The sequence below is a fragment of the Oncorhynchus clarkii genome, chromosome 4 (genome assembly GCF_045791955.1).
Source record: "Oncorhynchus clarkii lewisi isolate Uvic-CL-2024 chromosome 4, UVic_Ocla_1.0, whole genome shotgun sequence".
Taxonomy (NCBI): domain Eukaryota; kingdom Metazoa; phylum Chordata; class Actinopteri; order Salmoniformes; family Salmonidae; genus Oncorhynchus; species Oncorhynchus clarkii.
This window is the reverse complement of record NC_092150.1, coordinates 81,803,361-81,874,222: the sequence shown is the minus strand read 5'-3', so window position 1 is coordinate 81,874,222 and position 70,862 is coordinate 81,803,361. Positions and strand designations below refer to the sequence as shown.

Here is a 70,862-nt window from a genome sequence, read left to right as displayed (position 1 = left end):
GACCAAGGTGCAGCATGGTAAGCAGTGTATCTGTCACGGCTGACTGAAGGACTGGACCAAGGTGCAGCATGGTAAGCAGTGTATCTGTCACGGCTGACTGAAGGACTGGACCAAGGTGCAGCATGGTAAGCAGTGTATCTGTCACGGCTGGCTGAAGGACTGGACCAAGGTGCAGCATGGTAAGCAGTGTATCTGTCACGGCTGACTGAAGGACTGGACCAAGGTGCAGCATGGTAAGCAGTGTATCTGTCACGGCCGGCTGAAGGACCAAGGTGCAGCATGGTAAGCAGTGTATCTGTCACGGCCGGCTGAAGGACCAAGATGCAGCATGGTAAGCAGTGTATCTGTCACGGCTGGCTGAAGGACTGGACCAAGGTGCAGCATGGTAAGCAGTGTATCTGTCACGGCTGACTGAAGGACTGGACCAAGGTGCAGCATGGTAAGCAGTGTATCTGTCACGGCCGGCTGAAGGACCAAGGTGCAGCATGGTAAGCAGTGTATCTGTCACGGCCGGCTGAAGGACCAAGGTGCAGCATGGTAAGCGTACATTTTCTCTTTATTAAAAAAGACGCAGACAAAACAAAGAACAAAACCAAACCGTGAAGCTTTGGGCTATGTGCCCTGAACAAAGTTAACTTCCCACAAAACAGGTGGGGGATAAGGGTACCTAAGTATGGTTCTCAATCAGAGACAACGATAGACAGCTGTCCCTGATTGAGAACCACACCAGGCCAAGACATAGAAATACAAAACATTAAAAAAAGGACATAGAACGCCCACCCTAGTCACACTCTGGCCTAACCAAAATAGAGAATAAAAATTCTCTCTATGGCCAGGGCGTGACAGTTACAAGTGATGACCGCTTTGAGTTTTGTGTCTAGTTTTGAAAATGACCACAAGGTTCTGAATTTACTGCCAAAGTGAATGTAAAAAAACATAGTTATCGCTTGCTTTTCTAAAGTCCACCAACCCTGCCAGTTAAGTGGCTAGTAGTATTACGTGTGTGTGTGTGCGTGTGTGTGTGTGCGTGTGTGTGTGTCATGCATGTGTCGTACCCATTTACACCTCTCTTTCAAGGCCGAGAGAGAGAGAGAGACTCCTTCCCCTCTCTCTCTCCCTCCCTCCTCTCCCACTGTGGTTCTTTAATTTCTTGGAATTATGTGTCTTCTGTTTCTGGGCGAGTGAGAAAGCACTTAGAGAGAGATCTGAATGAAAGGTAGTTATTAAATGCTACCATGTTTATTGTATGTCTCATAGTCTCAGTCAGGTAGTCAACATGTCCCATTGGTTCATCACACCAACTGAGGGAAGAGGTATGAATATACTGTAACGTTTTACATCATCTTCCAACAGAGGCCTTGGTCTCAATGGAACTCCCTGCCTAAATAAATAAAGAATAAATACAAATAAAGAAATCCAATGACCATGACTAAGGTCAAAGAGGGTTCAATCCCTGATCCATAGTGAAAACCTCACACACAAAACATATTTAATATAACCCTGTAGCACTGCAAGACCATTTTGGAGGCTATATCAATATCCAATGAAGTATAACCTTTCTTATCTCAGTTATCCAAGGTATTTTTATGTTTTTACTGTTTGTTGTCTTGTGTAAACTCAAGATGAACAGCCATTAGCGTTTCTCGAAGTAGACAGTAGACCCTACTAAGACCGCCATCTAGTGGAGAGAGTGTAGAACAACAGTCAACTGCTGAGCTGAATTCTGCCCTTAGGATAAATGATTCATGCATCATAGATTTAGTCCCTAAAAACAGGCCTCAGATATATTTTAACTATCTGGACCTGTATTCATAATGTGTCTTAGAACTGATCTTAGATTAGCACTTGATACAAACGGCCCCAGATCAATTCACTTGTATGGATTGGTTGACCGTTGACAGCATAGATATAGAACTGCTATGGTCTGTGGTTGACAGTCTTACCTGGGGTACACAGTGAGATGGGATAACTGCGATTCATTCCATACAGGTGAGACATTTATCTAGGCAGGTACTCCTCTGTCTGATATTTCATTATTATTTTAATAATCATAATAATATTTGTTATTTACTATACACTTTTGTCCAAAGAGACTTACAGTAACATGTGCATACCTTATCTCCTACAATATATTCTACCTTATATTCTACCTTTTCTCCTACAATATACTCTACCTTATCTTCTACAATATCTTCTACCTTAGCTCCTATAATATCTTCTACCTTATCTTCTACAATATATTCTACCTTATCTCCTACAATAACTTCTACCTTATCTCCTACAATATATTCTACCTTATATTCTACATTTTCTCCTACAATATACTCTACCTTATCTTCTACAATATCTTCTACCTTAGCTCCTATAATATATTCTACCTTATCTTCTACAATATATTCTACCTTATCTCCTACAATAACTTCTACCTTATCTCCTACAATATATTCTACCTTATCTCCTACAATATCTTCTACCTTATCTTCTACAATATCTTCTACCTTATCTTTTACTTTATCTTCAACAAGAAATATCACTCACAAAACAGAATAAATATCTGATAAAACTACAGTTCCTCACAATAAAATGACAGCTCTTAATAAAGACAGCTCTGTTTAAAAAGAAAGAACAGCTTTATACGATATGAAAACAAATAATTTTGAGCTGATAGGAACTCCAGGTTCAATTCATTAAGGTAAGCCTTTGAAGGCCTGAGAAGTCACTAGTTGTGGATCTCAAGGAGTTAGTCCAAAGTGTCCCAGTGTGGCTTTGTATAAATAAAAATAAATAAAATACATGATTTTCTTCCTTATTGTACAAAGATATTGTGGAAAATATCTTTATTCATCAGAAGTCACGACAAGCACATCCCTGAAAGAAGAGGAGACTGGTGAGGGGATGTCGGCTCATAGTAATGGCTAGAATGGGATACGTGCAATGGTATGAAACACATGGAAATGATTTGTTTGATGTTGGATACAGTTCCATAAATTATTTCCATGTGTTTCTATTAGCCCCTGCCATCAGCCACCACTCTCGACCTGTAGACCTATACAAAAGAAGGCTACATATTAAAGTGGCATTTATCAGGCAGACATATAACAGTAGGCCTAAACAGAAACTGAAAACAAATTAAATCCAAGGGTAAGTAATACAACCTTCAAAAATAAATGAATATTGGGTAGTGCGCACTTCTCCACCTTCTCCACCTGAGCACCTGAGTAGTCATATGCCGTGGTCAAAACAACTGGGAACACCGAAGTCGGAAGTCGAAGAATTGCGAATTCTGAATTCCGAGCTCCCAGTTGTTTTGAACACGGCATTAGTTTATACCTATCCATGCGTTGTAAGATCTGAAATGCGTCAGCAACGCCTGGGCAGAGGAACCCGCACAGTGTGGGCTCACGCTACATTCTCAGCACAGTGAACCACATGGTTGCGTGTGTGGGTGGTGGGTGGGACTGAAAAGAAATCCGCGTTTTTGTTGACACGAGATGAGCCGCTTTTCTTATGTCACGTTGTTCTTTTGTGTGAACTGATCTGTGTAACAGTATAACATAAAATTCACATTGATCAGGCCATGCGCTTACCGCTTAGTGGAGTAGGTTACTACTTTTTTTATGGATTACAAAGCTAAATTAACCTGCGGTGACAGAGACAATGTCTCGTCCGGAAATCTCTATATGTCCGCGGCAATGTTCTCGGCGGGAGTTCTCGGAAATTTAATCGCCTTGGTCCTTTTGGAGATGCGGCGCCGGAGGCAAAGTCCATCCCTTTTCCAGGTGCTGGTGACCGCGCTGGTGATTACGGACCTACTGGGTACGTTCTCCGTCAGTCCTCTCGTACTAGCCTCCTATACACAAAACAGGACCTTGATGGGTATGGGTGAAAACGGAGCAGTATGCAACTATTTTGGTTTCAGCATGACTTTTTTCAGCCTCGCCACTTTGGCCATTCTGTGTGCCATGGCTTTGGAGCGCTACCTCTCCTTTGGACACCCGTATTTTTACGAACGGCACTTGAGAAAACGCTGCGGATACATCACCATTACACTCATCTACCTGATCTGCATCCTTTTCTGCCTAGCACCTTTCGTGGGCTTTGGAAAATACGTTCAATATTGCCCGGGGACTTGGTGCTTCTTTGACATGGTCCCATTAGAAACCAAACCAAAAGTACACGTCGGTGTGTATGCGTCATTGACTCTCCTCATGATTTCTACCACAGTGGTCTGTAACTTATCTGTCGTCTACCACTTAATTCTGATGTATAGGAGGTGCAAAGCGCGTGTTTTAACGCGACGGATACGGTTCTACCAAAGATCCCTCTCTATGACAGAGGAAGTGGAGCATCTTCTGCTTTTGGTGTTCATAACGGTGACCTTTGTCATCTGTTCGTTTCCTTTAGTGGTAAGAGCATTCGTTTCGATGTTGCAGGTCAAAGTGTTGAAAATATTGAGACACTGTCTAATGTGCAGTGTGTGTGTGTGTGTGTGTGTGTGTGTGTGTGTCCTCCCTTCTCTCAACCCAAGCATCTCTTCTTCACATATGTTACAGTTCAAAATGGTGCTCTTTAACATAACCATGTCCCAAGCCATGTCCTGTTACATCATCATAAACAACAATAACCCAATTTAAACATTTAACATGTCAATAATGAAAGGCTTACAAGGAGCAAGACCATTGACATATTGTGATTGTTTATGTATTGTATTTCCATGTACTTATTGCAGTGTTCTTGCACCTGTTATTGCTCAAGCCTACTAGCTGCAACCAATACTTCCTAGCCTTTAATAGATCATAAGGATACTGTCTTACTTGATAACCATATTTTGTTGATATTGAAATTCTGAATAACTGACTGTGATGCATTTTCTCTTTGTGTGTGTGTCTGTCTGTGTGTGTGTGTCCCATAGCTCCGTGTGTTCATCAACTTCATGGGCAGGTCAAATGAGAGCTATGGCACTGATCTCGCTGCTCTCCGCCTGCTGTCCTTCAACTCCATCATCGACCCCTGGCTCTTCATCATCCTCAGCCCCTCGGTGCTGCGCTTCCTCTGGAGGAAGCTGACACTGTGTAAGCCCCAGAGGCCCCCTGAGGCCCCCACATTCCCACGGGAAAAGCCTTTCCCCGTTGGGCCAAAACTCTCACTGCCAAACCCACCCATGGAGCTCCAGAATGAGGAAGTGCAGAGAGTGGACAAGACATAATTTCATGCATATGGAATCAGGGGCCAATGACCCACTCTAGAAGGATTACAGTAACAGGACCATTTGATATCAGCAGGAGCCTAAGTGGAAGTGGAATTTGACAGACTAGACATCCACTGGTTGAAGGGACCCCCTTACACAGTGTGTACTTGCAACTAAACATTTAGTGAGGTGCAACATTTTCACTTACTGACCTCATGACAGGAGGTTGGAATAGATTGAGGAAGATATCAGAGATGTGGAAGGCTGTGGTGCTGACATGTTATACCCACACAATATGGATTTGGGATTTGGAACGGGACTTAGCCATTTGATGTGTCTACTTATTTCATTGCTTTATTATATTTATATACAAACTTTATGATCAGAAATGTATAGGACTGAAATGTTAATTTGACCGAACTCCTCCTGGACGAATGGGTCCAGTATTTACTATATTAATAAAAGTCAATAAACATGATCTAATCTTTAACCATTTTATGATTGGAAAACCAAATATAATGTCCTTGTAATATATTGAATGTTTACATGAAATGTTTCAGTATCAGAACCCAAACCCAGCTGTCGTTGGAGCCCATATTCATATGATCTCTCACAGCAAAGGAGGAATTAGATCATAATGAATAAGATTACATAGACAAGACAGCCAGGTCACCTACATGGGACTCGAAATAAGCCGACAGACCAACTGTTAAGGCTGAAAGCTACACAGTCCCAATCCTGAGAAGGTAAACATAGCTGCCTGTTCAGCACGGTACAACATGTTTAGACATTTGGTGACCAATGTGCCGTTTTTAACATTTATTGGAATTTTTAATCTGTCCCTTTGCATTAAGCCACTCCTCAACAGATACTCAATCCTTGATTTAGCTGTGATGTGTGACGATAAGATGGGTTTCAGCTTGAGGTTCTTACTCATACCAGTAACTTTCCATTCCAAACAAAGGCGTTGGCTTGTCTTATTCATAATGCACACAGAACAGACTGGTTTTGACTTGTGTGTCCTCATCTTTGTGCTGTGTACAGTATGTCATCCTAAATACTGCTGCGACTATACGGCCACTCAAGTGTTCCTGTATTTATCTTTTCATTTCCTGACATGGCTTTTTTTAGAAAACGATTCATGTTATTTTCTTCAAAAGTGGTGCCTACCTTTCCGTGGTTCTATTCATTTTCAGTCAGTCTGAAGCCCTGCATCTATGTTGATCGTTAATTAAGTAAAAGGCCAGCAGGGCTTCCATTGGCAGTGGTCTGGTTGAGTGACTGTTTAAGACTGAAATAGCTGTGTTGTTTATTAAACGAAAGTGTCATTGCCCTTAAGGCAGGAAGTCAGAGGGAGACAGTGTGTGCATCCTAAAATGCATCCTAATCCCTTTATAGTGCACTACTTTTGACCAGGGCCCATAGGGAAATGTGTAGTAAATTGGGTGCCATTTGGAACACGCTCACTGTATTCAGATTAGTTGATCAGATGCACTCTTTGTGTTTCCCATAAAGCACTGCTTCTGTATTGACTTTAAGCTCCGTTCCCATCATTGATGGTATGTCCCATGTCCTTCAGATAAGATCTCCACTCGCAGAAAAGTGTGTTTACTGCTGGACTTTCAGTCCCTTACGAATCTAGGAAGGAAACACTTTCCTTGGATAGTTTGACTATTGAGCTGACACTTTGGCACATCTTTGCTAGGTCAGTAATTGGTAAAGCTGCTCTTTGTAAAAGTGGACATTTTTAAACTGTTTTTATTTATGTGCCACTGTGTGTGAGTTTACCGTTTCAATTTGTTAGTGTGAATTTCAGTCAACAATTGAAGTGAGGGAGAAATTGAGCTAATATACTGTGGCCTAGCTCCAATGCTCCATAAGTATTGTACTGAATCTCTCCAAATGAAGAAAAAAGTCAATAATGTCTCCAAGTGCAGCAGTATATTGTACTATATACTAACAGTACACTTACAGGGAAGGATGCACGGTCATCTCACAACCAGATGGTTTCTGGTTGGATTGATACAACATAGATAAACATAGAATTGGACACAGATCGCACTTACACTACCAAACACAGACCGCATGTACACAAAAACTTAATTTCAAAGTGACAACAAGGACATAGGATTTCGAAACACAAACAGGAACTCAGATGTTTATTTTCGAAGGGATCTGAGATTTCATTTTATGTTCAAATCAGTTAGATTGGACAGCTCACAGAATGTCACACATCTTATGAAGAAAACAAGGAACAGACAACCAATAGTATGAACAAACAACAACAGCCCAAAACATTACTGTACATGCAAAATACAACCCACTACATGATATTGTACGTCGGATCACAGTTAAGGGCCCTTATTCACAAAGAGTAACAATGGTAAAATGAAGATAATATGGATAATACAGCTCTTTGACTGGGAGACTATAAATACGGTCCCTGAGATTTAGCCTAAAGATTTGACCTAGGGCTAATATACTGTAGGAGTGTGTTTTTAAGTTGACATGTGTATTTTTAAGTTGATCAAGTGCCATGTCCATGGCCCCATGAGATATTTCCCACAGGAAAGTTTTTTTATGCTTCCTAGTTGAGAATGTTAACAGCATCCAGAGACCAAATATCTGTAGAGAATTAACAACACATGTTTGATTTGCAGGGGGGTTGCTGAAGCTGAAGCTGTTGTGGAGCTTGCTTCACTGTCTGTCTCATTCACATTGCATTCTTTTTCAAATTGAACCCTTATTTTACCAGGTAAGTAGACTGAGAACATATTCTCATTTACAGCAACAACCTGGGGAATATTTACAGAAAGAGGAGGGGGGATGAATGAGCCAATTGGAAGCTGATGGGGATGATGAGGTGGCCATGATGATGTGATTGGGAATTTAGCCAGGACTCCGGGGTTAACACCCCTACTCTTACAATAAGTGCCATGGGATCTTCAATGACCACAGGGCACCCATTTAACATCCCATCTGAAAGACAACACTTTACACTGGGCAATATCCCCAATCACTGCCCTGGGGCACTGGGATAGTTATTTTGACCAGAGGAAAAAGTGCCTCCAACACCACATCCAGCAGCATCTGGTCTCCCATTCAGGGACCGACCAGGACCAACCTTGTTTAGCTTCAGAGGGAAGCCAGCAGTGGAATACAGGGTGGTATGCTGCTAGCTAAAATGTAATGAAAGGGTGCTGCCAGATGGATGCCGCTCATTCTCTACATTTGGAGACCAGATGACTATGGGGTACCATTAGCGTCATGCATCCCCAAAATCTGAGGGGGCACAAAGTAAGTGAGGATGCCGGAGGATGGGGGTGGGGGTGTGGGGCGGAGGGGGTTAAGTTTGAGAATTTTGCCTTTTTCAAACACCTGAAACAGCTTTTTCCTGCAATCTGAAACCATAATCATTGTGCTTAATCCTATGTATAAAAAAATATGCTCTTTATTTATCTGTATCCTCTTGACAGGTGTTTTTTTTAAGAAACTAAATATTCTTCTCTGCATCTCTGCTAAAATCTGTGTAAAAGATTGAAAGGAATGTGTCTTATTCAGTACATTTAGTTATTGCTTGCTTTTCTAAAAGTATACCAAACTTTCCAGCAGACATGTGGGTTAAAATAGTTAGACTAGCAAGCTGATCTAACTTGATTGATAGCCTGAAAGGGCTTATTGGTAGCTAGATATGAGGTTAGGAGATTGGGAACCTATCTGGGACAGCTAAAGACAACTTCATAAAATTGCTAAGTGGCTAGTAGTATTACAGAGAATTTTGTTTATTTTTTTCAAAATGATTTTAACAGGACAAATCTGAGGGGGCATGTGTCCCTGTGCCCCCTATGGGCATGACGCCTCTGATTACTCAGTATAATCTGTAAGCTTTTAAAACAAAGAAATTCCCATAAACTGCTGCTTGCTGCATTTTCCATTGAAACCTCCCCTGCAGAGCACTAATGCAGTGTGACAGCCCAGAGGTTGTTTGCTCGGCCAAAACAACAGGTTCTCATCATAGTAAAAGGTCCCGTTTATCAGTAGGCCTATACCACATCCTAGAGTTCTGATCTATTCGACAACAGAAAGTATCACCTATATCAGATCACACTGAGCACTCTGTACCCTATAAATCTTTTTATAGTTAAGAACAAATTCTTATTTACAATGATGGCCTACCAGGGAACAGTGCCTTGTTCAGGGGGAGAACAACAGATTTTTACCATGTCAGCTCGGGGATTCAATCCAGCAACCTTCCAGTTACTGACCCAACGCTCTAACCACTAGGCTACCTGCCACCCCAAGAACATCCTACACAACTCTGCTGTCCCACTGACGTCACACTGTGACTTTTCTTATACCCTTCAACAAACATCCAGTCATTTCTGTGAATACAGGAAATGCAGATGGACTTCCAGCTGTGTCCTGTCTTGTCAAGATGATGACACTGGGTGTCTTCTATTCTCAGGCTAGTTAGTGACAGGAATAAGACATAGTGCATGATGATAGCAAGGCCTGAGTGGTCTTGCGTAAGGCGTCCTTCTGAAATAATCCATTAAGTTAAGTGTTTACATGTTAGAATGATTCAAACAGGCCTGCTTTTGGCTCCCTACCCTATTACACACATGGACAAAAAAAAAAGATGCTATGGAAGTGAAACAAAGTGATGGTGAAAAAAATATTAAAAGGCTGAATGAATAGACAAAAGATATATTTTATGACCGTCTTTTGTCATTGTTTGAACTTTTCCTGTGTTTGTGGGCGTAAGCGTTGGTGGTAGGGTTATATAAGATACACACAGCTGTTCTATAGCTTTGCTTACTCACTTTAGCCGCCTCCGCTGACTACTATGCTCACAAAGAACACATGAGAAGTGCTTCAATCAAACTGATAGTCTAAACCACCAACTCACAATCAGCCTGCACCCACACCTATTCTCTTTTCAGGAAGTTCAAGGATTCATCATGCTATGAAAAACCTCTGCTTGCTCACAACAAAATTATGTGCTCTGTCAAATATGGTAAGATTATATCCAGACTAGAAGAGTGTTGTAAAATATTTGTATTATTCATCTGTGACTCTTCATGGGAAAGTCACACAAGCCAAACATTACCAGATTCATACTGAGTTAGTATAATGTGTTTTTGTGATTTGAAAGAAGGGCAAAATATTATATTTCCAAATGAAACTTATTTTGGGTTCGAGCGGCATCCTTTGGAGCAGTGGTTCGCAACCTTTTGGGTTACTGTACCACCAACTGAATTTTGCTCTGCCCGGGGTCCCCCTGATGTACCCCTCATGTGCACTTCACCAGTAAGCCTATTGTCTCATGAGTCTTCTCATGTACACCCTGTGGATAGGCCAAGTACCCCTGGTTGGTAAACACTGCTTTCGAGCATCCTTTGGTCCTCATAATAATGAGAAGAATGAGGAGACACAGCACCATGTGGCAAAGTTGACAAATTGCACAATGGCACAGAAACTAAACACATCCTCTCTGAAGTTTACAATTCCCGAGAAAGGGCTTGTGAGTCTTAATGACGGCAGGGGAACCAGGATTGACCCAGTAACTGGAAATGAATCTGCTCTGGATCTCAAATTCAATGGAAGGCAGATGTAGTTGGGAGGTTTTGGAGGAATCTACAGGAAGAACAAAAACCCACAAATTCTGACAAACTCCAAGCATTGATTATGCAAGAATGGGATGCCATCATGTGGCCCAGAAGTTAATTGACAGCATGCCAGGGCGGATTGCAAAGGTCTTGAAAAAGAAGGGTCAACATTGCAAATATTGACTCTTTGCATCAACTTCATGTAATTGTCAATGAAATCCTTTGACACTTATGAAATGCTTGTAATTATACTTCAGTATTCCATAGTAACATCTGACAAAAATATCTAAAGACACTGAAGCAGCAAACTTTGTGAAAATTAATATTTGTGTCATTCTCAAAACTTTTGGCCACGACTGTACTGTACAGTAGGTAGTGATCACTATCATCCTATCATGAGGGAGGAAGAATCAGTAAGAAATTGATATTTGGAAAAGTGGAGTGGTGTCAGTTTCAAGAGTTGGGTGAACAGGAGCTGTCTCAGGTAGATCTTAATTCAGATACTGCACCAGTCAATGACGGAATAAGAGGAGCAATAGTAGGGGCCTCAAAACAGGTGATTACTATGGGTAGATGGGGGTGTCACGGATCGCTAGGCGTGGTGGGTGTGGAATCAGGCACAGAGAGCAGGGCTTCCAATGAATACGTTTGATTCAGCTGAGTCCAGCCAACTGCCAGGCAAAATGACCAATAAACCGATAAGTCCCCCAACCAGGGAAAATAACGGACAGCAAACACGTAAGAGCAAAACAATAATACACCACTGACATAAAGGATAAACCCGCACAAAAGCAGGAGGGACCTGGGAGTTTAAATAGCCCCTAATTACTTAACAATGGGGCAGCAGGGTAGCCTAGTGGTTAGAGCGTTGGACTAGTAGTTGGAAGGTTGCAAGTTCAAACCCTCAGCTGACAAGGTACAAATCTGTCGTTCTGCCCCTGAACAGGCAGTTAACCCACTGTTCCTAGGCCATCATTGAAAATAAGAATTTGTTCTTAACTGACTTGCCTGGTTAAATAAAGGTTTTTAAAAAATAAAATAAATAAAGAATAAGATACAGGTGAAAACAATCAAGACAAAACCAACAGAAAAGAAAAAGGAATCGGTGGCAGCTAGTAGACCGGTGACGACGACCGCCGAGCGCTACCCGAACAGGGAGTGGAGCCCCCTTCAGTGGAAGTCGTGATAGGGGGAGAAAGAGTAATGCAGTGGAGTGAAGGGTGTAGAGAAGCAGTGAAGACTAGAAACAGAGCTTTCAGAATGTTGAAAAGGTCCCATAATTACCAGCACCTTATTCAGTATAAACAAGCACAAGCAGTAGTAAGGAGGATCATTAGGACAGCTAAGAGGGAGTATTGGCACTGGTTCTGTGGAAACATAGGCAGGACCACTCCTGTGGGAGAGGTATGGGGGATGATTAAAAGGATGAGTGGGGTAAGAAGAGATTGGAATCTCCCTGTGCTGAAAAGTAGGGGGATTGTTGCAGTGAGAGATGTGGAGAAGGCAGAGATGTCAGCCCAGGTATTTGTGAAGGTGCACAGCTCTAATAATCTGACAGAAGAGGGCCAGCATGGGGGAGAGAGAGGGTCAGAGGAGAACATCCAGGGTTGCTGGATCAGAAAGAGATGGTGGGGGAGAGAGAGGGTCAGAGGAGAACATCTGGGGTTCCTGGATCAGAAAGAGATGGTGGGGGATACATTGAATTGGCCCTTTTACATTGGCTGAGATGAAGAGTGCATTAGCTAAAGCTGGGGTAACATCTCTTGGGAAGGATGAGATGTGTTACATTATGATTGTTCATCTCAGTGACACAGCAATGGGGATGAAGCAGTACGGCTGGTTATGTGTATCGGAGGACGTTCAGCCTTCGTCTCTCCCGAGCCCGTACGGGAGTTGTAGCAATGAGACAAGATAGTAGCTACTACAACAATTGGATACCACGAAATTGGGGAGAAAAAGGGGTAAAATAAAAAAAAATAAAAAAGAAAGCTAGTTAGTCCTTTGCTGTTCTCCATTATGATTGACGATGTATTCTCTCAGGTGAGACCTGATATTGGGAGGTCATTGTTTGCGGATTATGGAGTGCTGTGGAAGAGAGGGAGAAATATTATCTTCTGGCCTATACAGCCAGAAGCCAGAAGAGTTCAAGAAGCGATTAGGGAAGTAGAGCAGTGGTCCCTCAGGTGGGGCTTCCAGTTTGCGGTTGAGAAAACACAGACTGTATTTTTTTCTAGAAGGAAGGTTTGGGAGGAAATATACCTGAAGCGGTATGGAAGGAATCTGGAGAGGGTGGGAGGGGTTTAGGTTCCTGGGGGTCTGGTTTGACACTCGAATGAGTAAGGAAGGAAAATATTGGATGTAATGCTTTGCTTGTCAGGAATGGAGAGGTGTTAAAAATGTCATATATAGCGCTGTTAATGTCATCAATGGATTATGGAAGTATAGCATATGGATCATAACGCTAGATGTTATCCAGTCCCAAGCCCTAAGAATATGTTGTGTAGCACTCAGGACCTCCCGGTGGCAGCGATGCAGGTAGTGTTGGGAGAGATGCCGGTTAAGTTAAGAAGACAACAGCTAGCCATGACATATTGGGTACATCTTAAAAGACATAAGGTCACACATCTGAAAAAAAAGGTGCTCCTAGAGTGTTGGGAACATGGACAAAATCTGAATACAAGCTTTGGGTGGATAGGCAATTGCATGGCGAGAGAGATGGGGATGTTTGGGAGGGAGTTTAGTCCCTCTGTGCTTCTTCCTGCTGTAACCTTGGTTTTTCCCTCAACCACTGATAGATCTATGGTTGCTTGAGAGGGTAAGGGATGTTGAGGAAGGAGTAGATTCAGTTGTAAGTGAACATTTAAGAACACAATACTATGCTTTTTTTAAAATATACTCACAGACGGGTCTAAGGATCTATATCTCTCTCGTCATTACTCAATGCCTAGGTTTACCTCCAATGAACTCACATCCTAACATACCTCTGTCTGTACATTATGCCTCGAATCTATTCTATCTCGCCCAGAAATCTGCTCCTTTTACTCTCTGCTCTGAACGCACTAGACGACCAGTCCTGATAGCCTCTGGTGACGTAGAGGTTAATCCAGGCCCTGCAGTGCCTAGCTCCACTCCTAGTCCCCAGGTGCTCTCATTTATTGACTTCTGTAACCGTAAAAGCCTTGGTTTCATGCATGTTAACATTAGAAGCCTCCTCCCTAAGTATGTTTTATTCACTGCTTTAGCACACTCTGCCAACCCTGATGTCCTAGCCGTGTCTGAATCCTGGCTTAGGAAGACCACCAAAAACCCTGAAATTTCCATCCATAACTAAAACATTTTCCGACAAGATAGAACTGCCAAAGGGGGCGATGTTGCAATCTACTGCAGAGATAGCCTGCAGAGTTATGTCTTACTATCCAGGTCTACCTAGCAGCACTCTAATTGTACCCAAACAATTAGAGCTTCTACTTTTAAAAATCCACCTTTCCAGAAACAAGTCTCTCACTGTTGCCGCTTGCTATAGACTGCCCCCAGCTGTGCCCTGGACACCATATGTGAATTGATTGCCCCCCATCTATCTTCAGAGGTCGTGCTGCTAGGTAACATAAACTGTGACATGCTTAACACCACGGCCATCCTACAATCTAAGCTTGATACCCTCAATCTCACACAAATTATCAATGAACCCACCAGGTACAACCCCAAATCCGTAAACACGGACACCCTCATAGATATCATCCTAACCAACTTGCCCTCCAAATACACCTCCTCTGTTTTCAACCAAGATCTCAGCGGTCACTGCCTCATTGCCTGCATCCGTAATGGGTCTGCAGTCAAACGACCACCCCTCATCACTGTCAAATGCTCCCTAAAGCACTTCAGCAAGCAGGCCTTTCTAATCGACCTGGCCCGGGTATCCTGGAAGGATAGTGACCTTATCCCGTGAGTAGAGGATGCCTGGTTATTCTTTAAAAGTGCCTTCCTCACCATCTTAAATAAGCATGCCTTGTTCAAAAAATGTAGAACCAGGATCAGATATTGCCCTTGGTTCTCTCCAGACCCGACTGTCCTTGAACAGCACAAAAACATCCTGTGGCGTTCTGCATTAGCATCGAACAGCCCCTGTGATATGCAACTTTTCAGGGAAGTTAGAAACCAATATACTCAGGCAGTTAGGAAAGCTAAGGCTAGCTTTTTCAAGCAGAAATTTGCATCCTCTAGCACAAACTCAAAAACGTTCTGGGACACTGTAAAGTCCATGGAGAATAAGAGCACCTCCTCCCAGCTTCCCACTCCACTGAGGCTAAGAAACACTGTCACCACCGATAAATCGACGTCTGGCCATGCTTTCCACCTGGCTACCCCTACCCCGATCAACAGCCCTCCACCCCCCAGAGCAACTCACCCAAGCCTCCCCAAATCCAGATAGCTGATGTTCTGAAAGAGCTGCAAAATCTGGACCCCTACAAATCAGCCGGGCTAGACAATCTGGACCCTCTCTTTTTAAAATGATCTGCCGAAATTGTTGCAACTTCTATTACTAGCCTGTTCAACTTCTCTTTCGTATCGCATGAGATTCCCAAAGATTGGAAAGCTGCCGCAGTCATCCCCCTCTTCAAAGGGGGAGACACTCTAGACCCAAACTGCTGCAGACCTATATCTATTCTACCCTGCCTTTCTAAGTTCTTTGAAAGCCAAGTTAACAAATTACCGACCATTTCAAATCCCACCGTACCTTCTCTGCTATGCAATCTGGTTTCAGAGCTGGTCATTGGGTGCACCTCAGCCACGCTCAAGATACTAAACAATATCATAACCGCCATCTATAAGAGACATTACTGTGCAGCTGTATTCATCGACCTGGCTAAGGCTTTCGACTCTGTCAATCACAACATTCTTATTGGCAGACTCAAAAGCCTTGTTTTCTCAAATGATTGCCTCGCCTGGTTCACCAACTACTTCTCTGATAGAGTTCAGTGTGTCAAATCGGAGGGCCTGTTGTCCGGACCTCTGGCAGCCTCTATGGGAGTGCCACAGGGTTCAATTCTCGGGCCGACCCTCTTCTCCGTATACATCAATGATGTCGCTCTTGTTGCTGGTGATTCTTTGATCCACCTCTACGCAGACGACACCATTCTGTATACCTCTGGCCCTTCTTTGGACACTGTGTTAACTAACCTCTAGACGAGCTTCAATGTCATACAACTCTCAATCCACTAAATGCATGCTCTTCAACCGATCGCTGCCCGCACCTGCCCTTCCACCCAGCATCACAACTCTGAACGGTTCTGACTTAGAATATGTGGACAACTACAAATACCTAGGTGTCTGGTTAGACAGTAAACTCTCCGTCCAGACTCACATTAAACATCTCCAATCCAAAATTAAATCTAGAATCTGCTTCCTATTTCACAACAAAGCATCCTTCACTCATGCTGGAAAACATACCCTCGTAAAACTGACAATCCTACTGATCCTCGATTTCGACGATGTCATTTACAAAATAGTCTCCAACATTCTACTCAACAAATTTTGTCACCAAATCCCCATATACTACCCACCACTGCGACCTGTATGCTGTTGTTGGCTGGCCCTCGCTTCATATTCGACGCCAAACCCACTGGCTCCAGGTCATCTACAAGTCTCTGCTAGGTAAAGCCCTGCCTTATCTCAGCTCACTAGTCACCATAGCAGCACCCACCCATAGCACGCGCTCCAGCAGGTATATCTCACTGGTCACCCCCAAAGCCAATTCTTCCTTTGGCCGCCTTTCCTTCCAGTTCTCTGCTGTCGATGACTGGAACGTTCTGCAAAAATCACTAAAGCTGGAGACTCTTACCTCCCTCACTTGCACCAGCTGTCAGAGTAGCTCACAGATCACTGCACCTGTACATAGCCCATCTGTAAATAGCCCATCCAATCTACCTCATCCCCATACTGTATTTATTTATTTATCTTGCTCCTTTGCACCCCAGTATCTCTACTTGCACATTCATCTTCTGCACATTCTACCATTCCAGTGTCTAATTGCTATATTGTAATTACTTCACCATCATGGCCTATTTATTGCCTTTACCTCCCTTATCCTACCTCATTTGCACATGCTGTGAATAGACTTTTCTACTGTATTATTGATTGTATGTTTGTTTATTCCATGTGTAACTCTGTGATGTTGTATATGTCAATCTGCTTTACTTTATCTTGGCCAGGTCGCAGTTGCAAATGAGAACTTGTTCTCAACTAACCTAGCTGGTTAAATAAATGTGAAATAAATAAATAAAAAGAATAATGAAAAGGACCCCTAAATAGAGAGGACATGAGCAGCTTTTAGTGTTCCTGAGTTTAAGGTGGCAGTGACAAAAAGAGCAACGTATCATTTATCTGTTTACACAATGGAGTTGTTGGCCATACTATTGGCTGCAGTGTGTGTGGAGGAGGTGAGGCCAGACAGGGTAGTCATCTGCTCTGACTTATGTGCTGCACTGATTCATTTGTACAGCTTACATTCATTTGTGTCACAGAGCAGACAGGATCTATTGTATGAGGTTTTGCAGTGCTTGTACAGGGTGAAACAGATGGGGATATTTGTGATGTTCCTCTGGGTACCAGCTCATGTGGGAGTAGAGGGGAATGAGGAAGTGGATATTATTGCCAAGCAGGCTCTTAAACATCCTAATGTTGAGACGGAATTGTCCATCAGTAAAACAGAAGTCAAGGAATTAATAAGAACAGTGGTTAAAAATAAGTGGCAAGAGTTGTGGAACAGGGAGAGTAAGGGAAGACAACTGTATAAGATCCAGGAAAAGGTGGGGGCAGGGAGGTCCTCAGGCTGAGAGAGAAGGCCAAGAAAGTGTCATCACAAGGCTGAGACTGGGACACAGAAGGCCAGTCTCTGGTTCACACTCCAGTCCAGTTGGAGGCGGTAATGCACCATAAAGTTGGTTGCCAACCGCCATATAAAATCCACAGAAGTAGAAGAAGAAGAAGAAGAAGTAGAAGAAGAAGAAGAAGAAGAAGAAGTAGTTTACAATTCCCACAATTCATAGAGGCAAAATGGCTGACACCAGAGAAAAGGGACTTCAAGATTACAGAAAAAGATTACTTGAACATAAAGAGATTGATGGACGTTTAAAAGAGTGTAAGTTATATTTTTGCTTGCCTTTGTCAATATTTCAGAGTAATACACATAAAAGGGGTTATCGAACTAAAATAACCAACATGACCAGTTAGCTAATCGGTTGTTGGCTAACTCGCATTGTCATGCAGTAGAGTCGGTCATAGAAATGAATGGTCTTGACAACCGGCTAACGCGTTAGCAAAATGCTAGCTACCAAAACAGCTGCAGTTAACCGTATATTGAAGTGTATTCGCTGTGCTTAGCAAGCTATTTAACCAGCTATTTGCCAAGACCGCTAGAAAACAATAGTAGTTAGAATTTATCTTGAACATTAAAACAATAACAAAGGATCAGCTAACGTTAACTAACTAGTTAGCACAGCCCTACCTTCTAGCTAAAGTTAACTAGCTTGCTAACGTTACATAGCTTGATTTCATACTTGTATTCTGTGTTTTCAGTGAGGGAACAGCTCAAGGAACAAACAAAACAATATGAAAAATCTGAAAATGACCTGAAGGCCTTACAAAGTGTTGGTCAGGTAAGATGGTGAATTCACACACCATGATTTATTGATGGGCAATAGTGTACTAAAATTGTCTCCGTATCATAAAGAACGGATTTTAACTGCAACTTCTTGTAATACTTATGCAGATTGTCGGTGAAGTGCTCAAACAGCTGACAGAGGAGAAATGTAAGTTGTAACATTGCAATCGTCCCACGACTCATTATATACCTAGGTCATATACGTCTGACCCTTCAGCATTACATATTATGTCATGTTCATCCTCTTCCTGTCTTCAGTCATTGTCAAGGCAACCAATGGCCCTCGCTATGTTGTTGGCTGCCGCAGACAAGTAAGTCTTGAGCCATGACGTACCCTTGTATCATCAGCATTTATTTACTTTCAGTGAGTGTCAGTATCACCTCTCCATGATTGTAATGGAGCTCATCTATCTGTCATTTTCACACAGCTGGATAAATCGCAGCTCAAACCAGGCACAAGAGTGGCCCTGGACATGACCACCCTCACCATTATGAGGTAGGCACTGTACACGCACGCATGCTCAAAACCACAACACACACACAGCGTGTGAGCAACTGTCAATTCAGTCTACTGAAACAAAATGTTCCAAGTAAAAGGTATGTCAGCCTTAAATGTTGCTGGTGATGGCAGTTAACATGTCCCTTCCCCACCTCAGATATCTGCCCAGAGAGGTGGACCCCTTGGTGTACAACATGTCCCATGAAGACCCAGGCAGCATCTCTTACTCAGAGATCGGGGGCTTGGCCGAGCAGATCCGTGAACTGAGAGAGGTACTTCTACTACATCCTACAGTATACTTATGATATTCTTAGAAAATGGGGGTACGTGTTTTTCCTGAGGTTTTCTATATGACCTTCCCCCTGTGTTCCAGGTGATTGAGCTGCCCCTCACCAACCCTGAGCTATTCCTGAGGGTGGGGATTATCCCTCCAAAGGGCTGCCTGCTCTACGGACCTCCAGGTAAGTCACTATCTAGCAGGATTTCACTCTAGACCGAGGCTGAATCTCAAGTGTTTCCTTGATTTCTCATGTCTTTGATTCCTTCACCTACCTCTCAAAACACATTGGATGAGAAGATCTAAGGTCCCGCCCCTCGCACCTTCTCCTCCAATGTGTTTTGAGAAGGAGGTCAAGGAATAAAGGGTGCGGTGAATCACGGAAAGACTTTTGAGATTCACCCTGAATAATGCAAATAAGTTACGTCACTGAGGTCCTGAGGGTTTATTCATAGATTTTCTTTATGCACTTTTGATTAGGCACCGGAAAGACTCTTCTGGCCAGAGCGGTGGCCAGTCAGATGGACTGTAACTTCCTCAAGGTGACTTGTAGGCTACGCTTTGTTTAACTCCACTGGCCTTTCTGACTCTCTTCACCATTCTTTTAAAAACTTGGCTGACACTGTGTCCCCCTGTGGCAGGTTGTGTCCAGCTCCATTGTGGATAAGTACATTGGAGAGAGCGCCAGGCTCATCAGGGAGATGTTCAACTATGCCAGGGACCACCAGCCCTGCATCATCTTTATGGATGAGATAGACGCCATCGGTGAGCATCCTGAGCTGTAGCCTGGCCCCAGATCAGTTTTCACTGTATAGCCAACTGCTATGGTCATTGTCAACCAAGTTGGCTATACAGCACAAACAGTTCTGGGACCAGGCTAAGCATTCTGAACCCTGATGCCATATCTATTCCTTCTCTCTTTGCTCAGCATTGTGTGCAGTGTCTGGGAACTGGGAATGTGTTGTAAGTTAAATACTTGTTTTTCTCTCCAAGGTGGCCGAAGGTTCTCAGAGGGCACGTCAGCTGACAGAGAGATCCAGAGGACTCTGATGGAGGTAAAATGAGCGACCATAACACTTAGATATGTTACATAGAATTGATATTGTTCAACAAACGTTGCTTTCTATGAGAATGATGGTTCAATAAAACATTTATTTGGGGAAGACCTGGTTCTGTGGCTTGGTCCATACAGTATATATTGTGGGGATGTTGAAGATAAGACAACTCGATGACGTGTAGCTTGCAGTAAGCTTGACTGGCATTTCAATAAGCGAAGGGTATTACTGTAAGGTGTTTAACATTATTAGGATCCATGGCAGATAATCCTCGCTGAATTGGATTTTCACCGTCTTATCTCTGTGTGCACCCAGCTGCTGAACCAAATGGATGGCTTTGACACCCTGCACAGAGTCAAGATGATCATGGCCACCAACCGGCCTGACACCCTGGACCCCGCGCTGCTGCGTCCCGGCAGACTGGACCGAAAGATCCGTAGGTTCTTCATCTCTCTGTCCATCATCATTACCCAGTGTGCTTCATACTTACTCATCATATTATAATATATGCCGTTAAGTAGACTTAGTCATGCTTCATAAATTTTTCACATGGGTGCCGCCGGGACGCGAACCCACAATCCTGATGTTGCATGGGCCATGCTGAACCAACTGAGCCATACAGTACCTTATCCCCTTTGGGACATAGGGTCACAATGATCTCCCTCCACTTCCTTCTTTTTACAACCAGGTAGGAACACATGTAAATCTCTATGGTATGAAAAGTGACGTGGTTATTTCTACTGTTCCAACAGATGTTGAGCTGCCCAATGAACAGGCCCGTTTGGACATCCTGAAGATCCACTCTGGCCCCATCACCAAACACGGAGAGATAGGTGTGTTGATTTGAACACAGCTGGGACATATTAGGTTTAAGTCATGTTTTAGAGTTCTGGTACGTTTTTTTTTTTTAATCAATGTTGGCTTTTTTTCTTCTCAGATTACGAAGCGATCGTGAAGCTTTCGGATGGCTTCAACGGAGCCGATTTGAGAAATGTCTGCACTGAAGCAGGTAGCTGTCATGACTAACTCGTACATTATCAGTTTAGCTTGACAAAAACAGTGATTTTTCTTGAATCCAACCGCATTTTGATCTGCCTAAGTCGGGTCTCTTTCGGTCTACCAGGTATGTTTGCGATCCGTACCGATCACGAGTACGTCACTCAAGAGGATTTCATGAAGGCGGTTCGCAAGGTGGCCGATTCGAAGAAGCTTGAATCCAAGCTGGACTACAAGCCCATATAAATTCCTATATCTTTATTTCTATATGTGAACGTGGGGAGGTTTGCTGTTGGGGTGTTCTCACCAGTAAAACCATTTTTTTGCCAAGTTGTATGATGCAGAAAAGTTTCTTGGGGGGGGAAAAGTGGATTAGGGATCTGTTGTTATCAGATAACCATTTCTATAGAGTTGCCAAGAAGTGACCTCAGAACAGCTACAGATATGGGACCAGCATACATTGTCTCTACCCTCTCGTAGTGTTACATTTCTGCCCAGTATTTAGGATTATATTAACGAGCCAATAAATACTGTTGCCATTGAAGCGGCTGTATCTGTAAAAGCATACAAAAGGAGTATGCCATATTAAAAACTTTATCATACTGATCACTGTTATGCTGTTTTTTTACCTCGATAAAGCTGTGATGTGTCGGGTTTGGCTTCTTTGCCAATTTCCAAAAAATGTCCGATCAATGCTCAGGAGAAGAAGAAAAACAACTTAATGTATGGTATATTGATAATAAATAAAATACATCTATACATTACACATAAAAACAAATAGGTTTTCCATATCTACATACATTGTTTACAAACCGATTAAGGAATAGTTTACAACACAACTATCAACGTGATAAAATGTATATGCTCACAGCCCTACAACAGTTTGAAATGTCCAATAGATGACTTTGGCGTAAAACCATATCACATCCATTCTATGATAGACACTGATTCCCATGAAACGGTACTATTATATCTGTATTGGACCAGTACCTATAGTGATAATGCTCATGCACATCCTGGCCACCATATAGCTACTCTAATGACATTGACCTGCTGCATCACAGTTCATTCTTCCTCATCTTCCTCCCCCATAGGGGAATTGTGGAACAGGGCAAACGACTCCAATACGAAAGCTCTGCATATGGGGCAGTGTTGGAAGTGATGGACACAGCCGTCACACACACAGGCGTGCCTGCAGGGTAGCAGAACACGGTTAACAGGTGCATTCTGACACACAACACAGTCTTTGGCTTTTCCCTCCTGTGACCACTCCTCTTCATCTTCGATTCCTGGTGTCTTCTCTTCCTCCTTTCCATGTTCTCTTTCCTGTCGTTCTGGTGGTATCTCTGTGCTAGGGGCGGGGTCAGTCGCCCCTGACAACCCCATGCTCTCAGCTGACATAAAGAGTGACTGGAGGAGGAAACAGACAACAGTTACCATGGCATTTATGAGAACGTCAACTGCCAGCATCAGACTTGCTCTTAACAGCCAACAATTTATTTCAATATCTACAATAGCATACCACTAAGAAGAAAGCAATGTATTGGCCTACATTCTAAGTGGAAAGCTAGTATGGATAATGGAACACAATGAAATATCAGAAGAAGGTAATGACAGGCTACTGTATTCTCACTGAGCCCTTGCCCACTTCATAGAAACATATATTCCTGTTTCAATGGGACTGGATGAATAAATGATGAATAAAGAAACAAAGCTATACCTTTAACTCATACATGTTCCCTTGTGCCGTGAGGAGGTATTGAAACAGGATCCGTGCCGACAGGCTGTATTTGTCATCTGGAACATGGACTACGGTGACACTGGCGGCCTGAACCAGAGAGAGGGATAATGAGTGTCACATCTAGAACAACACCCACGCAGAGAAGATACCGTTAAACTTACTGAGGACACCTTCTACCGGGGTGTTTATTGTATTCATATTTCCTTCATTATGTTCCCCTAACCCTACCACCCCTCTCCGAATTGGAGTAAACTAATGGACAACAACATTTAGGCTTCTACTTCCAGCTTACCCATGTTCAAGTGTTACCATGACAGTCATACTCACAATGTTGTATGTGTCCCTGGCTTCAGGCTCAGCCAGGGTGAGGAGAGCCACCAGGGGATAACGTTCCCGTGGCAAATGACCAAAATCAGTGATCCTCAGTTCAGCTGGCATCTCGCTGTAGTGCTCCTCTCTGTTCTCTCCACTGATACTGAGGCTTTGGTTAAGGGGTGAAATACATGATGAAACTGAACTGAAAGACATGAATTTGCCTTGCATGTATTCCATCCATCCTCAATCTTAGTGTAACATCTAAATATCACAATGATTAAATATCATGATATATCATAATACATCAATGAAACTTGCGATATATCATAAAGGATAAACATAACATGAGAAAATAATATCTTCTAGAACCTGAATATCAAATCGGACCATCACATGTAGAAAACGTACTAATAATACTAAACTAAGGAAGCAACAATGACACAGATTATCACATTGTAGCCCCTGGGAAGGATACTGAAAACTTTGGCAGTGGTGGTACTGGAAGTGCAGGGCTTCCTGGAACTGTTGTGGTGTGCTGAGCCTGCAGGGGCCATGTTGGTGGGTCTGTAGCGCCCCCTGGAGGGCATGGACACCACAACCCCAGTAACAGCTCAGAACACAGGGCTCCAGGCAGCATGGACGCAGGGACACACCCTCTGAAAGGAGGAAAATAATGAATGATTCATTGTTGATTGAATGATTAAGTCCCGATGGGATGTGGTATATGGCCAATATACCACGGCTAAGGGATGTTCTTAAGACTGACGCAACACTGAGTGTCTGGATACAGCCCGTAGCCATGGTATATTGGTCATATACGACAAACCCCCGAGGTGCCTTATTGCTATTATAAACTGGTTACCAACAAAATTAGATCAGTAAAAGTATATGTTTTGTCATACCTGTGATATACGGACTGTTATACCACAGCTGTCAGCCAATCAGCATTCAGGGTTCAAACCACCCAGTTTATAATTGAGCAATAAGGCCCGAGGGGGTGTGGTAAGGGATGTTCTTAAGTGCGATGCAATGCCATTATAACTTAGGTGGTTCGAGCCCTGAATGCTGATTGGCTGACAGCCGTGGTATATCAGACCGTATACCAAAGTATTACAAAACATTTATTTTTTCTTCTCTAATTACGTTGGTAACCAGTTTATAATAGCAATAAGGCTCCTCTGGGGTTTGTGGTATATGACCAATATACCAAGGCTAAGGGCTGTTCTTAGGCACGACACAACGCTGTTCTTGGGCCATATACCACACACCCCCATACCTTATTGCTTTATTATAAACTGGGTGGTTCGATCCCTGAATGCTGATGGCTGAAAGCTGTGGTATATCACACCGTATACCATGGGTATAACAAAACATTTATTTTTACTGCTCTAATTACGTTGGTAACCAGTTTATAATAGCAGTAAAGCTCCTCAGGGGTTTGCGATATATGGCCAATATACCATGGCTAAGGGCTGTGTCCTAGCACTCCCCGTTGCGTTGTGCCTAAGAACAGCCCTTAGCCGTGGTATATTGACCATATATCACAAAACCCTGAGGTGCCTTATTGCTATTATGAACTTGTTACAACCAGAAATAGTACAGTACACAAGTATTTTTGTTTCATCCAATCAGCATCCAGGACCCAAACTACCCAGTTTAAAATATGCAATAAAATCTACATTTATATATAATTGATGGCGGCACACCTATAACATAGTATGGGGCATGGACCTAATATAACACTATACTATATGGGCCCGATTCCCCCGAATGTACATTGAAATAGCTTTTTGGACCTGGAGGGTTCATCTGGGTCCAGGAATCTGGCCCGATGTGTTGTGTGTTGCATTATAACTGTCCTTGTATGCTCTCTTACCAGTCACAGAGGCCACCCCAGAGGTCCCCATCTCCAGGGCAAAGGGGTTGGTCACCTGAACCATCCTCTTCTCTGGGACAGGCAAGACTGACTCAGTCTCATCAGAGCTACGAAGAATCACTGGGACATCGAAACCAAACCTATGGGGGGACGAGGTGGAACAGCACAGAAGATTTGAATGGAGATATTCCATTATGTTGTGTGTATAAGAGATCAGACGAGATTTTCGAAGTAGCCTACATAACAACTTGACAAATTGATATTGCACGCACACCATTTTTTTAAATAAAAGTTTATATCATCTCATTTCTGGGGATGATATATAATAATAAAAAAACGCTCTCTAAAAGCCAACCTCTTGAAAAGTATGACAATTTGTGTAGGACATTATAAATTAATTTTAAAATTCTGCCAACCACTTTAATGTTGTAATAAATAAAGTAGACAACAGTGCAGAAAAGTGAACATTACAGTTCACTTCAGAGGCAATGTCACCATGTTCCAGTTTCCGGAGTCCCATGTTTATCCAACGCCACAATGTTTCATTTTCTCGCGTGCCGAACATTGCGTCACTGTATTTTTGTCACGTGAGATGTCAATGTAGCAATAATGGTATGCTGTCAAACGATCAACGCCTTTTGCCATCTTTATTACAGCGAAAGAGAGGAGGAATTTGACTTTACTTAACAGAATATAAACATGACTGACTTCTAAATGTAGATACGACAGATAGCTAGCAACGTTATATGTAGGCTAAAATAAGCCCTTCATTTAATAACCATATCCTAATGTTGTTGTCAAGGCAATTTGATAAACCTACCAGCCGAGGACCATGGCGGCGGTAACAACGAAACATAAGGATATGACACTAATGTAAAATAAAGGAGAATATTCATACAACATAACTAGAAACACTGCTGCCATTTTTAATCTGGCTAACGATAAATAAACCGATTTATGATCAAACCCGTGGATAAAAAATACATTCGTATCCTCCATAGCAGGCACTTCCGTCACTACGGTGTCCTGTGCACATACACTCATGCGCATTTTTTCGCGCATTTGGGAGGAGCACTTAGCCTACCATCTGTAGTAAGCAAACCGCAGATAGGAGGGCGAATACAATAGGTGAACGGATAGCCTCCCCAGAGTCCCACTTTGTTCCTGCCAGTAGATCTATCTTTCAATCATTTCAAAAAGTCTCAATTTCGGTAGCCCATTTCTGGGAGAGTGGATGAACCGGCGCACAGATGGTGGCATTTGTGGTAATAAGCAAGGAGAAGGTTTTGAAACCGTTAGTCCTGGACCTATCAATGCCAAACCATTAGGTAAGCAAAAGGCACAGAAATAAGGTTGAGGACGTAGGCTAGACTATATTGTTTATTTGGACAATAGGCTGTTTTTTGTCAAGTCATGAGCAATTTTAAGGACATAAAGTCGACCTCCTGTCAACTGAGCTCGGACAATAATTCCGTGAGCAGCAATGACTGGGATATGGCCAATGATGTGTTTGTGACCTGCTACGAGGACCCGATGGGAGAGAATATACATGGGGAGATGGACTCGGTCCAGTCCGGCTTGGAAATACACCTGCCTCCGCTGCTGCTAGGCGATCACCGTTTATCTCAGGACAGCATGCTATTGGGCCTAGTGGAGGAAGCTTACTCGGGCTATCATCCTCTCCCCGACTCGGGGACAGACTATTTGGATATCACAAACGACCTGAACTACACCGAAAGTGATGGGAATGTGACTACAAAGAAACGTAACCGCTCCACCAGTTCCAGGCACCGCGGGGAGGTCGTCACCGAGCTGGGACCAGAGGAAGTGCGATGGTTCTACAAAGAGGACAAGAGAACATGGAAGCCATTTGTTGGACACGACTCTTTGAAAATTGAAGTAATTTACCGCAAATTATGTGAACTAAATCCCTGCAAGGTCAAATGTCGGAGTCCCACCACCGAACAAGAGGAAGCCAGTGATTCGGCCACGGGTTCCGAACCCCAACTGGAAGATGTGGCACACGGGGGAGCTGTTCAAGCAGAGACGGCGACAGGGGACGCAGAGGTTGGAGGGGACAGAGAATGGGAGAAAGATGAACTCGACCTGGATTCCATAAGTGTAAACGTTGAGGCTGTTTGCGTCAGAGGTGGTCTCTACGAAGTGGACGTTAAAGACAAAGAATGTTACCCCGTCTACTGGAACCGTGAGTAGCCTATTCTTATCACTATAGACGATACTTCTCTCCCTCAGTGTTTGTTATGTTAATCCTGATTATATCACACGGCTGCCATAACAGTCCCAAACCTGTCAGAGCACAGATTGAGCAACTGATACTGCCCATTCAATAGAGGTGCACCGACATCACCATAACCACAGTGTAATCCCTCTGTATGTCCACAGAGCAGGACCGTATAGCCGTGATGAGGGGTCAGTGGTTCGTCGACGGCACGTGGCTTCCCCTTGAGGAAGACGAGAGTGACCTCATCGAGCTGGAGCACCTTGCCCGTTTCAGGGGGCACCAGACGAGGGAGACCTACGAGGCCACCATTGAAGTGGTGACCACCACAGTGGACAACAAGGATGGTAAAGTGGATGGACTCAATGGCAAGTGGGACATGGGCATGCCGCCGTGTGGGGCGTCGGTTGTGACCGTGTCGATGAAGGGTGTATGTGAAGGATATGAATGAACACACACCCCACTGGTTCTGCACCCAAAAACAAACACTTTAAATAAAGAAAGAACAAAACATAGCTAGAACATTGCACATGGCTACGCAAAATATATTCTGCTCCCAAGTGCTTTCATTGTCCCTGTACCTAACGACAGACAACACTGGCTACTGTTCAGCACTACAGTAAGTGAGTCACTCTACTGTGTGTAGGCTGTCTTTCTGTACTGTCAAACCATTTAGGCCAGCGTCACAAAGAAAGCTCTGGTCAGCTGACCTCGAAACCAGGTGGACATTCAGAGGTTCACCTGAACGTGAATACAAACTGAATACAAACTGTCATAGTAAAAATGGAAGGAAAAAATGGCAGATTGACGACATACATGACAGCTGTGTCATGTTCATTAGGATACGCCGTAGGAACATGTTTTAAAGCAGAAAAGAAAATCAAGCGATTCTTATTGGACAAGTTCATATCTGTTTGGGACCATCTTCTTCCATGTAGTAACTACTGAACACTACTGAACACGACTACTGTTTAAGTGCGTGCAAGTGGGACTTCTCCAAACGTCACTGGAGAATTAATTCACATGAACGGAATGAAGTCAATAGGTCTGTGTTAATTACTGTTCCTCGTCTTCCTCCAGCAATCCACAGTTTGAAACTGAGCCGAAGCCATGTGGACTGGCACAGTGTGGACGAGGTGTATCTCTACAGTGATGCCACCACCTCCAAGATCGCACGCACTGTCACCCAGAGACTGGGCTTCTCCAAAGGTTTGTATCCCCACTGACATGAATTAGGAATCCTCTGTGTTTCACTGCCTACAATATGGTGTGTAACACCTTACTTAAAAGCTGCAGGTACGATGCATCCTATTATGGTTATAATGTATTGTAAGACTTTTCATAAGCATGTATGAACCCCTTGTAATGTCTCATCATCTCATAATGATCCCGACTAAGAACTAGCAGTCTTTTGTGGGATTTGCTCAAATACTTTGTTTTGGTACTCTACATAACTGTACAGTTACAGTAGGCTAATCAAGTTCAAGTTTTTATTTATACTAATATGGCGTTCAATACAAAGTGACATCCATGCGCAACAACAACAACAACAACATCTGAAATGGATAGGATGACAACAACAAAACGTGTAAAAACATCCAGCAATTTATTGAATGACTCATTAATGAGCAGAGAATGGGTGATCTTTTGTACCATTCAGTTGTCAACTCTGGTATAATGTTGTCAGTTAGTTTTCTCCAGCGGGTCTTCCTGCCCTTCCCTGTTTCCCTGTACTCTTGTACAGTGCCTTGCGAAAGTATTCGGCCCCCTTGAACTTTGCGACCTTTTGCCACATTTCAGGTTTCAAACATAAAGATATAAAACTGTATTTTTTTGTGAAGAATCAACAACAAGTGGGACACAATCATGAAGTGGAATGACATTTATTGGATATTTCAAACTTTTTTAACAAATCAAAAACTGAAAAATTGGGCGTGCAAAATTATTCAGCCCCCTTAAGTTAATACTTTGTAGCGCCACCTTTTGCTGCGATTACAGCTGTAAGTCGCTTGGGGTATGTCTCTATCAGTTTTGCACATCGAGAGACTGACATTTTTTCCTATTCCTCCTTGCAAAACAGATCAAGCTCAGTGAGGTTGGATGGAGAGCATTTGTGAACAGCAGTTTTCAGTTCTTTCCACAGATTCTCGATTGGATTCAGGTCTGGACTTTGACTTGGCCATTCTAACACCTGGATATGTTTATTTTTGAACCATTCCATTGTAGATTTTGCTTTATGTTTTGGAACATTGTCTTGTTGGAAGACAAATCTCCGTCCCAGTCTCAGGTCTTTTGCAGACTCCATCAGGTTTTCTTCCAGAATGGTCCTGTATTTGGCTCCATCCATCTTCCCATCAATTTTAACCATCTTCCCTGTCCCTGCTGAAAAAAAGCAGGCCCAAACCATGATGCTGCCACCACCATGTTTGACAGTGGGGATGGTGGGTTCAGGGTGATGAGCTGTGTTGCTTTTACGCCAAACATAACATTTTGCATTGTTGCTAAAAAGTTCAATTTTGGTTTAATCTGACCAGAGCACCTTCTTCCACATGTTTGGTGTGTCTCCCAGGTGGCTTGTGGCAAACTTTAAACGACACTTTTTATATGGATATCTTTAAGAAATGGCTTTCTTCTTGCCACTCTTCCATAAAGGCCAGGATTGTTGTCCTATGGACAGAGTCTCCCACCTCAGCTGTAGATCTCTGCAGTTCATCCAGAGTGATCATGGGCCTCTTGGCTGCATCTCTGATCAGTCTTCTCCTTGTATGAGCTGAAAGTTTAGAGGGACGGCCAGGTCTTGGTAGATTTGCAGTGGTCTGATACTCCTTCCATTTCAATATTATCGCTTGCACAGTGCTCCTTGGGATGTTCAAAGCTTGGGAAATAGTTTTGTATCCAAATCCGGCTTTAAACTTCTTCACAACAGTATCTCGGACCTGCCTGGTGTGTTCCTTGTTCTTCATGATGCTCTCTGCGCTTTTAACGGACCTCTGAGACTATCACAGTGCAGGTGCATTTATACGGAGACTTGATTACACACAGGTGGATTGTATTTATCATCATTAGTCATTTAGGTCAACATTGGATCATTCAGAGATCCTCACTGAACTTCTGGAGAGAGTTTGCTGCACTGAAAGTAAAGGGGCTGAATAATTTTGCACGCCCAATTTTTCAGGTTTTGATTTATTAAAAAAGTTTGAAATATCCAATAAATGTCGTTCCACTTCATGATTGTGTCCCACTTGTTGTTGATTCTTCACAAAAAAATAAAGTTTTATATCTTTTTGTTTGAAGCCTGAAATGTGGCAAAAGGTCGCAAAGTTCAAGGGGGCCGAATACTTTCGCAAGGCACTGTATATGGTAAAAGAGCTGGTTTAATTCCTCCTCAGCTGGCAGTAGTGGGACGCGTCTCCATCGGGGCTATGTGGAAGAGGCAGCGCCCGAGGACACCCCGCCCGAAACAACACACATCGTCTTTGTGGTGCACGGGATTGGCCAGAAGATGGACCAGGGCCGCATCATCAGGAACACAAGCATGTGAGTTACAGGAACAAGGAACTCAGTGACGATATGGTATAAAACTCTCTCAGACCCTGTCAACGGGTGTTATACAATCTAATATGTTTATAATATAGTCATATTATGGGGAAAGTGAGCAGAGTATGAGAAAGTATACCAAACATTGGAGGACTAAATCTAAGGTTCTCACGGAACCATTGTTAATGAGCAACTATTATCACCTACAGCACCAGTCAAACATTTGGACACACCTACTCATTCAAGGCTTTTCTTTATTTTGACTATTTTCTACATTGTAGAATAATAGTGAAGACATCAAAACTATGAAATAACACATGGAATCATGTAGTAACCGAAGAAGTGTTCAACAAATCAAAATATATTTTATATTTGAGATTCTTCAAAGTAGCCATCCTTTTCCTTGATGACAGCTTTGCACACTCTTGGCATTCTGTCAACCTGCTTCATGTGGTAATCACAAACTGTATGTTTAGCATTTTGATGCATTAGTAATGCATGTATAATGCTTCACAAAGTGGGTTTTCATAGGAAATATGACCAAATATTCTTGGAGATGTATTTTTTCTTAATGTGGATCTGTGTCTGTGCCATTACTCTTCTATAGGATGAGGGAGGCTGCTAGAAAGATGGAGGAGAAGCATTTCTCAGATCGTTCCACAGGACACGTGGAGTTCCTTCCTGTGGAGTGGAGGTCCAAACTGTGCCTGGATGGAGGTATTTGTGACCTATTGAACTCCTATGTGGTCAAAACGTTGTCTGTGGTAGCATAGATTTTTTTTTCTTTTTTTTTTTCTACTGTGTTATTGACTTGTTTATTGTTTACTCCATGTGTAACTCTGTGTTGTCTGTTCACACTGCTATGCTTTATCTTGGACAGGTCGCAGTTGTAAATGAGAACTTGTTCTCAACTAGCCTACCTGGTTAAATAAAGGTGAAATGAAAAAAAAGGAACACCTAAGTGGTGGAAATGTTGTCTGTGGTAGCATAGATTGAACACCTAAGTGGTGGAAATGTTGTCTGTGGTAGCATAGATTGAACACCTAAGTGGTGGAAATGTTGTCTGTGGTAGCATAGATTGAACACCTAAGTGGTGGAAATGTTGTCTGTGGTAGCATAGATTGAACACCTACGTGGTGGAAACGTTGTCTGTGGTAGCATAGATTGAACACCTAAGTGGTGGAAACGTTGTCTGTGGTAGCATAGATGGAACACCTAAGTGGTGGAAATGTTGTCTGTGGTAGCATAGATTGAACACCTAAGTGGTGGAAATGTTGTCTGTGGTAGCATAGATTGAACACCTAAGTGGTGGAAACGTTGTCTGTGGTAGCATAGATTGAACACCTACGTTTTGGAAACATTGTCTGTGGTAGCATAGATTGAACACCTAAGTGGTGGAAACGTTGTCTGTGGTAGCATAGATGGAACACCTAAGTGGTGGAAACGTTGTCTGTGGTAGCATAGATTGAACACCTAAGTGGTGGAAACGTTGTCTGTGGTAGCATAGATTGAACACCTAAGTGGTGGAAACGTTGTCTGTGGTAGCATAGATTGAACACCTACGTTTTGGAAACGTTGTCTGTGGTAGCATAGATTGAACACCTAAGTGGTGGAAACGTTGTCTGTGGTAGCCTAGATTGAACACCTAAGTGGTGGAAACGTTGTCTGTGGTAGCATAGATTGCAGGATGTGGTGTCTGTTTTTATCATGTGAGTAACATTGTATGTGGTTGTGTAATATTTTTCCACATCTACTTTAGATCTCACTTGCAATTTGTTCTAAGAGGTAAATGCAGTAACAGCTGTTGTTGTGTAATTAAGACAAACAACTTAACCTGTGAACCCACTGGTCTGTTTGTGCTTTAGCCTTATGACAACAATAAAACAGTTGTTTACTGTACATGCTGTATTGGACTGGGCTTTTCACCAGACGGGTTGAAATGTGTTCTTTGTTGATGACTTTGGCTGTGTGTGTGTGTGTGTGTGTGTGTGATGGTTGTAGACACGGTGGACTCCATCACTCCAGACAAGGTTCGTGGACTCAGGGATATGCTCAACAGCAGTGCCATGGACATCATGTACTACACCAGCCCTCTGTACAGAGACGAGGTGAGATCCTCACACACACATATACACACAAACACACACATTTATCATGTGTTGCATTGAACAGTCCCACACAGAAAGCACTCTCAGCCACACACAAAATCTAATTGGTCCCACTGTTTGTCTCTGTAGATCACTAAGGGTTTAACTCAGGAGCTGAATCGTCTCTACAGCCTCTTCTGCATGCGGAACCCTGAGTTTGGGGAGAGTGGCAAGGTGTCCATCGTGTCCCACTCCCTGGGTTGTGTCATAACCTTCGACATCATGACAGGCTGGGATCCGGTACGCTTCCGTCATGAAGAACTATGGGCCGACCCCGAGGAGATGCAAGATCGCTGGCCAAGCTGTCAGGGGCGTCAACTACAAGAGGAGATGAGACTCACACGACTCAGGTCGGTAGACACTCACTAGCCAGGGTCATATTCATTAGGCACCAAACAGATGAACACGACACCGTGGTCACCCAGTCGACCACTGTAAGTTGTCCCCAGTGTTAAATGTTTATGTTAATTTATAGTTGTGTGATAATGTTGTGTTGCATTCATGTCTAAAAGGTTACAAGATTTAGAAAATCAGTTTGCTGGGTTGCAATCCCCGTCATCTGAAGGTTCTTCTTCAGCCTTGAAATTTAAGGTGACATATTCTTTATTCCATTCCTTCTCATTGTCGTGACAGACCTCCTGAGCTGGGAAGGAACCCTTTGACATCCTCTGATGTTCTCTGCGCCGTTTATTTGCTTCTAGGTGGAGAACTTTTTCTGCATGGGTTCTCCCCTTGCCGTGTTCTTGGCGTTACGAGGGATCCGACCGGGGAACAACGTGACTCAGGATCACATCTTACCCAAATCCATCTGCCAACGTCTCTTCAACGTCTTTCATCCTACCGACCCTGTGGTGAGCCAACCAACTGAACCAGACAGTAGAGTCATTCAGTCATGCAGTCAGTCACTGATGGGGTACTGTAATATACTGTACCTATAAAGGATTGGAAGGTGAAAGGGGAAGAGCTTTGGTAGAGGCTCAGCTGTCATTTCCGCCTCCAGAATCACATCAAGCGGCTAGCTAGCTAGCGCAGCAAGATTTGGTTCTGGGTTCCAGTATCGAGATTGCTGACGGCATGATGGATGTGCTTAATGATGCCTATGGCTGTATTTTCAGGCTTACCGATTGGAGCCGCTGATCTTAAAGAACTACAGTAACATTTCACCTGTCCAAATACACTGGTGAGTAGTGGATTTAATATGTTATTTTGAATATACTAGTTCACAGTCAGCACACACACACACACACACACACACACACACACACACACACACAAACACAGATTGGGAACAGCAAATAATCGGCGACAGAGCAGCACCCCTGGAGCAGTGTTGTATGAATCAGGAATTTCCATGTTTGTGAATGACATGTATTTATTGTGACCGGGTTCTACAGGTATAACACATGTAGTCCGACACCGTACGACCAGATCCGTCCCACGCTGCTCAACCCTGCACTGAAGGAGAGAGCATCCATCTCGGACACGGAGAGCCTCCCCAGCCCCTGTACCTCCCCCCCTCAGACCCGAAGACACTACGGAGAGTCCATCACAAATCTGGGGAAAGCCAGCATTATGGGTGAGAGAGGGGGCGGGAGAGAGAAGGGGGAGGAAGGGAGAGACATAAGGACTTTCTGTGACAGGTTCTTTATTTTTATCTCCTTGCTATTTAGACTTTACTGTTTGTTTACCTCGTTGTTGTTTTTTATTTTGGACTCCTGAAATCGCCTTCTTTTGTTAGGTCATAGTGGAGAGAGTGGGCTGTTTGGTGATAGTGGAGAGAGTGGGCTGTTAGGTGATAGTGGAGAGAGTGGGCTGTTAGGTCGTAGTGGAGAGAGTGGGCTGTTAGGTTGTAGTGGAGAGAGTGGGCTGTTAGGTCGTAGTGGAGAGAGTGGGCTGTTAGGTCGTAGTGGAGAGAGTGGGCTGTTAGGTCGTAGTGGAGAGAGTGGGCTGTTAGGTCGTAGTGGAGAGCGTAGGCTGTTTGGGTTCAGTCAAGGACAGACCCACCCACATACACAAAAGTATGTGAACACACCTTCAAATTAATGGATTTGGCTATTTCAGCCACACCCGTTGTTGACAGGTGTATTATATCGCGCACACATCCATGCAATCTCCATAGACAAACACTGGCAGTAGAATGGCCTTAGTGAAGATCTCAGTGACTTTCAACGTGGCACCGTCATAGGATGCCACCTTTCCAACAAGTCAGTTCGTCAAATTTCTGCCCTGCTAGAGCTGCCCCAGTCAACTGTAAATGCTGTCATTGTGAAGTGGAAATGTCTAGGAGCAACAAAGGCTCCGCCTCGGACCCACTGAGTGTTGAAGAGCGTAGTGCGTAAAAATTGTCTGTCCTCGGGTGCAAAGCCTGCCACCATTGAACTCTGGAGCAGTGGAAACGCGTTCTCTGGAGTGATGAATCACGCTTTACCATCTGGCAGTCCGACGGACTAATCTAGGTTTGGCGGATGCCAGACCATTTCTGTGCTTCCAACTTTGTGGCAACAGTTTGGGTAAGGCCTTTTCCTTTTCAGCATGACAAAGCCCCTGTGCACAAAGCGAGGTCCTTACAGAAATGGTTTGTCCATCGGTGTGGAACAACTAGACTGGCCTGCACAGAGCCCTCACCTCAACCCCATTGAACACCTTTGGGATGAATTGGAATGCCGACTGCAAACCAGGCCTATTCGCCCAACATCAGTGCCCGACCTCACTAATGCTCTTGTGGCTGAATGGAAGCAAGTCCTCACAGAAATGTTCCAACATCTAGTGAAAAGCCTCCCCAGAAGAGTCAAGGCTTTTATAGCAGTCAAGCGGGGGACCGACTCCATATTAATGCCCAGGAATTCAGAATGAGATGTTCGACGAGCAGGTGTCCACATACTTTTGTATATATGTCATTTTGTGGAAAGATGTAATTTGATCTCGCTGAAACAGAAGTAGCTTGCATAGCTGAATCACTGTCCAGAAAACACAGCCTCAACAAATCAAGGGAGAGCAATTAAGTCTTATCACAGGGATTGACACTAGAAGACCTCTGATTCCTTATATTTCCTTTATTCAGGATTAGATCATATTTTTTTAAAGAACACTTTGCAGTGTAGGACCAAATCTAATGTAATTATTTGTAAATGCGTGGGTGTGCTATGTACAATTTAAATGTTATTGTGTTTTCCTGCCTATATCTGTGAGGACACATTAGTTGATTGATATGTACTGTCCTGTGCTGTGCTGCTCAATGTGATTGTGTGTGCGTGTTCGTGTGTTTGTATGTGTGTGTGTCTGTCTGTCTTTGAGTTTCGCTGTGTTCTCCATGTCGGCAGGTGCGGCCAGTCTCGGGAAAGGCATTGGCGGGATCTTCTTCTCCCGCTTCTCACGCTCAAGTGGTCAGGTGGGCAACGTGGAGGAGGAGCCTTCCGATTCAGAGGGCGGGGTCTTGGAGGTGGATAATGCCATATCAGGAGAGGAGGGTGTGGCTACGGAGTTAGAGAAGTTACCTGTAGTAGAGGAGACAAGGGAAATAGAGTCCATATCTCGGTCCACCTCGGCTATCCTGGACAACACCACATGTACGTATCAGGGATGGAAATCAAGCTAGCCCGTGGCTAGTACTTTTCAGACCAGGCTAGTAGAAAATGTGTCCAACTAGCCCATCGGTTAATGAAATGTTGTCTTTTCAATTATCGCATGGCACAGATTTTGGACCTGGGCTGGTAAAAATTGCAGTCTATTAGCCTGGCTGGTCAGTGCCCAAGGTCCTTAAAGACACACTTTGGCAACTACTAAGTATTTTTTAAACGTCCTGCTTTGGGCTGGATGTGTCAATGTGTAGTTCATACTGTACATGCATCATCTATGAGCAGAATTACTGTCTTACCTCAATTAGCCACAAAGTGCTTTAACAGTAACCTGGCAATACAACCAAGAAGCCAGAGCACAGTGGCCCGGAAAACCTCCGTGGAATGAAGACGTCTAGAAACTCTGCCCTGTAACATAACCAAACCTGTATCATAATGAGGAAATGTAGAAACTCTGCCCTGTAACATAACCAAACCTGTATCATAATGAGGAAATGTAGAAACTCTGCCCTGTAACATAACCAAACCTGTATCATCATGAGGAAATGTAGAAACTCTGCCCTGTAACATAACCAAACCTGTATTAAAATGAGGAAATGTAGAAACTCTGCCCTGTAACATAACCAAACCTGTATCATCATGAGGAAATGTAGAAACTCTGCCCTGTAACATAACCAAACCTGTATCATAATGAGGAAATGTAGAAACTCTGCCCTGTAACATAACCAAACCTGTATCATCATGAGGAAATGTAGAAACTCTGCCCTGTAACATAACCAAACCTGTATCATCATGAGGAAATGTAGAAACTTTGCCCTGTAACATAACCAAACCTGTATCATCATGAGGAAATGTAGAAACTCTGCCCTGTAACATAACCAAACCTGTATCATCATGAGGAAATGTAGAAACTCTGCCCTGTAACATAACCAAACCTGTATCATCATGAGGAAATCTAGAAACTCTGCCCTGTAACATAACCAAACCTGTATCATAATGAGGAAATGTAGAAACTCTGCCCTGTAACATAACCAAACCTGTATCATCATGAGGAAATGTAGAAACTCTGCCCTGTAACATAACCAAACCTGTATCATAATGAGCAAATGTAGAAACTCTGCCCTGTAACATAACCAAACCTGTATCATAATGAGGAAATGTAGAAACTCTGCCCTGTAACATAACCAAACCTGTATCATCATGAGGAAATGTAGAAACTTTGCCCTGTAACATAACCAAACCTGTATCATAATGAGGAAATGTAGAAACTCTGCCCTGTAACATAACCAAACCTGTATCATCATGAGGAAATGTAGAAACTCTGCCCTGTAACATAACCAAACCTGTATCATCATGAGGAAATGTAGAAACTCTGCCCTGTAACATAACCAAACCTGTATCATCATGAGGAAATGTAGAAACTCTGCCCTGTAACATAACCAAACCTGTATTATAATGAGGAAATGTAGAAACTCTGCCCTGTAACATAACCAAACCTGTATCATCATGAGGAAATGTAGAAACTCTGCCCTGTAACATAACCAAACCTGTATCATAATGAGGAAATGTAGAAACTTTGCCCTGTAACATAACCAAACCTGTATCATCATGAGGAAATGTAGAAACTCTGCCCTGTAACATAACCAAACCTGTATCATCATGAGGAAATGTAGAAACTCTGCCCTGTAACATAACCAAACCTGTATCATAATGAGGAAATGTAGAAACTTTGCCCTGTAACATAACCAAACCTGTATCATCATGAGGAAATGTAGAAACTCTGCCCTGTAACATAACCAAACCTGTATCATAATGAGGAAATGTAGAAACTTTGCCCTGTAACATAACCAAACCTGTATCATCATGAGGAAATGTAGAAACTCTGCCCTGTAACATAACCAAACCTGTATCATAATGAGGAAATGTAGAAACTCTGCCCTGTAACATAACCAAACCTGTATCATCATGAGGAAATGTAGAAACTCTGCCCTGTAACATAACCAAACCTGTATCATCATGAGGAAATGTAGAAACTCTGCCCTGTAACATAACCAAACCTGTATCATAATGAGGAAATGTAGAAACTTTGCCCTGTAACATAACCAAACCTGTATCATCATGAGGAAATGTAGAAACTCTGCCCTGTAACATAAACAAACCTGTATCATAATGAGGAAATGTAGAAACTTTGCCCTGTAACATAACCAAACCTGTATCATCATGAGGAAATGTAGAAACTCTGCCCTGTAACATAACCAAACCTGTATCATAATGAGGAAATGTAGAAACTCTGCCCTGTAACATAACCAAACCTGTATCATCATGAGGAAATGTAGAAACTCTGCCCTGTAACATAACCAAAAGTACAAACTCAAGCTAAATCAAATGTTAGTATATAAAGTGTTTGAAAAACCCAGGTATGCTCTGTCATATTGTTATGGGAAACCAGCAGTGAACTTTACTATGATCTATGTCCTTTTCCTATTCTCTTTTCTAATTCTGTTTGGTTACAGTATCTATGGCTAGTATTACAAGTGTGTGTTTTAACTCTGTCTTTCTTTGTGTTACAGTGGAGTTGGAGAGGCGCATTGACTTTGAGCTGCGAGAAGGCATGGTGGAGAGCCGCTATTGGTCGGCGGTGACCTCGCACACAGCCTATTGGTGTTCACACGACGTGGCACTGTTTCTTCTCACCTTCATGTATAGACAGGGGTATCCCACTCAGCTCTCTGAGGATAACCCAGAGTTATCCTAACCCACAGCCAACACACACACACACACACACACACAGAGACATATACACACACACACACACACACACACACACATACACACACAGAGAGAGAGACACTCACAGACACACAGAGGGAGACACACACACTATTTTTCCCTTTCCCTCAACACATGTAATAGTATCCCAGTGTACACACAAAGATTTGCGACCAGACCGATTAGACATAACTGTGTATCAGAGACCACTTCACAGCCTGTGGCCAGCCTGTGGTCATCCCGTCAAAGACCGTACCCTTTACCCTATGGTCCTAATAGTGACTGTTCCTCATATACCCACCCTGTGGGTTTATTGAAGACTTTACCCCCCAGGCACACACCAACCTCAACGAAGACTGTTCCTCTTTCCTGTGACTAAATGATGCCTCTAGGACCAAGCATCTGTCAGTGTTCATTATCTTGGACTTGGCATTGACTGTGTTGGTGTCGGACACAGCTTTGAGTGGGTTTGTGTGACTCCTGAAACTGTAGCCATGCCTCTAGCCCAACCTCTCCTCTCACAACTCCCAGCATCAACACTCATTTAGATGTTTAGCCTGTTGAGAGCGTTACATCCAAATCCATCCCTCAGAACATTGAAACCCATTTGGTTTCATCATTTGATTTCAACCCGTTAGGTGGATCAAAGTGGATTGTTGCAGAAGGTTTGAAGTAGCCTGGTTAAACACAGTTTTTTCCGTTCAGTCTGTTTTGACCAGGCTAGGGTTAATGCTGCTTGGATGAGGTCATTGGACCTGAGCATGTGGTAGAGTAAATATAATGTAGCTCTATAGACTACCTGTACTGCTACGATGATAATATGTTGAGGTACCATGTTTACACTAACTAACTAACTAACTGAACATTTCTATAAGGGATGATGGAAAGATGCTTATGTTGAGTAGACAACTTGAGCAAAGTTGCCAAATACAGTTATTTGCTTATGTCTCATAACCTAATGGCAGGTTCAGTCTCTTGGCTGATCCATCCATCAGAAGACCACAGAATTGTTTTAGTTCTGCTGTGAATTGTCTTGATCCAACAGAGCACTACTATATCCGTTTGTAGTACTAACGCTGACATGTTGCACATAACGCAGTAACTTTCTAGTCAGGCAACAAACAGACAACATATCAGTAAAACAAGAGGAACACAGGCATGAAGGACCCATGCAACATGTTTTTATTTACATCCAAGTAACTAAAGAGAGTTGCATTGGAGAGGACAGGATAATAAACTGTACTAATACAATATACTTTATTAGAATCAATAATGATGTGGGTCAAAATGAAAACATAGCATGCGGTATGTACATAGACAGGGAGGAATATGCTTTGCTTGGGCTCCAGAGTGGAGCAGCGGTCTAAGGCACTGCATCTCAAGTGCAAGACCTGACACTACAGTCCCTGGTTTGAATCCAGGCTGAATCACATCCGGCCGTGATTGGGAGTCCCCATAGGGTGCCGCACAATTGGCCCAGCGTTGTCCGGGTTTGGCCGTCATTGTAAATAAGAATTTGTTATTAACTGACTTGCCTAGTTAAATAAAGGTTTAAAACATGTCTTGCTGTTAGTGAGGGATTACAGCATGCAGGCTCATTTGTTAAAAGCTTTTAGCAAAGTAATTACACTAACATCGAATGACATCACTTACATCAGATCTCTGCCAGAATAAAGCTTGCCATCAGGAGTTTTTTTTTTTATATGATTTGTGTAAACACAGCAGAGTTTTTTTATATGATTTGTGTAAACACAGCAGAGTTTTTTTATATGATTTGTGTAAACACAGCAGAGTTTTTTTATATGATTTGTGTAAACACAGCAGAGTTTTTTTATATGATTTGTGTAAACACAGCAGAGTTTTTTTATATGATTTGTGTAAACACAGCAGAGTTTTTTTATATGATTTGTGTAAACACAGCAGAGTTTTTTTATATGATTTGTGTAAACACAGCAGAGTTTTTTTATATGATTTGTGTAAACACAGCAGAGTTTTTTTATATGATTTGTGTAAACACAGCAGAGTTTTTTTAATATGATTTGTGTAAACACAGCAGAGTTTTTTTATATGATTTGTGTAAACACAGCAGAGTTTTTTTATATGATTTGTGTAAACACAGCAGAGTTTTTTTATATGATTTGTGTAAACACAGCAGAGTTTTTTTATATGATTTGTGTAAACACAGCAGAGTTTTTTTATATGATTTGTGTAAACACAGCAGAGTTTTTTTATATGATTTGTGTAAACACAGCAGAGTTTTTTTTAATATGATTTGTGTAAACACAGCAGAGTTTTTTTATATGATTTGTGTAAACACAGCAGAGTTTTTTTATATGATTTGTGTAAACACAGCAGAGTTTTTTTATATGATTTGTGTAAACACAGCAGAGTTTTTTTTAATATGATTTGTGTAAACACAGCAGAGTTTTTTTATATGATTTGTGTAAACACAGCAGAGTTTTTTTATATGATTTGTGTAAACACAGCAGAGTTTTTTTATATGATTTGTGTAAACACAGCAGAGTTTTTTTTTTATATGATTTGTGTAAACACAGCAGAGTTTTTTTATATGATTTGTGTAAACACAGCAGAGTTTTTTTTTTAAACACAGTATCTGTTAGGATGACTTTTTACTGTCTTGTGAATGTTAGCTATTTCATTTCTCCTCAGATGTGTTTGAAAGCCTCCCTTGTTAGATCAGACTGTCAGATTCCTTGGTATTCTACTCTGTCACCCCCATGCCTTTGCTCTAACACCTGGTTCCCACTATAGGGCCGATCCAAATCAAACTGTGCTGGCACAGATATTTTATTTTCACATTGTCCTTTCTAGCATGGTTCTAACAGCTATGGCGGATGCATAACCAGACCAGGCCAGTACAACACAGCATAGTTTAGTTCTGTAGTATGAAAGGGTATTGAGAAACCTCTTAGTGAGTCTTACCCATGGTTCTCTCCTTGGTTCGGCATATCCTTGTTTACATGTTGTCCCACTGGGCACAGACGTCAATTCAACGTCTATTCCACGTTGCTTCAACGTAATTTCATTGAAATGCCGTGGTAACAACATTGATTGAACCAGTGTGTGCCCAGTGGGATGTTGTCACTGTTACACTCATAGAGATGAGAGGTTCATCGTCCTTAGGATACAATTCACCCATTCATGTGCCATAACGTGTAAGTGACATCGATGTCTTCTCTTAATTTCGCATAGAGTTGTAATTGAAGACAAAATGAAGTACTGTACCCTAGGGAACAGTGGCGGCTGCTGAGGGGACGGCCTACTAACGGATGGAACGGAGCTAATGGAATGGCTTAATCACATGGAAACCATTTGATACCATTCCACCAATTCCGCTACAGCCATTACCACGAGCCTGTCCCCCTTCATCCATTACCACGAGCCTGCCCCCCTTCATCCATTACCACGGGCCCGTCCCCCTTCATCCATTACCACGAGCCCGCCCCCCTTCACCCATTACCACGAGCCCGTCCCCCTTCACCCATTACCACGAGCCCGTCCCCCTTCATCCATTACCACGAGCCTGTCCCCCTTCATCCATTACCACGAGCCTGCCCCCCTTCATCCATTACCACGAGCCCGTCCCCCTTCATCCATTACCACGGGCCTGTCCCCCTTCATCCATTACCACGGGCCTGTCCCCCTTCATCCATTACCACGAGCCCGTCCCCCTTCATCCATTACCACGAGCCCGTCCCCCTTCATCCATTACCACGAGCCCGTCTCCCTTCATCCATTACCACGAGCCCGTCCCCCTTCACCCATTACCACGAGCCCGTCCCCCTTCATCCATTACCACGAGCCCGTCCCCCTTCATCCATTACCACGAGCCCGTCCCCCTTCATCCATTACCACGAGCCTGTCCCCCTTCATCCATTACCACGAGCCCGTCTCCCTTCACCCATTACCACGAGCCTGTCCCCCTTCATCCATTACCACGAGCCTGTCCCGCTTCATCCATTACCACGGGCCCGTTCCCCCTTCACCCATTACCACGAGCCCGTCCTCCCCAATTAAGGTGCCACCAACCTCCTGTGCTAAGGAAATGTAATTGTGTTGTGGGTCGTCCACCCTTCAGCCATATTCCCTTTTGCCTTCCACCAGAGGACACTATTTTTCTGTCATCACTGTCTGATCCACTCATGCTCACTCTTTTTTAACGGTTGTTACCACATCCTAAAATGTATCTTCTTAAAATGTGATTCAAAACCTAACCCGAACCTTAACCACCCTGCTAAACTTATGCCCAAACCTAACCTTAAATTAAGCACATGTTTTGTTTTCATACATTTTTACGATAGCCAATTTCGACTTTTGGGCTGTGGTAACTAGTGGAAACCATTTTTTTTCGTTCCCTCTTCAAATGAATGACGTGGTGCTTAACCTTGGTAAACCATTTGTTTTACATTAAACTATATCTCTACAGCTGTCTGTCTGTGGTCTCCGTGCATTCAACATTAGGCCTACTTTTGAATAAATAAAGACGAGCCATATCAGTGAGCTTTGGAAATAGTGTCGTGGCAAATTCAACTTTTTAAAGAGGCAATCAGCGGTAACTACATCCTTTTTTAGACTTTTAAATGAATGATATGTACCCACGGATTCTTGAAGAATATAATTTATACAAGTCTCATGAGCTTAGTTCAACTGTCACACTAAAATATAAGCTTGTGTTACTCCAATGTTTGGAAACAAAAAATGGAAACAAACACTATATAGCCTCAAAACATGGTTAAAACAACACTTGATGGATCCTTACATGCATAGCTGTCTATGGATTGGAGAGTGAATTCATTTATCCAGCACAATCCCTCATATTTTTACCAAACCAGGAGTGAGGGTGCCGTTGCTATTGTTTTTGCTGCTGATTTCCTATTTAATGTATTCCTGAGAGAGCAACCTGCAAAGAGTAAGCCTATGAAGAATGATGGTAAACCAAGATTAAAATAATTATTGTATGAGATTCAACCCAATAAATCATTTTCCCCACGTGACTTCTAACTTGTTCAAATGGGATGGTCTCCAGACAGAGTCACCTTCTCCGCAATGCTCTAGAGTAGAAATTTAACTCGGATTGTAAACCTTGTGGCGGTTGATTAGAGGTGGCAGCCTGACAGTTATACAAGCCAGTCGAGTCGTTTGGTAATCAGCCTAGCTGTTTCTGCATCTTGGTGGAGTAAAACAACAAAAAAGGTATTGTATACCATACAACTTTCTTCTCTCTTAGTTGTATGTCGAGGGTTACTAAAGAATAATCGATAAAGCATTTGGGGATTTTGATGATGATAAATGTAATCAAATTTAAACGAATAAGGAGGACCCGTGACACATTCATTTGAATCAGTTTAATGCGTCTCCCACTCTAACAGGTGTGCAGTTTACCTTTAACTAGCTACAATACAGATTGTTGCACCAGATAATGTGGTTTAACCGAAGAGTTTTGGTATCCATTACTGGGAGATACAGGATCGGTACTGTTTGGTGAAACACTTTGGCGACACTGTCTTTGTCCTTGATTTATGGAAACACGGGTCTCGTAAGTGGCCCATTGCAGGTGTCGGTTTTGAATGTAGAAAATGTTATTTTAATAAATTCTTGTTTTGCTCCATGAATAAATCTCTGCGCTACACTAAACACTACCTACCCTGTAACTCCCAGTAATTGAATACAAAACAAATCTTTGGTTAAATCACATTATCTGGTGTAACAATTTGTAGCTAACCTTTCACATACGATGTTATTCATTTGGAAGACAATACACTAAGCATGTGACTCACAAGAGTAACATACTCAATATTTTCCTTCATCAATCTGTTTTGTCTATTGGCTATCCTACTCCCAGATCACTATGAATATCCAGTCAGTTATCAACAGGGAAGTGTTTGCGCCCCGGGATGAGAGGATACTAGTGGCTGTGGAGGTTAAGAGGAGAAAAAGGAAAAAGGTTCCCTTTCTGCCCACTGGAGGCAAGGGAGAATATATGACATACATCTGTCTGTCAGGTAGGCTCCTGTAACATATTTCTCTATGATATACATCTGTCTGTCAGGTAGGCTCCTGTAACATATTTCTCTATGACATACATCTGTCTGTCAGGTAGGCAGGCTCCTGTAACATATTTCTCTCAGCTGGGACCATTGTGACTTGAATTTTAAATCCAGGACTTGTTGATCTGCTGTGTGTATATACAACTCTCTTGTTCAGGATTAAAAGGCTACATTGTTTAACCATCTCATGGTGGAATTATCTGACTGGAAGGATGCAGAGGTATTCATGGGGTTGCAGTCAGGACATTGTGATGCTGGCTATCTAATACCACTGAGTCTGACGTTGTCAGAGGACATGGATCCTATAATTGAGCAGGAAGGATCACTTGCATATTATTTAGATGTTCAGTGTCACTCACTCTCCATCCATAGTAGCTATTGTTACTGTGATGAAGTCACCCAGTCATGGGCATTCACTGCCCCAGTGTCCCTCGAGGGACTCTTCACCCCGTCCCAATTACACCACTGACGGAAGAGTGACTAGTGTCCTCAGCTGGCACTGCCAGTCTCCCCCATTACAACCCCCTCATATCGTTTGAACAAGAGAATCCACTGAAGAAGAATGGGCATTGGCGGTCTGTTTGTTGACCTGTGATGGTGACTGGTCCCGTGTGTCTAATGTTTGTAAAAAAAATAAACACACGTTTAGTTGTGGAAAGTGAATCCTAAATCTCTTCTTTATAGCCTGTCTTCATTGTAGTACTGTGTAGATATGCTTTGATATTTTTACATTATATGACTGTGCTTTGGTTTCATATTTCTAACTGATGACTCCTCCTAATCCCCCAGTGACCAATAAGAGACCAGCCCAGCTCCTCATCACCAAGGTCAAGCAGTTTGGAGGCTCTGCCCCCTTCACCAGGAGGTCACAGTGGAGCGTGGAGCAGCTCCGCCAGGTCGATGGCATCGACCCCAACAAGGTGACGTCATCATAGAGATAGTATAGATGTGATATTCTGTGTGGTGTTTTTTTCTTTCTTCTTTGTGTCCATTTCCTTCCTCTCTCCTTAGCCCCCTCTGCCATGTTCAGTTTCCCAAAGCAGAATGGATGAAAATCAGTGCGGTTTGGGGGCTAATTAGACTAGTAGAGCCGATCAGGTCTTGATGGATAAAGGGTGGAATTGGGATTGGAGCACCAGGATTCTGACCCATGTGTTTCTGAGCGATTGGTTTGGTCTACTATTCTCCTCTACTGTCTTGTGACCTCCCTATCGTATCCCTTATCTGTATACCCTTCTGTAATCTCCCACAGGACTGCCCAGAGTTTGACCTGGTATTTGACAACGCCTTTGACCAATGGGTGGCCAGCTCAGCGGCAGAGAAGTGCATCTTCATCCAGATCATGTACCACGCCTGTCAGACTTACTGGGAGGGCAAGGAGAGGGTCCCTGGTGGCCTGGGTAGCCCAGCTGGAGACCAGCAGAAGGACCAGAGAGCTAGTCCAGGGGCCCAGGTTAGCCCAGGATCCCAAGGGGGCCAAAGAGGAGGTCCAGGGGCCCAGGCTAGACGGAAGAGCACAGTGGGTCCCAGGCCCCGCCAGACTGAATTTGTCAACTGTCAGTCCAAACTCACAGGAGGTAAAGGGGTGTGAAAGGAGAAGCGTAGTCTGTCAACAGTCAGTCCCAATTCACTCCCTTCCCCTTGGTCCTAACACTTCCATGTTTGCAGATCGACATGCATTGACCTAGGGGAAGTGTTAGTGTGCAATATTGACCAGCTCTCAGTTTGCATTATTCTGAGACTGTAGGAGTGGTTTATCCTCATGATATGGCATGGACTCCAATTTCCTGTTTGATTCTGTACTGTCTATTTGCCCTATTGATCATGGTTATGATACAGCTTTTATCAGTCTCATTGGGTGTCATTCTAACAGATGCCTGCACTGTGAATCTGGTCATCTACCGTTGCAAGGTCTTCTTCAACCGCATGAAGAAGGTGATGGTTTCAAAACAAAGCAGTCCTCAGGCTGGAGGTAAGGGGACAAAACAACCTTCAATAATATAAGGACAAACCTTAGTGGTAGGCCTATGGTTGTATCCTTTACATTCTCCTATATTCTCCTTTATAAATCCTCTCTCAGGCGATGGATGCTTTTGTCAATTGTCCTCTGTAACACCTCTCTCCGCTACAGTAGAGAATGGCTCTTCTATGAGGTTGCGGCTAGCTGACTGGCGACTTTGTATCCAAACCTCCTGCTAAAATAACAAAGGCTAGCCTTGAGTCTGCGGGGTAGGGAGACTGAGAAGAAACGCGGCTCCTCATGGAACCAACTGACGTGTATGTGTGGCACAGGGAGAGGTGCCAGGCAGTAGCAGGGCATAGAGATGCAGACCAACAGAAAATGTGGGGCAGTCTCTCTCCTAAGTTGACCAGTCCAGGTGGCATTATCTAGCCCCCCCCTACAGGTTGTTACCTCTCTCTCGACAAACATTAGTTTAGAATAAAAGAAAGCAAAGATGGATAGATCGACATTTTGATTCTGGCTCTTGGATGTTGTAACATAATGTTATACCTGTTTGGTATCCCATCTAGGTATCCTATCTTTGGTGTGTGTGGTCATGACCAGTTTTTGTCTCTGTCTCTCTGTCTCTCTCTCTCTGTTTCTCTGTGTGTTGTGCAGCAGGTCACAGAGCAAGTCCCAGTGGGCAGCGCCCCCCAGGGGGCAGTATGGCTAGTGTAGTCAAGAGGGCAAGCCAGGCCCTGCAGGAGCGTGGGGAGAGACTGGGCCGTGCCGAGGACAAGACAGTAGACCTGATGCACAAAGCCCAGCAGTTTGCAGACACTGCCCACAAGGTGAGACGTTGCGCTGTTAAATATCAACACCACAGACACACCGCTGACACACCACAGACACACGCTAACACACCGCTGACACACCACAGACACACGCTAACACACCACAGACACGCGCTAACACACCACAGACACACGCTAACACACCCTGACACACCACAGACACGCGCTGACACACCACAGACACGCGCTGACACACCACAGACACGCGCTGACACACCACAGACACGCGCTGACACACCACAGACACGCGCTGACACACCACAGACACGCGCTGACACACCACAGACACGCGCTGACACACCACAGACACGCGCTAACACACCACAGACACGCGCTAACACACCACAGACACGCGCTAACACACCACAGACACGCGCTAACACACCACAGACACGCGCTAACACACCACAGACACGCGCTAACACACCACAGACACGCGCTAACACACCACAGACACGCGCTAACACACCACAGACACGCGCTAACACACCACAGACACGCGCTAACACACCACAGACACGCGCTAACACACCACAGACACGCGCTAACACACCACAGACACGCGCTAACACACCACAGACACGCGCTAACACACCACAGACACGCGCTAACACACCACAGACACGCGCTAACACACCACAGACACGCGCTAACACACCACACACAGTTGGGCGAAAGTTTGATTTCAGCCTCTGCGTTTGGTCCAGCCATGCTCGTGACCTATGAGCAATTTAACATGTATTATTAAGTGTGTATCATTCCACACTATGCTGTGTAGTTGACCTTGTCTAGAACACCTACCCAATGAGAGAGCCAGAGGGCTACCAACACCCCCATACCATTAGGTTTTACAGTAATTGTGAGTCAATCAATCCTCATAATAAACTCTTCATTTGGAGAGGAGGCATTGTGTACCAGCGTAACACTCTCATTGATGAGAACATAAACATTTAATGGGTTAATTACCTGTGTATGTAATTGGATGACATTTGTCATCTAAAACTATTAGGCCCTAGAATGCTTTAAAGTGGCCCATCAAAGATAAAATACCTTTTTATTTCAGGGGAAATGAGCTAGAATGTGAAAATGATGAGACTTTCTTTCTCCTCTAGATGGCTCTGAAGTATTCAAACTAGAGGCATCTCTTCCTGTGGGTCTGCTCCTGGAGTCCGTGGCCCTATTTCACCTGTTGATTCTATGGATAGTAACTTCTATACTAATGTTGTGCTGAGGCATAGTTTAGTTGAAACCCAGTGGACGCTGCAATTCCTCTGTGAAGAATCCTATGTTCTGAGAGGAGTGGAGGGTTGTGGTACTTGCTCTTAGGACATTGACTATGTCAAAAGGACATGGAAACCTTTACAGACGGGCAGTGGGGAGGACGGCCCAGTTATGGACCTCGGAGTTTAAGAATGACCTTTAACCTCCAGAATGGGACCTGTGGATCACATGACGGTGTCGTTTCATGGCATAGCTAGCTGGTTTACTGGATGGCCACGTTGTCACAATGCTCCCACTGCATGAGTGTACTTGTCTTCCCTGCTTCAGTAGCCTGTGCTCTGATGACGAGGACTTTACATTTTGGGGGTTTCACATGTTTTTAGACATTTTAATATTGGCATATGAATTCTCCGTAAAAAGCCTTTCAGGATTCACGTGTCTTCTCCGCTATGGAAGTATATTTCAATGGTGGATTTGCTCGTTACATAAATAATTGATCATTTATGACCGTAAACAGGCACACGCATAGAGAGCAGCTGGTGAATGTTTGATTTAGATTGATACTGGAGAATCCATTTTACCCATGGGAGGGGTTACCAATTACATAGTCATTTAATGTTTGAATGGTGTTGTTAGTATGGCTGTTTCAGGTTAGCTGGTGCAGGGGTATGAGGAACACCTGGTGAAATGTGTTTTTATTTTCTTTGCATGGTGATGCTTTAGTAAGTACAGTCTTGATTTCTTGGCACTTTCTAAATATGACTATTGTATGGATTCCTATATTGCGCACTAATTTGTTTTGCTTTAATTTGCTTCCACTATTTTTCACTGCTAAATTCCTCCACTACCCTCTCCCTGCTTGCATCATCCATTGATTAGTCACTAATCATTATTCAAACCATTGATTAGTCACTAATCACTATTCCAAATTCAAGTTGATAATCTATCTGATCCTTGTCTATTGTCTTTGTCTAATCATGTGTGAGTCATTGATCCCCGGTCTTGTCACGTATGTGTCGTGAGTTTTTGTCTGTTGCACCATGTGTATCGTAATTACATGTCTCATGACCTTTTAATCTTTAATTGCTAGTTCCGTGTCGGAGACTTGAGTGCAGCCGGTATAATGGTGGGTTTGTGTATGTAGACCAGGGCTCTTCTAGGTGAGGTTATAAGCAAGATATGGAATGTTGACTGAATGATTGCGTGTGTGATCATAATCTCGTCCACACAGCCGGCTCTCTATGTGGTAGCAATTGAGCCTGGGGACGAGGTTCATGTGATGACGGTTCAGAAGGCCACTGTCGAGAAGAGACTTCTGAGTTGGTGAGTGATGAGGGTCACAAAGGCTTGTTGTAAGGTTGAGTGCTCTTGCGTAGGCCTGTGGTTGTTGAATTTCTTTCGATACCTAATAGTGTTTTTATTGTACACAACACTAATAAATAAATAAAGCATATCAATTTATCAGCTGGGACAACATGTCCCACTTCATGCTTAACCTGTCATGGAATGAGAGGGAAGCCTAATCTGTCTTTCAACTACTCGTATCTGAATGAGACTTAATTGTGGCAGTTAACTAAGGAGACAAATCCTAAAATGGCACTGCATGCTTTCTGTTGCTATATTACTGTTGGTGATCTGATGAACGATTGGCTAGAATCTAGATGAGTTGATAAGTGCCTAAACTACCTTTTTTATATTCTGATCATGGAGTTGAAACCATGAACTGATGTTATTCCTAGAAATGCTGACTATTTAACATAGTCTTAGAACAGTTCTTGAAGCTCTGTTTAGTGTCAATGTTAACATGAGATTTGTACTGTTTTTAATGAGAACTTCAATGACCTTAACACTCCTCTTTTTGACCCAATAAATGAAATGGGACCTGTCTGACGTTCTGTGTTTTCATTTTATCAGGGCCTACTGCAGGGCTCTCTAACACTCTTCCTGGAGAGCTACCATCCTGTAGGTTTTCACTCTGAATCTAATCTAGCACACCCGATTCTAATAATTACATGGTTGATGGGTGGAATCAGGTTAGATACAACAGGGGTTGGATTGAGTAGCCTGGATAGAGAGACGTACAGTACCTTCATTTTGTTTGCCTTATTTCTGAACACTAGAGGGTGCTCAAACAGCAGTTAAATCTGACCCACTGGCCATCACAAGTGACATTATTACTTAAGGTCATTTGTGATGATGGGGTATTATTTAAACATGTCGTTAGGGTGCATATAATACAACACATCTGTGTGTTCTTATAGATCATGTAGATTGCTTGTGGTCAGAATGGTTTGTTGTGAATGTTCACCAATGACTGTTGAATAAAAGGAAATGTTTGTTTGGAATATTTTGAGATCCTGATCGTTACTGCCCATTTCTCAATCCCGTCATAATTCTGTGTCAAACTACTGTCCAAACCATTAACAGGCAGGTAGCCTGGTGGTTATGAGCATTGGGGCAGTATTTGAGAGGTCGCTGGTTTGAATCCCTGAGCAGACTAGGTGAAAAATCTGTCGAGGTGCACTTGAGCAAGGCACTTAACCCTAATTGCTCCTGTAAATTGCTCTGGATAAGAGTGTCTGCTAAGTGACTGAAATGGGGAAACTATTCCGTAATCAATTGGAAAATATTGAATTCATGCACCTGTCTATATTTTACTGTATTGTATATCCAGGTAGTTTGGTCAGCATCTATAGATCAGATGAAAACAGCTCTGGTCTCTGGAGAATACAGTACTTACAGTATTGATGCAGCTATACTGTAGTGACCTTAAGCCCTTAAGAGGTTCAGACCTCTTGGTGTATCAGTTGTTGTTGAGTTGACAGTCGCTGGACCTGGTTTGAGTCCCAGTCGGGGCTACCCCTCAAATTCGCTATGATATAATGTATGAGGACACGTTTATTTGTCTTATAAATGCCAACGCCTGTGCTCACACAGGGCAGAACAGACACTCCGTCAGAGACGACTGAGATATAGATTGTGGATCATATCATTCATTGTATGTGGTGTGATAGGAGTTTGTTTGTGGTACTATATTTACAGGCCCTGCGATAGACTAGTGTCCTGTCCAGGACCAAACAGATTGCCTTCGGACCCAAGAGTGCTTCTGGCTCGTATAAGCCAAGGCTCCTGACTTCCTCTATTTACAAAATGTAAATAAACTACATAGCTGCTCCTTTAGTACCATAATTTAATTGATGATTTACTCATCAGTATCACACTGGCTCATCAATGTGTATTTAACCTTCATGGTCACACCAGGAAGTGTCAGTATTGTCGTATCGACGAAGGAGATTTCCTGATGCCTAAAGTAGACATCAGCAAGAAGGGCCGGTCGTGACTTGGTGGCCATGGAAACACAGTGACTTTGCATGGGTCTTATATGGACCATGCCTATTCCTCCTTGGATGTTAACATCTCAGGGACCCTTGGTTTAAGTCTGGCTTAACTCTGACTCAGACCGCTGGGTCACGAGTCATGACTAGTGGCCAGGGACACAGGGGTTGTATTCATTTGGACACAATGTGGCAAATTGTTTTTCATCAGAAAACAAAAATAAGCGGTTCTTCCCTGTTTAACTCCATTTTATTTATTTTGGTGCCTAATGAACAACCAGGGAGCGCATTTAAGCTTTTGGTGATATTGTCATCACTGACTGCTACGGTGATATTGTCATCACTGACTGCTACAGTGATACAACGAGGTGAAAAATCTATGTGCCCATGAGCAAGGCACTTAACCCTAATTGCTCTGGATAAGAGTGCCTACTAAATGACAATTGTAAATGTACTGTATTAAATGAATCACGATATCTTGTTAGTCAGAAAAAGTGTCTGTAATTCTCTAGTGTACCACTGTGGGGCGCAGCTGTGCAGTGGTGACTGTAGTTAAAGGATGGTAATAGAGTGAGACTCGCCCTAGACTTGCCCCCCTCCAAACAGTGGAATGTAAACAGAATTGTCTCTTGAAGCCCTATTTATTTTGTTTTTATTTCAAACCTGGACGACACTGGGCCAATTGAGCGCCGCCCTATGGGACTCCCAATCATGGTGGTTGTGATACAGCCTGGATTCGAACCAGGGTGTCTGTAGTGACGCCTCTAGCACTGAGACAATTTTAATAGCAGAGCAATGCTTTTGAATCAGCAGAAATTAAAAGACAGACATTTTCCTTATTTGAGACTTCTTATTATCTTCCTGCTTTCTATGAAGGCCATCTGGCTACAGACTAAAGGACATCTCACACACATGCCCTCAATCCAAAACACAGGGCTCCAAGCAGTCTTTTCCAGTGATAGTATACAGGTGAAAATGGCTAGACAGATTGCTGTGTAGGCAGAATGCTCAAATACATATTCAATCGCTGTGTCAAAAAATCCAATCGTTTAATAGTTCACTTTTTTTTTGGGGGGGGGGGGGGGATTTACTCCAAACATTTCTTATCTTATCCTCTGTGACATCAGAACAGAGAAACTTAACCTAGAAAGAGCTATTAGAGGAGCAGACGGTTATCTGAGGCCCCTCTTACACGGTCCAGATTAACTTTGTGAAGAGGGGAACAAAAAAAAGAGGAATTTGTTTGAGCGAGAGAGATTTTATGTGTGTGTGTTTTATCTATCTGTGTCTAGGGTTCTCTAACCTGTCTCGGCAGTACAGTTCCCCTGTCCACATCTTACAACGGTATCGAGGACCGACAGAGACACACCACCACAATATATGAACTGTAATATCACGTCACAAACAAGACACTTCACAGAGGTCAAAGACGGTGGGTCACATTGAGGACAGGTGATATAGTGATGACATGGAGGGTTCATGTCCACGTTAGGAATTAGCCGGTTGTTGATGTCTTGATTTAAACAGGTGCCCCGTGCTCTGAAGGTTTACGTTGTCTGACAATCATAGGGTTTGTGAGAGAGGGATTTTATTGGTGCTCACACTTTGTTACAGAATTGTCCTTGACAACGCGTTCATTTGAAACTCTATTGAGAATAAGCAAGGGCTGTCCCCAAATCACTTTACCCTTCATGTACATGTCTACCTCATACCCCTGCACATTGATCTGGTACTCCCTGTATATAGCTATTACCCCTGCACATTGATCTGGTACTCTATGTATATAGCTATTACCCCTGCACATTGATCTGGTACTCTCTGTTTATAGCTATTACCCCTGCACATTGATCTGGTACTCCCTGTATATAGCTATTACCCCTGCACATTGATCTGGTACTCCCTGTATATAGCTATTACCCCTGCACATTGATCTGGTACTCTCTGTTTATAGCTATTACCCCTGCACATTGATCTGGTACTCTCTGTATATAGCTATTACCCCTGCACATTGATCTGGTACTCTCTGTATATAGCTATTACCCCAGCACATTGATCTGGTACTCCCTGTTTATAGCTATTACCCCTGCACATTGATCTGGTACTGGTACTCCCTGTATATAGCTATTACCCCTGCACGTTGATCTGGTACTCTCTGTATATAGCTACATAACCGTCAGAGGACTCGTAGTGAGTCAGAGTACAGTAAGATAACCGTCACAGGGACTCGTAGTGAGTCAGAGTACAGTAAGATAAAACCTTACAGCTGGCTCACCTCCTGTATTGGCGGTGTGGCTGTTAGAGAATGCAGTACTGCGTTTGTTTGTGTTTTCTCTTATGGCAGAAGTATCCCTGGCTGACACTGTCCTCTCATAGTCGGGGTGGCAGGGTAGCCTAGTGGTTAGAGCATCGGACTAGTAACCGGAAGGTTGCAAGTTCCAACCCCTGAGCTGACAAGGTACAAATCTGTCGTTCTGCCCCTGAACAGGCAGTTAACCCACTGTTCCTAGGCCGTCATTGAAAATAAGAATTTGTTCTTAGCTGACTTGCCTAGTTAAATAAAGGTAAAATAAAATAATGGGGCCATAGGGCCTTCTCCATTTCCCAGCCACCAACCCAGCCAGGCAGACAGATGTCACCTTCAGCCTCCTCCCCCGGCCCTCCCTCTGAGCTCTGGCAGCCTGCACCCCGGTTACTCATCTCATCTTCCTGGTCTCCTGACACCTCTCTCGACCTTTGTTCCTCAATCTTTCTCCACTACATCTCGCTCTCTTTCTGTTTCTTGCTCTCTCTCACAGTTTGTTCTAGTAAATCTGGCCTTCTTCCTCTCTCTAGGTGAAAACATCCCAGCCTCTGTCCTCCATATCCAGCTGTTAGGCACCAGGACAGTTCAGGTGAATAACATCCAGTGTTAAGCCGCTTTAAAGAGAACATCCTTAATCTACCAGACCTTGATTTGTGAAGTGCGCGCTTGTGCACAACCTTGTCTGTGTGCTTGTGGTTGCATGTGTCCATGCACATATCTATCCCTCTGTGTGTGCACGTAAGGGTCATGGGCAGGACACGGTACAGGAATTGACAGGCTCAGACATGGTCTTGAGGTCATCCACTGTCTCATTGCCAAGGTAACCAGGCGTCTAGTCAGGAATGTCCCTCATTTGTTGTGTTAGTGACAACACATTTTACATGTTAATATTGACAAGTATTTCCTAATGAATCGATACCGGTAGTACTTTGTTTTGTGGTGTGGTATTGTGATGTCTGGCCATGAAACATGGTCGCTGTGACAATATGGACTGTTGTAATAACTCCCAAAACACTCTAATGCCTTTCGATTGAATGAAAGCCCCTCAATGGCAGATTTGTTTTGCCTTTTTCAAACACATTAAACATCATTTTCCTGCAATCTAGAGCCATAATCATTATGCTGAATTTGATGTAAAAATATATATTTAAAAAATGTTATGCATGTCTAAAAAAATGTAAATACCTCGAGTACAATTTAGTAATTACTTTTCTAAAGTCTAGCAATGCTGCCAGTTGGTATGCCAGCTAAGACAGTTAGACAAGCTAGCTACTCTAACTTGATTGATAGCCTGAAATTGCTTCTTGGTAGCTAGTTATCAGTTTGGGAGATAGGTTCCCAATCTGGGCCAGCTAAAACCAACTTCATAATATTCCTAGGTGGCTAGTAGTAGTACTACAGAGAACCCCCAAAAGTGTAACCATGGCACCTCTGTTCCTGGCTCTGTAAGAGAAGGGAATGACAGGGAAACTACAAACCAAAAACAGCCTGGTTCTTGCTCCATCCCCCAAGCGGAGTCATATTCATTAGGCATCAAATTGGGGGAAAAAACTGACTGAAACCAGGAGGGACTACCTAAACTGGTCCAATAGGAAACGCTAGTTTTCGCTTTCCATGGGGGGGGGGGGGGATTCTACAGTGTGCCGCAATGAACATGATCCAACTCTCATCTCCCCTAATGCTGGGCGGCCAGGAGTAAGGCTTGGCCAGGAGTAAGGCTTGGCCAGGAGTAAGGCTTGGCCAGGAGTAAGGCTTGGCCAGGAGTAAGGCTTGGCGCTCTGCTTTGAGCAGATGTTTGGTAACATCACAGAATTAAGCTGGTGTTTTCATGCTCGTCTTTTCCCCGCTCCATTGCTGCACCAAAAAATCCCCTGAGCCTCTGCACTGGCTCCAAACAGAGCTGCGTTTTTTATTTGAGAGAGCGAGGGGGGGGCAGGGCAATATGATTAAAGATACAGAGGGAAAGGATGGGGGTGGAGAGCTTGAAAGTGCCAGCATCAAGGCTCACCGCACGCTCATTGATGTCGTATATCACGCTCTGAAATGACAAACCCCTCAACACCCCTTTGCCTCGTATCTATCACCACTACATGGCCTCTCTGCCCTGCCCCCACTGCCCCTGTGTGTGTGACCCCCCCCCCCCCTCCCCTCCCAACCATGGGCAGAATAAAGGGGGCTTCATGGTCCATGCAGACACCATCAGAACTCACCACACTCAACCCTCCCTGCTCTGACTGGCCTGCCTGGACTGTAGCCGCTGTGTGAGCTTTAAACTGTAATCTGATTGGCTGATTCATGATTAATCCACACATTGGACAGTACTGTGTACTTTTAACATGCCAATACAGGTTCTTAGATTTTGATACATGCACTGTGCATGTATAAACATAAAATGCAGTACTGTATCTGTCAGAGTGGGACCAATCTCTGTCTCTCTCTGCGATCCCATCGGTCTTTCCTATTGTTCAGCGTTATTGGTTATTTTAGTCATTTCCTGGTTACGTGCCCTGTGATTGGATTACTTTTATTTATTTAACTGAGATGGGGTAGGGAATAATTTTTTTTAATTTACAATGACTTCCTACCAAATGGCAAAAGGCTTCTTGAGTGGACGGGGTCTGGGATTATTTAAAAAAAATATATATTATAAATTTAGGACAAAAGTCACGACAAGAGAGACAACACTACATAAAGAGAGACCTAAGACGACAACATACCAAGGCAGCAACACATGACAACACAGCATGGTAGCAACACAACATGGTAGCAGCACAAAACATGGTACAAACATTATTGGGCACAGACAACAGCACAACGGGCACGAAGGTAGAGACAACAATACATTTACTGACAGTTGTGGCTGCTTCACGTAGAGTGTCCATGATTGAGTCTTTGAATGAAGAGATTGAGATAAAACTGTCCAGTTTGAGTGTTTGTTGCAGCTCGTTCCAGTCGCTAGCTAGAGCGAACTGAAAAGAGGAGCGACCCAGGGATGGGTGTGTTTTGGGGACCTTTAACAGAATGTCACTGGCAGAACGGGGTTGTTATGTGGAGGGTGAGGGCTGCAGTAGATATCTCAGATAGGGGGAGTGAGGCATGCGCCGAATACAGTGAAATGCTTACAAGCCCCTAACCAACAATGCAGTTAAAAAAATACAAATGAGAGTAAGAAATACAAGTAACAAGTAGTTCAAGAGCAGCAGTAAAATAACAATAGTGAGACTATATACAGGGACTATATATACAGGGGGTACCGAGGTGAGAGAGGAAAGTCTTGATTTAACTTTAGCCTGCAGCTTTGATATGTACTGAGAGAAGGACTGTGCACCGTCTAGCCATACTCCCAAGTACTTGTATGAGGTGACTACCTCAAGCTCTAAACCCTCAGAGGTAGTAATCACACCTGTGGGAAGAGGGGCATTCTTCTTACCAAAAAACATGACCTTTGTTTTTGAGGTATTCAGAATAAGTTTAAGGGTGGAGAAAGCTGGTTGGACACTAAGAAAGCTTTGATGTAGAGTATTTAACACATAATCTGGGGAGGGACCAGCTGTGAGGGGTTCAGATTACAGAAGATAAATCAGACAGATGCTGTGAGGTGAAATACCTCTGTCAGACCTATTCCATCCAAAGAATACGTGGACTAAGAACCAAAAACACTCCAGACTTAACCTTTCTGTTCATTGCACAATGGCTTTGTACTTACATGTCCACCGAGTAATTCGGTGTGCGGGTGAGAGAGCTTGTTTAAGTGGGTGCACATATCTTTCTTTAGAGAATGTATAGTGTGTATCTTATGCGTTCCACTGTATATAGCTCATTTTCTTGGTATACAGTGTGAATGTATTCAGTAGTCATATACACTGAGTGTACCAAACATGAATAACACCTTCCTATTATTGAGGTGCACCCTTTTTGTCCCTCAGAACAGCCTCAATTCGTAGGGTCATGGACTCTACAAGGTGTTGAAAGCGTTCCACAGAGATGCTGGACCATGTTGACTCAAATGTCCTTTGGTCCACCACCCATTCTTGATACACACAGGAAACTGTTGAGCGTGAAAAACCCAGCAGCATTGCAGTTCTTGACACGTGTATAGCTAGTATCATAGTGGCCTATTTAGATCCCAAAGAGAGCTATACCACTGAGAGGGTCTTTGACTGTCTTGGTCCATGTCCAACATTATTGTGTTCAGAATGAGGAAGCTGTATAGGAAGTCCGGTATCAGCCGAAAGTAACAAAGTGGACGTCGGACAGGTGGGGACATTTTCTTTCCCTTCAACACACCACCAGTATGTCTGTGGAATCAGAAAGGTTTCTGGAAGAATGAGTACACAGGCTATAGCTTACATTTCACTGAAGCGCGTTTGGTACCAGGGCCCCCGTGCAATACTGCGCCTTGGCGGTAAGACAATACAAACTTGGGATGTGTCGTTTTTCTGCCGTCGCACACAGGTATTGTGTTAACACCGGATGGGGGGAGGTACTACTGACCCTGCGGGAGGGGAGCGGCGAGGGGGGGAGAGACGGGAGGGGGGAGAGACGTGAGGGGAGAGACGGGAGCGGTGAGGTGAGGGCAGACATAAGGGGAGAGGAGAGAGAGAGACAGATAGGGAGAGAGATAGATAGGGGAGAGGTAGGGAGAGAGACAGATAGGGGAGAGATGGGAGAGAGGTCAGGGGAGAGACTGGGGGGAGAGGTCAGGTGAGAGACTGGGGGAGAGGTCAGGTGAGAGACTGGGGGGAGACGGGAGAGAGGTCAGGGGAGAGACGGGAGAGCTGGTTGTCTAGGTATTGATTGAAAGGAAGACCAGCAGACACTAGGCCCTCCATGGAATGAGTTTGACACCCCTGTTCAAAGCTCTCTCTATTTTCTGAGGTAGCTTCCAGGGACATATTATGGGCTGTAACTTGTGTCCCTCTGTCCTCTAACAGTAGTGTTACTACAGCTATTGTGTCTCTCTGTCCTCAAACAGTAGTGTTACTGCAGCTATTGTGTCCCTCTGTCCTCAAACAGTAGTGTTACTGCAGTCCACAGACAATGCAATCACCATCACACTGCACGCTGCCCTATCCCATCTGGACTAGAGGAATACGTATGTAAAAATGCTGTTCATTGACTACAACTCAGCATTCAACACCATAGTACCATCCAAGCTCATCATTAAGCTGGAGGCCCTGGGTCTCAACCCCGCCCTCTGCAATTGGATCCTGGACTTTCTGATGGGCCGCCACCAGGTGGTGAAGGTCGGAAACAACATCTCCACTTTGCTGAGCCTCAACACTGGGGCCCCGCAAGGGTGCGTGCTCAGCCCCCTTCTGTACTCCTTGTTCACCCATGACTGCGTGATCAAGTTTGCAGACGACGCAACAGTAGTGGGCTTGATTACCAACAACGACGAGACGGCTTACAGGGAGGAAGTGAGGGCACTCAGAGTGTGGTGTCAGTAAAACAACCTCTCACTCAATGTCAACAAAACAAAGGAGATGATCTTGGACTTAAGGAAACAGTAGAGAGCGCACCCCTATCCACATCGAAGGGACAGTAGTGGAGAATGTGGAAAGTTTTTTAAGTTCCTTGGCATACACATCACAGACAAAATTAAATGGTCCACCCACACAGACAGTGTGGTGAAGAAGGTGAAGAAGTTTCTCTTAAACCTCAGGAGGCTGAAGAAATATGTCTTGTCACCTAAAACCCTGACAAACATTTACAGATGCGCAATTGAGAGCATCCTGTCTGGCTGTATCACCGCATGGTACGTCAACTGCACCGCCCTCAACTGCAAGGCTCTCCAGATGGTGCGGTCTGCACAACGCATCACCGGGGGCAAACTACCTGCCCTCCAGGAAACCTACAGCACCCAACGTCACAGGAAGGCCCCCCAAAAAATGAAGGACAACAACCACCCGCCTGTTCACCCCGCTACCATTCAGAAGGCGAGGTCAGTACAAGTGCATCAAAGCTGGGACCGAGAGACTGAAAAACAGCTTCTATCACAAAGCCATCAGACTGCTAAAGAGCAATCACTAACTCGGAGAGGCTGCTGCCTAAATTGAGACGCACTAGTCACTTTAAACAATTCCGCTTTAATAATGTTTACATATCTTACATTACTCACCTCGTATGTACAGTATATACTGTATCTTATACCATCTATTGCATCTTGCCTATGCCGCTCGGCCATTGCTCATCCATATATTTATATGTACATGTTCTTATTCCATCCCTTTAGATTTGTGTGTATTAGATAGTTGTTGGGGAATTGATAGATTACCTGTTAGATATTACTGCACTGTTGCAACTACAAGCATTTAGCGACACTCACATTAACATCTGCTAATCATGTGTATGTGACCAATAACATTGATTTGAGCTAGTGTTACTGCAGCTAGTGTTACTGCTGCTAGTGTTACTGCTGCTAGTGTTACTGCAGCTAGTGTTACTGCAGCTAGTGTTACTGCAGCTAGTGTTACTGCAGCTAGACTTACTGCAGCTAGACTTACTGCAGCTAGTGTTACTGCAGCTAGTGTTACTGCTGCTAGTGTTACTGCAGCTAGACTTACTGCAGCTAGTGTTACTGCAGCTAGTGTTACTGCAGCTAGTGTTACTGCTGCTAGTGTTACTGCTGCTAGTGTTACTGCAGCTAGTGTTACTGCAGCTAGTGTTACTGCTGCTAGTGTTACTGCAGCTAGACTTACTGCAGCTAGTGTTACTGCAGCTAGTGTTACTGCTGCTAGTGTTACTGCAGCTGTGTGTTCCAAACCTCTGGCCTACTTCACCTGCAAAACAATGGCAGGAATAAGCAGCTGCAAATAATCCTATAATCCACACATGCGGCACGGCCCGGGCAAGATTAAATAGGCCAGGAAGCCGGAATAATGCACTCTACTTTGAATAACATCAACCCCAAATACGCCTAATGGTCTAGCAGGAGAAGGAAAATAGAAAATGGGGACAAAGCGTTCTAATAGGGGAAAGAGTATAAAGTATAAATGTTTTCTTCAATTTCTTCGTTCTTTTCTCTGCCGTTGTCATTTCCCAACTATAAACGACCATGTGATGTGGAAATGGTGGAGAATGACAACAGAGGAAAAGCCTAAACGTGATGATGCCTTTGGGAAGTGTGTGGTTGTGATTCCGCGTAGAGGTGTGTGTGTGTGTGTGTGTGTGTGTGTGTGTGTGTGTGTGTGTGTGTGTGTGTGTGTTTTTTGTGATTTCGCGTAGAGGTGTGTGTGTGTGTGTGTGTGTGTGGTTGTGATTCCGCATAGAGGTGTGTGTGTGTGTGTGGTTGTGGTTGTGATTCCGCGTAGAGGTGTGTGTGTGTGTGTGTGTGTGCTCCCATATGCGCACGTATGTGTGCATGCACACTCTTGTGTGTTTTACTGCCGAGATACTCCGCTTGACATCATCTCTCAATTACTTATTTGAGTGGGTTATTGAAGCCCTTTTGTTGACTGCACCGTCTGCACGGCTCAGAGTGGGTGAGTGTGACTCTATTTACTGTCCGGGTAGTGGCTGGTATGTGCTGCTGCCTGCATCCATGAGGCCCCTCCACTTGGCTCCAACATCCACCCTCCATAGCAGCTGGTACTGGGAGATTCACCATGCTGTTCCCTCCATAGCAGCTGGTACTGGGAGATTCACCATGCTGTCCCCTCCATAGCAGCTGGTACTGGGAGATTCACCATGCTGTCCCCTCCATAGCAGCTGGTACTGGGAGATTCACCATGCTGTCCCCTCCATAGCAGCTGGTACTGGGCGATCCACCATGCTGTCCCCTCCATAGCAGCTGGTTCTGGGAGATTCACCATGCTGTCCCCTCCATAGCAGCTGGTACTGGGAGATTCACCATGCTGTCCCCTCCATAGCAGCTGGTACTGGGAGATTCACCATGCTGTCCCCTCCATAGCAGCTGGTACTGGGAGATTCACCATGCTGTCCCCTCCATAGCAGCTGGTACTGGGCGATCCACCATGCTGTCCCCTCCATAGCAGCTGGTACTGGGAGATTCACCATGCTGTCCCCTCCATAGCAGCTGGTACTGGGAGATTCACCATGCTGTCCCCTCCATAGCAGCTGGTACTGGGAGATCCACCATGCTGTCCCCTCCATAGCAGCTGGTACTGGGCGATTCACCATGCTGTCCCCTCCATAGCAGCTGGTACTGGGAGATTCACCATGCTGTCCCCTCCATAGCAGCTGGTACTGGGCGATCCACCATGCTGTCCCCTCCATAGCAGCTGGTACTGGGCGATCCACCATGCTGTCCCCTCCATAGCAGCTGGTACTGGGAGATTCACCATGCTGTCCCCTCCATGTCATCTTCCTCCCAGGGGGAAAGGGAAACAGAAGGGGTTAGAGATGGAGGGAGAGGAAAGTGAAAAGAGAGGAGTTAAGAGGGAGAGGAGAGATGGGGTAGGGAAGGGGTGGGGAGATAGATGGGGTATGGGAGAGTAGAGGAGATGGATGGGGTATGGGAGAGTAGAGGAGATGGATGGGGTAGGGGAGAGTAGAGGAGATGGATGGGGTAGGGGAGAGTAGAGGAGATGGATGGGGTAGGGGAGAGTAGAGGAGATGGATGGGGTAGGGGAGAGTAGAGGAGATGGATGGGGTAGGGGAGAGGAGATGGCTGGGGTCGGGGAGAGTAGAGGAGATGGATGGGGTAGGGGAGAGTAGAGGAGATGGATGGGGTAGGGGAGAGTAGAGGAGATGGATGGGGTAGGGGAGAGGAGATGGATGGGGTCGGGGAGAGTAGAGGAGATGGATGGGGTAGGGGAGAGTAGAGGAGATGGATGGGGTAGGGGAGAGTAGAGGAGATGGATGGGGTAGGGGAGGAGATGGATGGGGTAGGGGAGAGGAGAGGAGAGATGGGGTAGGGAAGAAGAGAGGAGAGATGGGGTAGGGAAGAAGAGAGGAGAGATGGGGTAGGGAAGAGGAGAGAAGACAGATGGGGTAAGGAAGAGTGGGGGAAGGGGAGAGGAGGTAGATGGGGTAGAGGAGAGGAGATAGATGGGGTAAGGAAGAGTGGGGGAAGGGGAGAGGAGGTAGATGGGGTAGAGGAGAGGAGATAGATGGGGAAGAGGAGAGGAGATAGATGGGGAAGAGGAGATAGATGGGGCTGAGGAGAGGAGAGGAGAGATGGGGTAGGGAAGAAGAGAGGAGAGATGGGGTAGGGAAGAAGAGAGGAGAGATGGGGTAGGGAAGAAGAGAGGAGAGATAGATGGGGTAGGGAAGTGGAGATAGATGGGGTAGGGAAGAAGAGAGGAGAGATGGGGTAGGGAAGTGGAGATAGATGGGGTAGGGAAGTGGAGATAGATGGGGTAGGGAAGTGGAGATAGATGGGGTAGGGAAGAAGAGAGGAGAGATAGATGGGGTAGGGAAGAGGAGATAGATGGGGTAGGGAAGAAGAGAAGAGAGATGGGGTAGGGAAGAAGAGAGGAGAGAGATGGGGTAGGGAAGAAGAGAGGAGATAGATGGGGTAGGGAAGAAGAGAAGAGAGATGGGGTAGGGAAGAAGAGAGGAGATAGATGGGGTAGGGAAGAAGAGAAGAGAGATGGGGTAGGGAAGAAGAGAAGAGAGATGGGGTAGGGAAGAAGAGAGGAGATAGATGGGGTAGGGAAGAAGAGAGGAGATAGATGGGGTAGGGAAGAAGAGAGGAGATAGATGGGGTAGGGAAGAAGAGAGGAGATAGATGGGGTAGGGAAGAAGAGAGGAGAGATGGGGTAGGGAAGAAGAGAGGAGATAGATGGGGTAGGGAAGAAGAGAAGAGAGATGGGGTAGGGAAGAAGAGAGGAGATAGATGGGGTAGGGAAGAAGAGAAGAGAGATGGGGTAGGGAAGAAGAGAAGAGAGATGGGGTAGGGAAGAAGAGAGGAGATAGATGGGGTAGGGAAGAAGAGAGGAGATAGATGGGGTAGGGAAGAAGAGAGGAGAGATGGGGTAGGGAAGAAGAGAGGAGATAGATGGGGTAGGGAAGAAGAGAGGAGATAGATGGGGTAGGGAAGAAGAGAGGAGATAGATGGGGTAGGAGAGAAGAGAGGAGAGATGGGGTAGGGAAGAGAGAGGAGAGATGGGGTAGGGGAGAGGAGATAGATGGGGTAGGGAAGAGTGGGGGAAGGGGAGAGGAGGTAGATGGGGTAGAGGAGAGGAGATATATGGGGAAGAGGAGAGGAGATAGATGGGGTAGGGAAGAAGAGAGGAGAGATGGGGTAGGGAAGGGGAGAGGAGAGATAGATGGGGTAGGGAAGGAGAGATGGGGTAGGGAAGGGGAGAGGAGAGATGGGGTAGGGAAGTGGAGATAGATGGGGTAGGGAAGGAGAGATGGGGTAGGGAAGTGGAGATAGATGGGGTAGGGAAGAAGAGAGGAGAGATGGGGTAGAGAAGGGGAGAGGAGGTAGATGGGGTAGAGGAGAGGAGATAGATGGGGTAGGGTAGGGGAGATAGATGGGGTGGGGAAGAGGAGAGGAGATAGATGGGGTATGGAAGAGGAGAGGAGACAGATGGGGAAGGAAGAGTGAGGGAAGGGGAGAGGAGATAGATGGGGTAGGGTAGGGTAGGGGAGAGGAGATAGATGGGGTAGGGAAGAGTGGGGGAAGGGGAGAGGAGATAGGTGGGGGAAGGGGAGAGGAGGTAGATAGGGAAGGAAGAGTGGGGGAAGGGGGGAGGAGATAGATAGGGATAGAAGAGGAGATAGATAGGGATGGAAGAGGAGATAGATAGGGAATGAAGAGTGAGGGAAGGGGAGAGGAGATGGATGGGGTAGGGAAGGGGAGATGGATGGGGTAGAGGAGAGGGGATAGATAGATAGATGGGGTAGGGAAGGGGAGAGGATATAGATGGGATAGGAAGAGTGGGGGAAGGGGAGAGGAGGTAGATGGGGTAGGGAAGGGGAGATAGATGGGGTGGGGAAGAGGAGAGAAGATAGATGGGGTAGGGAAGAGGAGAGGAGACAGATGGGGAAGGAAGAGTGAGGGAAGGGGAGAGGAGATAGATGGGGTAGGGTAGGGAGGGGGAGAGGAGATAGATGGGGTAGGGAAGAGTGGGGGAAGGGGAGAGGAGATAGGTGGGGGAAGGGGAGAGGAGGTAGATAGGGAAGGAAGAGTGGGGGAAGGGGAGAGGAGATAGATAGGGATGGAAGAGGAGATAGATAGGGATGGAAGAGGAGATAGGGATGGAAGAGGAGATAGATAGGGATGGAAGAGGAGATAGATAGGGAATGAAGAGTGAGGGAAGGGGAGAGGAGATAGATGGGGTAGGGAAGGGGAGATGGATGGGGTAGAGGAGAGGAGAGATAGATAGATGGGGTGGGGAAGGGGAGAGGAGATCGATGGGGTAGGGAAGAAGAGAGGAGAGATGGGGTAGAGAAGAGGAGATGAGATAGATGGGGTAGGGAAGAGTGGGGGAAGGGAGAGGAGGTAGATGGGGTAGAGGAGAGGAGATAGATGGGGTAGAGGAGAGGAGATGGATGGGGAAGAGGAGAGGAGATAGATGGGGTAGGGAAGAAGAGAGGAGAGATGGGGTAGGGAAGGGGAGAGGAGAGATGGGGTAGGGAAGAAGAGAGGAGATAGATGGGGTAGGAAGAGTGGGGGAAGGGGAGAGGAGGTAGATGGGTTAGAGGAGAGGAGATAGATGGGGTAAGGAAGGGGAGATAGATGGGGTAGGGAAGAGGAGAGGAGACAGATGGGGAAGGAAGAGTGAGGGAAGGGGAGAGGAGATAGATGGGGTAGGGTAGGGAAGGGGAGAGGAGATAGATGAGGTAGGGAAGAGTGGAGGAAGGGGAGAGGAGATAGGTGGGGGAAGGGGAGAGGAGGTAGATAGGGTAAGGATGAGTGGGGTAAGGGGAGAGGAGATAGATAGGGATGGAAGAGGAGATAGATGGGGTAGGGAAGGGGAGATGGATGGGGTAGAGGAGAGGAGATAGATGGGGTAGAGGAGATAGATAGATAGACAGATGGGGTAGGGAAGGGGAGAGGAGATAGATGGGGTAGGGAAGGAGAGATAGATGGGGTAGGGAAGGAGAGATAGATGGGGTAGGGAAGAGGAGATAGATGGGGTAGGGAGAGTGGGGGAAGAGGAGAGGAGATAGATAGATGGGGTAGGGAAGGGGAGATGGGTGGGGTAGAGGAGAGGAGATAGATAGATGGGGTAGGGAAGGGGAGAGGAGATAGATGGGGTAGGGAAGGGGAGAGGAGAGGAGATAGATGGGGTAGGGAAGGGGAGAGTAGATAGATAGATGGGATGGGGTAGGGAAGAGGAGATAGATGGGGTAGGGAGAGTGGGGGAAGAGGAGAGGAGATAGATGGGGTAGGGAAGAGGAGAGGAGATAGATGGGGTGGGGAAGAGGAGAGGAGACAGATGGGGTAGGGAAGAGTGGGGGAAGGGGAGAGGAAATAGATGGGGTGGGGTAGGGAAGATGAGATAGATGGGGTAGGGAGAGTGGGGGAAGAGGAGAGGAGATAGATGGGGTGGGGAAGAGGAGAGGAGACAGATGGGGTAGGGAAGAGTGGGGGAAGGGGAGAGGAAATAGATGGGGTGGGGAAAGGGGAGAGGAGGTAGATAGGGATGGAAGAGGAGATAGATAGGGAAGGAAGAGTGAGGGAAGGGGAGAGGAGATAGATGGGGTAGGGAAGGGGAGATGGATGGGGTAGAGGAGAGGAGATAGATAGATGGGGAAGGGGAGAGGAGATAGATGGGGTAGGGGAGAGGAGAGGAGATATATGGGGTAGGGAAGGGGAGAGAAGATAGATAGATGGGGTAGGGAAGGGGAGAGGAGATAGATGGGGTAGAGGAGAAGAGATAGATGGGGAAGGGGAGAGGAGAGGAGATAGATGGGGTAGGGAAGGGGAGAGGAGATAGATGGGGTAGAGGAGAGGAGATAGATGGGGTAGAGGAGAAGAGATAGATGGGTTAGGGGAGAGGAGAGGAGATAGATGGGGTAGGGAAGGGGAGAGGAGAGGAGAGGAGATGTATGGGGTAGAGGAGAAGAGATTGATGGGTTAGGGAAGGGGAGAGGAGAGGAGAGGAGATAGATGGGGAAGGAAGAGTGAGGGAAGGGGAGAGGAGATAGATGGGGAAGGAAGAGTGAGGGACGGGGAGGAGGGCTAAATTAGTGTCTACTATCCACGGTAATGACAGATGAAAGAGGATTGGTTGCTGCATTGCTGCAGAAGGAAACCACTTTATTATGAATCACAACCTCGGTGCAATTCACAAAACTAAATGACTATGCTACAAAATCTGAGACACAACCGCTGCACGATAACCATAATGCACTGCACCTCAAGCGTACAGTACTCCCACTACCCAAAGTACCCCCCTCTAAGCCATCTCCTTTTTGACAACAGCCCTTCTCCTCCCCCTATGCATCCTGGGTAACGACAGTGTGCACTTCCAGGTGTCAGCAGAATGCACCGTGGGTTGTCACAGCAGATATTGTCATGGTGTGACGCAATGGCCGCCTCGATTGACCTTCAAACTCCTGTGTCAGCATGACAACCGGGGAACATGTCACACTGTGTGATATGTCCCGTGCCAAGACAAGGAGGACAGTGCTGGCCCAGCAAAGTTTTCCCGGAGCAAAACAGACGATAATAAACAGCACTTTGTCTTATGAAAAATGTTTTGTGCTTTTGTTGTTTTGTTGTTTGTCCAACTTTAAGTTAAATCGCATGAAACCTTGTCAAAACAGATCCTATCTGTGACAGGAAACCATTAAGAGCCGTCAGCGAATCTTATCACTATGGTGGCGCGTTGCTAGCGCTGACACAGCATATTTATGTATGTTGCGTGTTGTTTCTCTTTGTAAAACATTTTGCCTTAGTGCAATGGAGGTGGTTCTGATCCACACTCGTGTGATGATGAGTAACCTTGCCTGAGACCTGAAAACCTGTGTTAGCTCCCAAAGCTAATGCCTAGGCTTTAGCTCCTTGGGCTAACACAGTATTACAGCATGCAGGAGACCCAGGTTTCAAACCAGTAGTCTGACACATTTTGAGCTTGTGACGTTCATTCTAACTCCTGACTCAGGTCAGAATAGTATGAACAGATCTCAGAGACACGAGAAAGCATCCTCCCTCTAAGGACCCTAGTGGTCTCTAATGCAGAGGGGGCTGAAAGATGTACCAGCTGCCCTGTGACGATCCAGGGCCCTTGACACGCTGATGTCCCAGCGGCCATCCGTCAGAGCAGGGACAGGGGACCGGTGACGGGCTGAGTGGGTCGCTGGGCCGGCCATGCCCTGCCTCTACCGAGACTCATTGGCAGTGATGGATCACCGGCTGGCTGGGGCATTAAACAATCCCTCCCTCTTTCCCTCTCCTTCCCTCCCTCTTTCCCTCTCCTTCCCTCTCTCTGCCAGCTGATCCAGCACACATCTTCCCCCTCTTCCTCCTCCACAGGGCCAGACGCTCTGTACACCAAGCAACCCCCACAGATGCCTCCACAGACTTGGATTATTTCATCAGCTGCCTGGTCCCCTCCCCACATCTCCACAGCCACACAGCAACATAATCAGCAGGGTTATATATGGATGTGGATGAGCTGGTGTGACAACCAGCCTGTTTGTCGTGTGTGGCAAGCAGCTAGAGAGGGATGCTGAAATGCCAGGCAGGGGAATTTAGAGAGCTAGAGAGGGATGCTGAAATGCCAGGCAGGGGAATTTAGAGAGCTAGAGAGGGATGCTGAAATGCCAGGCAGGGGAATTTAGAGAGCTAGAGAGGGATGCTGAAATGCCAGGCAGGGGAATTTCATCAGTGCTTTTTATGGTGTTGGATTGTAACAGTACTGTACTGCATGTGGTTTTCAGGAACGTGTGAAATATGTACTGTGTGGATTCTTCATATTTGTATAATTCTTAGTCTGTTTTGTTCTTGTTTGTTAAGCAGTATGAATGTAATATATTTTGGTATTTTAGTGGTAGGTATTTTAGTGGTAGGTATTTTAGTGGTAGGTATTTTAGTGGTAGGTATTTTAGTGGTAAGCACTTACGTTACTGTCCAGGGTTAAATTAATCGAGCCAGGTCAAGAGAGCCCTGTACTTGACAGGAGTTACGGTGCGTCAATAAATTCAGACCCTTCCCGCTGTTTCGCTCGCTATTATCTTATTGATGGCACATTCTCGTCAGGACCTCATGTGAAGGGGGCCCTGGAAATCACCCATAAATTTGTCCAAGTGACCTTTAGGTAATAAGTCAATGCCTGGACAGGACCTCACCCCCTCCAGCCAAGCAGCTCCTACGCAGATAAAGGCAGCAGTACACACAACTCCACTCAAAACCCCCTCTGATTGCTTAGAATTTAGATTAAAGAATCAAATCGAATATAACTTTATTGTCCACCCAAGGATGCGACAATGTTCCAATGTTCCTTTAGCAAGGAAGCAAATCATTGAAATTGTTCATCAATATAGTGCAATAGTCTCTATTTGAGTTTGTCCAATAAAAAAGCCTACTTTCAGTTTTAAGCTTTTCCAGGGTTTTAAGTGGAAAGTAGGGACAGATCACTGCAGGGGAGGGAGCAGGTGCAGATCACTGCAGGGGAGGGAGCAGGAACAGATCACTGCAGGGGAGGGAGCAGGAACAGATCACTGCAGGGGAGGGAGCAGGTGCAGATCACTGCAGGGGAGGGAGCAGGGACAGATCACTGCAGGGGAGGGAGC

General features: G+C 44.6%; 5 protein-coding genes across 6 annotated transcripts; 4 read left to right on the top strand and 1 right to left on the bottom strand.

The window, feature by feature from the left end:
• The first annotated feature begins 3,483 nt into the window (after positions 1-3,483).
• LOC139407873 (prostaglandin E2 receptor EP2 subtype-like) lies at positions 3,484-7,032 on the top strand. Its single transcript, XM_071151746.1, has 2 exons — positions 3,484-4,406; positions 4,913-7,032. Exons 1-2 carry the CDS (start codon positions 3,618-3,620, stop codon positions 5,204-5,206), a joined length of 1,083 nt encoding a protein of 360 aa, XP_071007847.1. The 5' UTR covers positions 3,484-3,617; the 3' UTR covers positions 5,207-7,032.
• A 10,741-nt stretch (positions 7,033-17,773) lies between these two features.
• On the top strand, positions 17,774-21,890 carry LOC139407358 (26S proteasome regulatory subunit 10B-like). The gene is made up of 14 exons (XM_071151073.1): positions 17,774-17,935; positions 18,373-18,452; positions 18,566-18,605; positions 18,716-18,768; positions 18,886-18,953; positions 19,114-19,228; positions 19,330-19,417; positions 19,714-19,775; positions 19,875-19,998; positions 20,227-20,288; positions 20,604-20,724; positions 21,041-21,121; positions 21,226-21,297; positions 21,412-21,890. Exons 1-14 carry the CDS (start codon positions 17,851-17,853, stop codon positions 21,528-21,530), a joined length of 1,170 nt encoding a protein of 389 aa, XP_071007174.1. The 5' UTR covers positions 17,774-17,850; the 3' UTR covers positions 21,531-21,890.
• Positions 21,891-21,988: 98 nt separating this feature from the next.
• Positions 21,989-26,260, bottom strand: LOC139407359 (cell growth regulator with RING finger domain protein 1-like). Its single transcript, XM_071151074.1, has 6 exons — positions 26,037-26,260; positions 25,217-25,356; positions 23,816-23,996; positions 23,353-23,500; positions 23,005-23,112; positions 21,989-22,694 (listed from the first exon to the last, which is right to left on the bottom strand). The coding sequence occupies exons 1-6, from the start codon at positions 26,258-26,260 to the stop codon at positions 22,350-22,352; spliced, it is 1,146 nt and encodes a 381-aa protein (XP_071007175.1). The 3' UTR covers positions 21,989-22,349.
• A 59-nt stretch (positions 26,261-26,319) lies between these two features.
• LOC139407872 (phospholipase DDHD1-like) lies at positions 26,320-41,169 on the top strand. 2 transcript variants are annotated; one of them, XM_071151745.1, is made up of 13 exons: positions 26,320-27,422; positions 27,620-27,802; positions 28,536-28,664; positions 30,845-30,992; positions 31,600-31,709; positions 32,994-33,100; positions 33,230-33,489; positions 33,652-33,730; positions 33,841-33,990; positions 34,255-34,319; positions 34,534-34,715; positions 36,460-36,705; positions 39,285-39,520. In XM_071151745.1, exons 1-13 carry the CDS (start codon positions 26,630-26,632, stop codon positions 39,467-39,469), a joined length of 2,637 nt encoding a protein of 878 aa, XP_071007846.1. In that variant the 5' UTR covers positions 26,320-26,629; the 3' UTR covers positions 39,470-39,520. The 2 variants fall into 2 exon arrangements, with proteins under 2 accessions (XP_071007846.1, XP_071007845.1); XM_071151744.1 differs by having other exon boundaries at positions 26,322-27,422; positions 27,620-27,823; positions 39,285-41,169.
• Positions 41,170-44,483: 3,314 nt separating this feature from the next.
• On the top strand, positions 44,484-50,207 carry LOC139407871 (syntaxin-binding protein 6-like). Its single transcript, XM_071151743.1, has 7 exons — positions 44,484-44,695; positions 45,346-45,506; positions 46,341-46,471; positions 46,804-47,128; positions 47,425-47,523; positions 48,172-48,344; positions 49,460-50,207. The coding sequence occupies exons 2-7, from the start codon at positions 45,353-45,355 to the stop codon at positions 49,481-49,483; spliced, it is 906 nt and encodes a 301-aa protein (XP_071007844.1). The 5' UTR covers positions 44,484-44,695; positions 45,346-45,352; the 3' UTR covers positions 49,484-50,207.
• The last annotated feature ends 20,655 nt before the right edge of the window (positions 50,208-70,862 follow it).

Coding starts and splice junctions, on each gene's coding strand:
- LOC139407871 (XM_071151743.1), top strand. CDS start 45,353: ATGAATATCCAGTCAGTTATCAACAGGGAAGTGTTTGCGCCCCGGGAT. Junction 47,129..47,424: donor TCAGTCCAAACTCACAGGAG/GTAAAGGGGTGT, acceptor TCATTCTAACAG/ATGCCTGCACTGTGAATCTG. Junction 48,345..49,459: donor TTGCAGACACTGCCCACAAG/GTGAGACGTTGC, acceptor TTTCTCCTCTAG/ATGGCTCTGAAGTATTCAAA.
- LOC139407873 (XM_071151746.1), top strand. CDS start 3,618: ATGGATTACAAAGCTAAATTAACCTGCGGTGACAGAGACAATGTCTCG. Junction 4,407..4,912: donor TCTGTTCGTTTCCTTTAGTG/GTAAGAGCATTC, acceptor TGTGTCCCATAG/CTCCGTGTGTTCATCAACTT.
- LOC139407872 (XM_071151744.1), top strand. CDS start 26,630: ATGAGCAATTTTAAGGACATAAAGTCGACCTCCTGTCAACTGAGCTCG. Junction 27,423..27,619: donor TTACCCCGTCTACTGGAACC/GTGAGTAGCCTA, acceptor GTATGTCCACAG/AGCAGGACCGTATAGCCGTG. Junction 30,993..31,599: donor ATCATCAGGAACACAAGCAT/GTGAGTTACAGG, acceptor ACTCTTCTATAG/GATGAGGGAGGCTGCTAGAA.
- LOC139407358 (XM_071151073.1), top strand. CDS start 17,851: ATGGCTGACACCAGAGAAAAGGGACTTCAAGATTACAGAAAAAGATTA. Junction 19,418..19,713: donor CCTGCTCTACGGACCTCCAG/GTAAGTCACTAT, acceptor ACTTTTGATTAG/GCACCGGAAAGACTCTTCTG. Junction 19,999..20,226: donor GGATGAGATAGACGCCATCG/GTGAGCATCCTG, acceptor TTTCTCTCCAAG/GTGGCCGAAGGTTCTCAGAG.
- LOC139407359 (XM_071151074.1), bottom strand. CDS start 26,260: ATGAGTGTATGTGCACAGGACACCGTAGTGACGGAAGTGCCTGCTATG. Junction 25,357..26,036: donor GCCGCCATGGTCCTCGGCTG/GTAGGTTTATCA, acceptor GTCCCCCCATAG/GTTTGGTTTCGATGTCCCAG. Junction 23,113..23,352: donor CCAGGGACACATACAACATT/GTGAGTATGACT, acceptor TCTCTGGTTCAG/GCCGCCAGTGTCACCGTAGT.